The following is a 69,933-nucleotide window of genomic DNA, read 5'->3' on the forward strand; positions in this document are numbered from 1 at the left end:
TTGTAGGAACTATGATGGTACAGAGATTAAGCACTCGCCTGCTAACTGAAAGGTCAGCGGTTTGAACCCAAAAGCCCACTCCACGGGAGAAAGATGTGGCAGTCAGCTCCCATAAAGATTCAAAAAACAACCAAACCCATTGTCATCAAGTCAGTTCCGACTCACAGCGACCCTATAGGACAGTGTAGAACCACCCCATAGGGTTCCCAAGGAGCAGCTGTTGGATTCGAACTGCCGACCTTTGGTAAGTAACCGTAGCTCTTAACCACCTCTACTCTGTCCTTTAGAGTCAACTGATATGAGTTGGAATTGACTAGACGGCAACGGTGGGGGTGTAATAGGGTTGTGATGACTAAGTTACGACATGGGACCTGTGTGGCAGGACCTTGGCACACAGTGAGAGTTCAGTAAGTCACAGGCTCCATGGTGCTGACGCTGGTGATGACGGCGAAACTTGGCGTAGACGGGTAAGCTCTGTGAGCGGGGGTGCCTGGCACAGAGCAGACACTCAGTTCAGCTTCACTGAATGAATGAGGTACATTCCAAGGCTGGCCAACTCATAAATATCAGATGAGAGTGGGATCTTAAAGATTAACGATCCCAAGTCCCTTGTTTCACAGATGAAACAAGCTGAGGCCCAGAGAGGTACCTGGAACTGCCCAAGGTCACACAGCCCAGCAGCTGATTCCATTAGTGCCAGAAGCAGGAGGTTGGAGGGAGGCAAGGTTAAAAACAGGATGCTGTCCAGGAAGGGGGGCAGGGATGGATGCTTCTGTGAGATTCCAAATGGATGCAGAAAGCTGTGAACCCAGCCCGGGGGAGGCGAGGGAGATGTGGTTTGTGAAATCGAAGAGGATGACTTTAGCAGTCGCTCTCAGCCTAGAGGGAGGGGGTGATGAGGAAGTGGGGGGGAGGGCGAGGGCTGTGAAAGTCAAGAGCTTATTAATGCACAGAGAACGGGTTTAAGGTGGAGGGTGGAGAGAGGAAAGACCGGATTACAGCGATACAGCTGAGGAAGTGGATTTGGCAACAGCTTGGCGGTGGGTGGTGGACCCCAAGGCTGAGGCTCAGAGAAGAAAAGGGCAGGACTTCCGCGGAGAACAAATGGGGAGGAGAGGACAGTAGAATCGGGAAATTCTGTGGCCCGCAAAATGGGGCTGTCGGTCAAAGGCATCAGAATCCCCTGGGGTTCCCAAATTAGCTCTTCCCTCCCTGACCTCCTGAAGGGCCCAAAGTGCCCATTACCACTGCCCCCACTTGCCCCCATTTTGCTCCTCTGGCCAGACATCTCTGGGTGGGTCCCACTCTTGCTGACACCCCATAAAAAAGGAGAAACCTCTCTGACCAGGTGTGTCTGAGTAGAAGGAATTCAGAGCCCTCTCCTGGGTAGGCCAAATTGGGCCAGGTCAAGGGCAGGGTGGTCCAGGGAGTCAGCTGAAGACCTGAGCCAGGAATGGGTGTTGACAGGAGACAGGGAACACTAGTGTCAGAGGCTTCAAGAAGGGCGAGGGGGACCGGGATGGATTTCAGTGTGGCCAAGAGGAGGGCTCTTGGCAGGCTTAGTTCCTGTAGCGGAGAGGGTGGAAGCCAGATGGGAGGGGGCAAGCACACGGGGGCACCAGCGGAAAGTGGAGGCTGGGGGTGTGGGCTGGGAGTCTATAACCTCCCCCCACCTGAGAGCCTGGGGTGGGAGGCATCGTCTTCCCTGGCAGGGAAGGGAGGAAGGACCACAGCCAAGGGAACAGGAGGGTGCTCCTGTCCCTAGAACCAGACCTCCTGGGACCTGCTGACCTAGTGGTGCCCTGTACAAGAGGTGCATGCCTCAGGGCTGTGGGGTCAGGCGGCTGGGGTTCTGGGCCCCCTCTCTGGCAAACCCTTCACCTCTCTGGGCCTCAGTGCTCTCCACTGTGAAAACTGGGCTGGGCTGGTAAATTCCTCTGCACTAGCTCCCAAACCTGGCCCACAACCTGGTAAACTGGTTAAAATGCACAGTCCAGGCCCCCTCTCCAGACAAGGTATAACAGCCCCCCCACCCCCGCCATTAAGTCTGAACCATAGCTCCAAGGTCCTTCCAACATTAAACATGGTCTGAGTCGGTGACTCTGGGCAAGAGGGACAGCCCCTCCAAGGCAGCAGTGGTGCAGCCCTCCTGGGCAGCTCTGCCCTTCCTTCCCCTCCCCTGCTGTCTCCAGAAGTGGAGCTGCAATAACCCCCAGGGCCCAGTAGCAGAACCTTTGGTCCCCAGAGCTGTCCTCTCTAGCAGAAAAGGGATGGATCCTAATTCTAACTGAGCCCCACAAGAACACAGTTGCTATCAAGTTGATTCTAAGTCATGGCGACCATATGGGTGTCAGAGTAGAACTGTACACCATAGGTTTTTCTTTTATATATATATATGTATATAATTGTGTGTGCTTTAGGTGAAAGGGGCCCTGGTGGCACAGTGGCTAAGAGTTCGGCTGCTAATCAAAAGGATGGAAGTTCAAATCCACCAGCCGCTCCTTAGAAACCCTATGGGGCAGTTCTACTCTGTCCTATAGGGTCACTATGAGTCGGAATCTACTCGACACCAACAGGTTTGGGTTTTTTGGTTTGGAGTGAAAGTTTAGAGCACAAGTTAGTTTCTCATTCAAAATTTTACACACAGATTGTTTTGTGACATTGGTTGGAACAGCACTCTCCCCCTTCCACCCCAGGTTCCCCGTGTCCATTCGTCCAGTTTTCTTGTCCCTTCCTGCCTTCTGGTCTCGCTTTTGGGTCAGAATTGCCCATTTGGTCTCTTATATTCGATTGAATTAAGAAGCATATTCCTCACTTGTGTTATTGTTTGTTTCATGGGCCTGTCTGATCTTTGTCTAAAAAATGGGCTTTCCGTAGGGTTTTCAATGGCTGGTTTTTTTGGAAGTAGATCACCAGGCCTTTCTTCCGAGGTGTCTCTGGGTGGACTCGAACTTCCAGCCTTTCGGTTAGCAGCCAAGTGCGTTAACCATTTGTACCACCCAGGGACTCCTAGTAATAATACCCATTGCCGTCAAATCGATTCTTACCATGAGTTAGAAGCAACCCCATGTGTGTCAGCGTAGAACTGTGTTCCATAGGAGTTTCACTGGCTGAGTTTTTGGAAGCAGATCACTAGGCCTTTCTTCCAAGGCACCTCTGCGTGGGCTCAAACCTCCGGCCTTTTGATTATCCGCCAAGCACATTAGCGATTTACACCATCCCGGTGGCTATGAGTCAGAATCAATTTGACGGCAATGGGTTTGGTTTTTTTTTTTTTAGGGACTCCATATTAGGCTTAAAAATCCATTGCTGTTTAGTTGATTCCGACTTACAGTGACCCTATAGGACAGAGCAGAACTGCCCCATAGGGCTTCCAAGGAGTGGCTAGTGGATTTGGACTGCCAACCTTTTGATTAGCAGCCGAGGTCTTAACCACCATGCCACTAGGACTCCAGTTGTAATAATAACTACCATTTATTGATGGCCAACCATGCACCCGTCAGGTACTGTACTTGGCCCCTCACAGCACTGCTCCATGTAACCTTCACTCAGCTCGCAGGGGGAAGGGGCACTGTTATCCTCATGGTACATACTGAGGAAACCAAGGCTCCCTGAGGTTAAATAACTTGCTCAAGGTAACACATGTAGGAAGAAGGCAAGCTGGATTTGAACCTGGGTCTCTGGTGCCAGAGCCGGTGGGTTTAATCACCGGATAGATCCATGTGTGACAGGCACTTGCCCAGCACTTCACCAAATAATCTTTATGTGAATTGTCTTCTTTAATCCTCAGGACAAACTCATGAGGTAGGTATACTCATTTTATACCCGTTTTATAAATGAGGAAACGCGCTAAGAGGTTAACAATAATGGTTAACTCACAGAATGCTTACCACGTAGAAACTTTGTTCTAAACACCATAAACATGTAGCTTCATTTAATCTCTACATTTTACAGATGAGGAGAGTCAGTCACAGATACTAAGTGACTTGCCAAGATGACAGAGTCAATTATTGATGGAGCTGGGATTTGAACTCGGGATGTCTGGCTCCCCAGTAGGCATGCTGAAGGAAACCAAACCAAAAAAATCCAAACCCACTGCCGTCGAGTTCGATTCCGACTCATATGCAATTCTATATGACAGAGTAGAACTGCCCCATAGAGTTTCCAAGGAACGCCTGGCATATTGGAACTGCCGACCTCTTGGTTAACACTAAGCCAACAGGGTTTTTGAAGGAAACCAGTAGTCCTGAAAGTGTGGTTTCCCCACCACTCCCAGCATTACCTGGGTACTTGTAAAGACAGGCAGATTCTCAAGAGCCACCCCAGACTTTGCTGAATCACAAGCTCTGGGGGCAGGTTCAGGAATCTTCATTTTAAAAAGCTCTCCAGGGGATTCTGATGCTTCTAAAGTTTGAGAACCACTGACCTCAACTATATGGCTTTTCCCACAGCGAGTAGGTTAGAGTAGGCAGGTTTCGAACCCAGGACTATGAATCAAAAGGTGAAACCAAGTCGACTCTGTCGCTGTGCTTCCCTTCCTCCCCCTTCACCCAGCCCCTGACAGACGAGGCAGGGTGGGGTCCTCACTCGGGACCACTCTCTTCTACGCCCTTCCTTCTCTCCACAGGATGACCTGTTCGCGGACCTGGCCAACCTGAGCCACCTCTTCCTCCACGGGAATCGCCTGCGGCTGCTCACGGAGCACGTGTTCCGCGGCCTGGGCAGCCTGGACCGGCTGCTGCTGCACGGGAACCGGCTGCAGGGCGTGCACCGCGCGGCCTTCCGCGGCCTCAGCCGCCTCACTATCCTCTACCTGTTCAACAACAGTCTGGCCTCGCTGCCTGGCGAGGCGCTCGCCGACCTGCCCTCACTGGAGTTTCTGCGACTCAACGCCAACCCCTGGGCGTGCGACTGCCGCGCGCGTCCGCTCTGGGCCTGGTTCCAGCGCGCGCGCGTGTCCAGCTCCGACGTGACGTGCGCCACGCCGCCGGAGCGCCAGGGCCGCGACCTGCGCTCCCTCCGCGAGGCCGACTTCCAGGCCTGCCCGCCGGCAGTGCCCACGCGGCCGGGCAGTCGCGCCCGCGGCAACAGCTCCTCCAACCACCTGTACGGGGTGGCCGAGGCCGGGGCGCCCCCCGCCGACCCTTCCACCCTCTACCGAGACCTGCCCGCCGAGGACTCGCGGGGGCGCCAGGGCGGAGACGCGCCCACGGAGGACGACTACTGGGGGGGCTACGGAGGCGAGGACCAGCGGGGAGAGCAGACGTGCCCTGGCGCGGCCTGCCAGGCGGCGCCAGACTCCCGCGGCCCTGCGCTCGCGGCGGGGCTTCCCACCCCTCTGCTTTGCCTCCTACTCTTGGCGCCCCATCACCTCTGACTGCGTTGCTAAGACTGAAGAGCCCAGGTGGCGGGTCCCCGGAGCTGGGGCCCTGGCCCCAGTCTGCGCCCCTGGCCTTGCTGTCTTCAGTTCCCCTCCCAGGTCCTCTCCTATCCTGGGACCAGGCCGCCTCTTCCTGTCTCTTGAGCTGCCCTGATTGATGGCAGCCACAGGAGGACGTGTCTTGGCGGCTCCGGTCTTTTCTTCCCCAACTCTGGCCGTTGACTATTCCCCACTTGAAGGCGCCCTGGGGAGCCGCTGACTCCTCTCCCGAGGCCCGCAGCAGACTGAGGGGTTTTGTCTGCAGAGCATCCTCCACCGCGGGGCCTTCGGAAAGCCCCAGAAGGAAGCCCCACTCAGGAGCCATCTGGCGGGATGCCTCAGTCAAGGCCAGGCTGACCCTTGAGCCCTGCTCATCCTAATTCCCCTCAACCTCCCAAACACTGGAGGAATACTTTTCTCCTAAGTCTACCCTGGACACTTTTTAGGGAGCCTGGAGAGAACTTTCCTCTCTGCCATGGCCCCTCTGTGGTGAAGAGCAAAAACAATTGTTTGGGGATAAAAATTTATTAAAAAATTCTATTATTTTCTCTTTCTGTAAGATTTGTTGGCTTAGGACCTCGAAAGTGGGGCATAGGTTTAGAACTCTAAGGGTTTCAGGGCTAAAAAGGGTTAGAGAAACGGGAGCCCTCTCATGCCATCAGAGTCCCTGGGTGGCACAGATGGTTAAGCACTGGACTACTAACTGAAAAGTTGGCGGTTCAAACCCAACCAGAGGTTCCTTGGAAGTGAGGCCTGGCAATCTGCTTCTGAAAGGTCACAGCCTTAAAAGGAGTTTTACTCTGCATACATGGGGTCTCCATAAGTGTGAATCGACTCAAAGGTGACTAACAACAACCCATGCCATCCAAAAGGTTCCTGTTGGCTGGGGCTCGTGTGCTGCCATCCCCCAGGACAAGATGCTGAGGCCAGAGGAAGAGAGGTGGGACCCTGGAGTCCCAAGTGGCTTGAAACCTGAGAGCAGGGATGCAGCCCATGGTACCTCATGGCCTCACTGGTCCAGTGGAAGCAGCTACAGCCAACCCTAAGTTGTCTGCGGGCTGAGGAGCTAAGCCTGGGGAGGGCCTCCAGCCTTAAGCAATCCCTCCTAGGCTCTGTTCCTTCAGGAAAGAAGAGCAGTGCCCAGCTTCCCCTACAAGCAACAGTAGCATAGACATGACATCCGTGGTCACAGCCAGCCCAAATATGCTCTGGGCAAATTGGAAAAAAGCTCCTCCTCCTTCAGGGAAGGAGCTCTGGTGGCCCAGTGGTTAAGAGCTCAGGCTGCTAAGCGAAAGGTTGGCAGTTAAAATCTACCAGCCACTCCTTGGAAACTCTATGGGGCAGTTCTACTCTGTCTTATAGGGTTGCTATCAGTCAGAAGGAAACCCTGGTGGTGTAGTGGTTAAGTGCTACGGCTGCTTACCAAAGGATTGGCAGTTTGAATCTGCCAGGTGCTCCTTGGAAACTCTACGGGGCAGTTCTACTCTGTCCTATAGGGTCGCTGTGAGTCAGAATTGACACCAGGGCACTGGGGTTTTGGTTTTATGAGTCAGAATTGACTCAGTGACAACGGGTTTTGTTTTTGGTTCCTTCCAGGGAAATGCAGCCCGACACCAGGACAAACACCCTAGTGAGCAGAGCATAAGGCTGGATTTCAGCTCACACTTGCCTCCTTGACTGAGTGCCCTTGTGCAATATACAGCTTGCACAGCTGTGCACAGCAGCCCTGTAGGCGTCCAGTCTCTATCCCATGGCTTCTATGGGGTAGAAAATATCAAGGATGGACTAGTCAGAGAAGCAGTTCTCCAAGTGGGCTAGAAGAGAGACCAAAGGACTAGGGTAACCAGAGGGACAGGAATCCCAGGTTGGGGAGCCCTGCTGGCTTGAGGTGTGATTAGCAACTCATTCTTGTGTGTGTAGGGAGGAAAAACCAAACCAGTTACCATTCTGACTCATGGTGACTTCATGTGTTGCAGAGCAGAACTGCACTCCATCTGGCTTTCATCAAAAAAGAAAAAAAAAAAAAAACCCATTGCCATCAAATCAATTCCAACTCATAGTGACCTTACAGGACAGAGGATTTCTAGGGAGCAGCTGCTGGATTTGAACTGCCGACCTTTTGGTTAGCAGCTGAGCTCTTAACCACTGTGCCTCCATGGCTTTCATGGCTGTGGCCTTTTGGAAGCAGATCTTCAGGCCTTTCTTCCCAGGTGCCTCTGGGTGGGTTTGAATCACTTTCAGTTGGCAGCCAGGTGCCTAAACCTTTGTGCCCCTCAGAGCAAAAGACCAGGCTAAGAAGGACATAGGTTGGAGGTTAGGGGTGGGGTCTCATCAGAAGGAAGCAATTGGGGAGAAGTGTGGTGGTTTGAATTTCAGGTTAAGAATCTAGCTTGGGAGGTGGGAATGGAAAGACAGAGGGGACCCGGATGCTAAGGTTCGAGGAGGAGAGAGGCTGAGATTCCATGACTTGGTCAGGGAAGCCAGAATGATGGTAGGAAGAGGAGGCAGAATTGAGAGGGAGTCAACATGTAAGGCTTGAGTCAGGTGGGCTTTGGATAAAGGTGTGAGGTGAGGAGGGGATAGTGAAAGCTGCTGGTCAGGAACCTGGGGAGCTCCAAGTCTGGGGTCTCCCAGGGGCCTGTATCAGGCTAATGACTGGGGCCGGGGGCAGCCAGGCCGGAGCTCTGGTGGAGGAGGGACTGCTGGGGCCTGGGCAGGGGGAAGGGGATGCTGGTAACTCAGAAGCAGGCTGTCCAGGTCACAGAATTATCGTTGTGAAATATTCATGGGCCTTCAGTCCAGATGCTATTTCAGAACAGCGAGAGCAGGAGGGGTGTGTGAGTCTCAGGAAGGAGCGGGCAGCAATGCCATTCTCCAGCACCCCCACCTCCACCACCACCAGCCTAGACAGACCCACGTACGCCCATCACGTGCACACCCACGCTCGCATGCTCCCTCTCACACACACACATAAAATGGAGCTGCAGAGCACATGCAGGCACACCAGCCACCCACGGGTCCCACAAACAGGCAGATGCACCCCAAATACTGACAAGCATGCATACCTGCCCAACCAGGATCCCCTTGGAGACCACCCATTCCTGCCCCAATATCTCACACACACAGACCCCCAGCTTCTCCAAACGACCCAGATTCACCACCTTACAGCCACACACCCTGAAATAGGAGGAACCTTCAAGGCCATCCAGTCCAATCCCCTCTCATGTTCTGATGGGGAAACTGAAGTCCAGAGAGGAGAAGGGACCAATCCAAGACTCTGAAAGGAACAAAACTCATTCACCGCCTGCATTCTGTGAGTGTACCCCATTTTACGTTCTCTCCATACATTGAGTCTAGTTGTAGCTAATGGCTCCCTTTCTCAAATCTCTGTCTTCTTAGTCACCCAGTCCCCCTCCCAGCCCTAACCCACCCCTTCCTTTCCATCCCTCCCCCCCAAACCTCCCTGCTCCAGCTCCTCATTACCTCATGCCCGGAATAGAGGAGAAAATAGCAATAACCTCCTCACTGGCTTTCCTACATGCAGCTCTCCCTCCCTCCCACCCAGCCCATCTATGGTGGCCAGATCCATCTGACAAAATTGATGTCATTATGTCACTCAGGAACCTACAGAGGCCCCCTATTCCCTAAAGTTAAAGACAAAACATCTTAGCAAAGCATCAAAGATCCCTCAGAGTCTGGTCTTTCTGGCCTGCCCATTCATGGCCTCACCCCAAACCTCTTCTCCAGCTACAGTGATCCTATCAATCTGGCCATCCAGTTATTATGCACTCGAAACCCACATACCTACTTTGAACACTCCCTAAAGTTCCTCAGTTTCCCCCAGATTATAAAACCCCCTTTCTCTTCAGATCATAGACTCCAGAGCCATTCCCCAAGACCAAGTCTCTCTGACCCTCCATGGGGGTTCTGTTACCGCCCTTCAAAGTCACTAACAGAGGCTCAGGCTGGGGCCAAGCAGACGGCTGCTCCCCACCTGCCACCTTGGGAAGCACAGCCACCTTTAGTCATCCTAAACTGAGAGTGAGCATCTATTTTCTGGGGGAAAGGACTAGGAGGATGCCAGATGACAGAGTTTATAAACCCTTAAGCCTCTCAAGTTCTTACACCCCTAGGTTGGGGGAGGCCTCTCAGCCCTGCTTTCTGCCTGTTGGCTCCTGACCTTAAATCCCTAATCCTTAGAACCCCTCTCTTCTGAAATACAAAGACTTCAGGGAGGACGTGGGCCCTCAGGGCACTGCTGAAGGGAAATTCGCCCACCAGGCTCTGAGAGGCCACAAGGCCAGGGACAGTCCAGGTGGCAGGCCCAAGGCCCAGCTGGGATCAGGTTTCTACATGAATTTTTAATGCTTCCAGCCGGACCTGTCAGACGTTCTGAAACGTGAGCATCTCCTTTCATCTCTGTACACGACGCCCTTTATCCCTCCTCATCGCCCCTGAGGGAGGGGCATAGAGGGCATGCCTGGGACAGCTGTCCACTGGGCTCTGCGGTGACCACACTTGGGGAATGGCTTGGGGGGAGTGCAAGGGTGAATGGTTACTAGCTGTGTGGCCTTGGGCAAGTTACTTAATGTCTCTGAGCATCCATTTCTTCATTTGAAAGGCGGGGGCAATAGTGCCTACCTAAATCAAATTGCTGTGGGGATTAAGTGCAATAGTCCATGGAAAAGTGACCTAGCTATGCGTGTTTGTTATTATTGTCTCTGCTATGTTCTGTCTCTTTCCTCCCATTTTCTTGCAACCACAGAGAGACCTCTGGCCCTTTCCTTGAGACACAGGGACTTTCTTTAGTTCTGCTATCCCTCCCGCAGACCCAAGCTGCCCCCTCCAAGATCTTCCGGCCTTCCTAAGAACTTCAGATGAGAAGGCGGAAGGAAGGCAAGAAAGTGGGGCCAGGCTGGTGCAGTAAGAGAGGAAGATGGTGCAGCTGAGACAGAGGGGAGGGAGGCAGGGAGAGGAGACAGGAAGAGGAAAACGCTTCACAAAAAGAGAAGAGCCAGGTGTAGGCTCCTTCTTTTAAAACCTCTCTCCTTCCTTCCTTCCCTCCTTCCCTACTCTTGAGTGCCTTCTCCATGCCTGGTACCATCACACTGGAAACAGAAATGGCTGCACTGAGCAGAGGTTTAGTCAGGACTTTGGAGGAAAGGGTCAGGGTAGGGTGGGCAAGGAAGGCTCTTCCTTAATCATTCCACCCCCACCAACCCCCTGCCCAGCGTTTCTAAAAATGAGAGCCATTTCCATCTGATTTAGATGGGGAGCCGCTGAAATGCAGATTCCTGGTTCCCTCAGACCTACTGAATCAGATCTCTGAAGGAAACCCTGGAATCTGCATTTTAACAAATGGGGCTGGGTTCTATAGCACCTTACTAAAATTTAAGAAACATCTCCGCAAAGGGGCAGTGGCCCGCAGGGGGAGCCGACATAAGGAAACAAAGGCAGAAAACTTAGACGCCACTCCCTCGTCGCTTCGCCCCCCCTCCCCCACTGTAAAACTTGGTAGAAGTTACAGGCGATGCTCCCTGGGGGAGAGGGAGGAAGGTGACCCCATTGACGGGGAATGAAAGATGGAGAAGAGTGAGAGGAGACTGAGACCAACGGGGAGGGGACGCAGCGAAGGTGAGACCCCAGGTAAGCAGACACCTGCAGCGTGCCCCTGTCCTCTACTCGTGGCCATCTGCGACCATGAGCTTCATGGAAGGGTCCCACTAAACTTCTGGGGGCAGGCTCACGGAGGAAGCTTCTCATCCCAAGGATCTGCGGCCCTCTCCGAGGTTCAACGAGCTGCTAAGCGGATACACACCCACCACCCTCCCGGCCAGCACCCTCGCCCTCTCCTAGGAACTCCGCTAGGGCCCCTCGCGTCTGGCCGCCTTCTCCCCCCACGCCGCCCCGCCCCGCCCCGCCCCTCCCCGGCCCTCCCCGGCCCTCCCCGGCCCCGGCTCATCTGCATAAAGCTCCAATTAACACGTTTTCTCTCAGCGCTCCTTGGTCCCTGTAAGCGCTCCAGCCTGGCGCCCGCCCCGCCGCCCCCTCGCCCTCCGCGCGGGCCCGTTAACCCTTGCGACCCGGCCTTTCTCTGCAGCCTTGACCCGTGGGTCGGCCGCGCCGCGGGGCCAGGGGGCTAGGGGGCGGCCGGGGCGGAGGGTCCCGGGCGGGGCCGCGGGCCAGGGGCCAGGGCGCTCCGGGAAGGCAGGCCCTCCCTGCCCGTTTCTGGGAAGAGATTGGGGGTGGGGGGCTTCTCCTGGGAGACTCGGGGCGTCGAAATTCCTCGTTCCGCATCCTCCGGCCCCCGCACCCCTTCTCCTCCCCGCCACGCACCGTCTCCCCTCCCCAGCCATCTGTTCCAGTCGGCAGCGCCGCGACAAACACGGCTCCAGCTCGCTTCCGCCCCTGCCAGCCCCCTCCCCAAACTCCCCCGGCGGAGACACCCCTCCCCCAGGAGGCGAGATGTCTGCTGCCACCCTCCACCCGGTGTCCCCAGCACCAGGTGGGCAGGGGCAGGCGCCGAGACGCCTCCTTTCGTTGTACGGGTCAGTGGGGCTGGGGACAACGCTTGGAAGGGTGTGGGTCGAGGCGGAGGCGGGAAGGCGCAGGGGCATCTCATGGGAAAGGCAGACTCGTGGGTGAATGTTTGTGTGGGGGGAAAGAGGGTCCCCGCCCGGCTCGCCGCCCCCTAGTCCACTACTCGTCCCGGGCCAAGCCAGCCTCAGCTACGCAGCGCCGCCTGCTGGCCAACGCCAGGTACCCGGCGCACCGGCCTGGCTCCCTGCACCCGTCCTCACCTCAAATCCGGACCGCTCACAGAACCCCATCAACCACCACCAGATTATTCAGACCCAGGCAGGCCCCCTGGGAACCTGCCAACTCCCTTAGTGGGTGCTGTCCAGCCCTGATTTCCTATTTTGCAGAAAGGGCACTGGGTTGGAAGTCAGGAGTCTGGGTTCAGGAACCCGAGATCAGCTATGGGTCTTTGCCAAGTCTCCAGACCCCTCTGGACATGTTTTCTCAACTGTGTAAAATGGGTGGGTAGGTTTATCTTATTAACAAAGAAAATTTAAGACAAAAGAAGGGAAAATAGCTTATTTTTAATGCTGTCTTCCAGGCCTAACATTTGCCGTTCTCATGGGGTTTTAAGGAATCCTGGTGGCAAAATGGCTGAGTGCTCTAGCTGCTATCGGAAAGCCTAGGAAATCCTGTGGGACAGTTCTACCCTGTCCTATAGGGTTGCTATGAGTCAGAAATAACTCTCCAGCACACAACCAACAACTGGAGTCTTAGAGTTGGGGGGGTGGACAAGGCCTTTGAGGTCACTCTCAGCCATGAGTGGGCAGCTGAAAGCTGGGGCTGAGAAGCGTGGGGCCTCCTTTCTGCCCGATGGCCCTTGTGGCCAGAGCTCTGCAGGCAAAATGGCCGGGTTCTGACAACTCTATCACCTATCAGCTGCATGCCCTTAGGCTTGTGTCTTAACCTTTGGGGCTTGTTTCCTCAACCTATAAAACAGGGATGACAATACCGACCTCTTGGGCTATGTTGTTGTTGGGTGTCGTGGAGTCGGTTCTGATTCATACCATGTACAGCAGGATGAAACAGTGTTGGGTCCTGTGCCATCCTCACCATCATTGCCATGTTTGAGCCCATTGTTGCTGCCACTGTGTCAATCCATCTTGTTGAGGGTTCTTCTTCTCTTTTGGTGACCCTCTACCAACCATGATGTCCTTCTCCAGGGACTGATCCCTTCTGATAACATGTCCAAAGTACATGGGACAAAGTCTCACCATCCTCGCTTCCAACGAGCAATCTGGCTGTACTTCTTCCAAGACAAGCTTGTTCATTCTTCTGGCAGTCCATGGTAAATTCAGTATTCTTCACCAACACCTTAATTCAAAGGCATCAATTCTTCTTCAATCTTCCTTACTCATTGTCCAGCTTTTGCATGCATGTAAGGTGACTGAAAATATCTTGGGCTATAGTTAGGATTTAATGAGATACTTGTGTAGAACAGGCAGATCCTCAAATGTTGGTCACCCCTCCCAGCCCCATCAATCTCTGACTTAATCTATCCTCTAAGGCGTATGCCCCGGGGCACCAGCAGGTGTACGGGGGACTCCAGAAGGCCCAGGATAAATAAGGTATGTCTTCCTGGAAGGCCCTTTCCTCAAAGATGTTGTTTTCCCCTCACTGTAGGTAATTTTAAAACCTCACTTTAATGTTCAAAGCAACTGTAAATATAGTATAGAGTAGAACTCAAAATTTGCATGAAATTTTAAGATAAAATTGGAGACCACAAAGAAGGCTTAGTTTCAGCAACCCCCCAGGGATGCATTGGTGGGTGCACTTGAGAGTCAGTCCTTAATGCTCTCGCTAAAGCATCCTGTCCCGGATCCCCTGTCAGGAAAAAGGCTGGCCTCCTGGACATCTCAACCACCCTGTGAAGTGGGGAGCAGATGCAGGGGCCAGGATCTGGCCTCCCTCCAGACACTAAGGGCAAGGCATGGTTGGGAACAGGGGGGTGAGCCAGATAGCCAGAAGGGGGCAGGCTGGCACTGCCAGCGTCCCACTTAATGCCCAGCTGAGTCTGGGTGAGAAGGGAAGGGGGGTGTAGGAAGACATCCACCCACCCCCAGGCACAGGCACACACCAGCCAGTCTCTCACTTTCCGTTTTTATTTCCTCTAAGACCAGCAAGAAGTGGCACCAGGGAGGGAACCCGCCCTCCGGCCCCTGGAAGGAGCTTGCCCCCCACACCTCTTCCAGGACACAGCCAGCACCCTCAGGCCCCCTTCCTTGCAAGGGGAAGTTTGTTGTGTGCATACACATGCACACACGCACACATACAGGCACACACATGCACGCGTGCAAGCTCGTGGCATTGTGCAGCTGAGACCTTAGGGGCAGACAGCCCATTTGCTGACCCCACAAGCCCCCAGGAGGCACCAAGAGACAGGTTCCTCATGACGAAGGCCCAGAGAACGGGTCTCCTCCAATCTAAGGAAGAAGGGAAGAAGGCCCAGTCCCTCCAGCACAGGGCTTATCTTCAGTCAATGGAGCCTTGCTTTGGGAGATTATTTTAGGGTTTTTTTTTTTTCCTTTTTTGCAAGTCCCTACAAAAATAGAACTCTGAGTATTTATAAATCCGCGGCCCCTGGCTCTGTGCGTATGTTACAGGTAGACAAGCCACAAGGGGGCATTCCCTTTAGTTGCTCAGGCATTCAGGTCCCTGGGCCTCCGAGGTCTACACCTCTGTCAGCTCGAAGCTGCCAAGCACCTTCTGAGGGTCTGTCCAGCCGGCGGCGTACTCCCTCTGGAGTCGGGCACGGAAGTAAAAGAGGTAGGAAGGTAGTAGGAATCCCAGGAGTGAGAATATCAGGAGGCCCAGATTCACCTTTAGGGCAAGGAGAAAGAGGCAAGGAGTCAAGGAGGTACCCATCTGCCCTCATCACCCTCAGGGACCCTCCTAAACCTGTGATAGGAAAGAGAAGACAGTCATTTGTGCTCCAAATCCTGGGCCAGAATGATAAATGTAGCTAGTATTTATTACATGCATTTATTACATGCTTGTTTTTATTGTTCTTAGTTGCCTTCGAGTTGATTCTGACTCATGGAGACCCCATGTATGGAGAGTAGAACTGGTTCATAGGGTTTACAAGGCTGTGACATGTCAGTAGCAGGTTCCCAGGCCTGTTTTCTAAGGTGTCTCTGGGTGGATCTGAACCACCAGCCTTTCAGCTAGTTGTTGAGCACTTAACCGTTTCTGCCACCTGGGGAATCCATATCACGCGCTTACTGTGTGCCAAATGATCCCTTAATTGGCACAAGTTCCCCAGGTGGCACAAATGATTTGTGCTTATCTATTAACCTAAGAGTTGACAGTTCAAGTCTATCCGGATGCACCACAAAAGAAAGGCCTGGCATTCTGCTTCCGTAAAGGTTACAGCCAAGAAAACCCTTTGGAGCAGTTCTACTCTGTCACATACATGGGGTCACCACGAGTCAACATCAACGCAACGGCAAGAAGTGCACTTTTGTTTTGTTTTTGATGTGCCAATCACTGTTCCACCAGTATTGCGTTGAATGTTCAACAGCCTCGTAAGGTGGCTCAGATGCAAATGCTCAGTCAGATCTAGTAAGTGGCAGAGCCTGGCTTTGAACCCCAGCTGGCACCAATGCCCATATAATAAGGCAACAGGGCACCCTCTGGCTGGACAAAGAAGGAGACAGCAATGTGGGACTCTGGGCTGGTCAGGCCACTCCCAAAATGTGACCTCCTGGTGGAAGCCTCCAGCTGTGGGGACACTGACCAGTTGGAGTTTGTTCAGGAGGCTCCCAGGCAGATAAAGGAGCTGGGATGTGGGGGTGGAGGACAGAGGGCTTGGGAGGCCCTGGCAAGTGGCCTCAGTCAATGGGCTGACCCAGCTGACATCGTGGTTCTGCCACTACTCCCTGTGTGCCTTCGAGCAAGTGACCCCGACTCAAGTGCCTCCTCAGGGCTGTTTGGGCAAAGAGTAAGTGAACAAAGTGTGCATGGTGTACTTGGCATGTAGGCGCTCAAGAAATGGTAGTTGTTATCCCAGTTCTTGTGGGAGGAGGTTTATGAGGCACCAGCCCCCGTGGGACAGATGTCAGTTCAATGTAACCAAAAGCATTCTAACAAGAACAATGGCTGCCTTGTGCAGGAAGGTCCCTGGGTGACACAAAAGTATGTTGCAACATTAACCTAAAGGTTGGCAGTCCAAACCCACCCAGCAGTGCCATGGAAGAAAGGCCTGGTGATCTGCTTCCATTAAGATTACAGCCAAGAAAACCCCATGGAGCAGTTCTACTCTGCCACATATGGGGTTGCCACCTGTTGGAATCAACTCAATGTCAATGGGTTTGCCCTCATGCAAGAGTGGGCACCCCCCTCCCCACTGCGGTGTTGGAGCTAAGTGGGGAGGAGCCCCCTTCCAGTGGTACTAGAGAGGGGATCCCTATTTTGGGCAGGACTGGACTGGACCGGTGGTTCTTGAATACAGGTCCTGGGATCAGGACTAGGTCACTTCACAAGTCACTTGGAAGCTCATTACCGACTCCTGGGCCTGGGTGAAGAGAGGCCAATTCAGTGGGCTAGGAAATCTCTCTTTTTAACACCCTGCTGAGGGGTCCTGTTGGGTAGCCAACTCAGGACCCCACAGGGGAGAGGCTTCCGAGGCTCCTTCTGACTGCCATGTGATGAGGGAGGGAGTCTGCCACAAACTAGCCCCTGACACACCCACTGCACCCCACAAGGTAGCTCCAGCTTCCCACACCCACGCCATACTCCATTCTCACCCAGAAGGGGTCTCCTTCCAAGGGTCCCACCATGGCCATGAAGAGTGGCTGCTGGAGCAGGGCGAACACGGCACTGATGAGGGACTGCAGGCCCGTCAGCGTCCCAAAGTGGTTGGAAGGGAACCTGTCAAGGAGGAGGGCCCAAGCATCAGAGGTGAGTGGCCCTCTCCAGCCCCAGCACCCCAAAGCCCTGTACCCCTCTTGACCCTCCCCCAGATACTTCTCTGCATGCACTCTCTGGTTGCTTAGGTCTCAGCTGCCCAACACCAGGTCCCTTGGCCTTGAGGGTGTACACTGTGACTTCGGGGCCACCGAGCTGAGTTTTAACATCGACTTTTTGTGTGATAATAGCAAGTTAAGGAGTCCTGGTGGCACGGTTAGTGCTCAGCTGCTAACCGACAGGTTGGCAGTTCGAACCCACCAGCCTCTCCGTGGGAGAAAGATGTGGCAGTCTGCTTCTGTAAAGATTCCAGCCTTGGAAACCCTATAGGGCAGTTCTGCCCATCCTCTAGGGTTGCTATCACGTCGCCATCAACTCGACGCCACGCAGCACCACCGCCAATCTCTCTGAGCCCCACTTCCTCCTCTAAAAACATGGATAGCACTAACCTCATGGGTTATTCGTTTGCTCTTTTTTTTGGTGGAAATATATACAACAAAACTTTCACCGATTCAACGATGTCTACAGGTATAATCGATGACATCAGTTACATTCTTCGTGGCATGCGACCATTCTCACTATACTTTTCCAAGTTCATTTACTCTTTGGACAGATATTTGTTGAACTCCTGGAGCCCTGGTGGTACAGTGGTTAGGCATTCGGCTGCTAACTAAAAGGTCAGCAGTTCGAACCCACCAGCTACTCCTTGGAAACCCTATGGGGCAAGTTCTACCCTGTCCTATAGGGTTGCTTTGAGTCGGAATCGACTCAAAGGTAGGCAATGGGTTCTGGTTTTGCTGAGCTCCTACTATGTGTGTGCCAGGCCCCTGTTCAGGATGGCCACGACAGGCCTCACCAAGAAGAGGACGGTTAGGTAAAGACCTGAACAGAGGAGAGCATGAGCCTCGTGGGTATCTGGAGGAAGTTTCTAGAAAGGAGAACAGCAAGTGCAAAGGTCCTGACTGGGGAAGAGGTTTGGGGTTTCTGAGCAGCAACGTGGCCAGCGTGGCTGGAGCAGAGTAAGGAGTGTTATAGTTGAACTGTGTCCCCCAAAACTGTGTGTTATAAATCGTACACCTCTATACCTGCGGCTAGGATCCCATTTGGAAATAGAACTTCATTAAGCTAATAAGACAATATCTCTGTAGAGTGTGTTTTAAACCAATCACCTCTGAATTTATAAAGAGAAGATCAGGCACCCAAAGGAAGCACAAACAGAGAGGAAGATACACGCCACAGGAAGATCACCAAGGAACCAAGGAACAGAAGCTGAAAAGAGACAAGGACCTTCCCCCAGAATGAGACACAAAGACAGCCTTCCCTTAGAGCCCGTGCCCTGAACTTAGACTTTGAGCCTCCTTAACTATGAGAAAATAAATTTGTTTGTTAAAGCCACCCACTTGTGGTATTTCTGTTACAGAAGCATTAGAAACTAAGACAAGGAGAGAGGAAGGAAGGGGGCAGAGAGGTACCAGGGCTGTGGTACCTTGTAGGGCCTTTTAGGCCCTAGCAAAGCCTTTGGCTTTTCTCCAAGTAAGACGGGAAGGCATAGAGTGTTCTGAGCAGAGGAGTGACACGAAGAGTTACGCCTTAACAGGTGACTCCAGCGTGTGTGTTAAAAACAGACTGGAGGAGGACCAGGGCAGAGCATGGAAGGCCAGGGCAGAGCACCATTACAAGGCTGTGCAACAACCCAGGCTTGGGGTGCTGGGGCCTTGGACCAGGACAGCAGCAGGGGGGTGCTGAGAAGGGGTCAGATTTGGGGGATTTGGGCATTTGGAATGTGGAGCCACAGGATTGCCAATGGGCTAGGTGGGCGCCTGAAGAAACGAAGCTGCCCTCTGCTGCGAAGGCTCCAGTGAGGCTTAGATAAGTGACTTGCACGGCGCCTGCCTGGAGTGAACACTGGGTAACTGTTATGATTTTACCGTCACCACCGTGATGTCCTACTGCTCCATCACACACAGGAAGAGCCCCTCAGCAGGGCCCAGCAGTGGAAGAGAAAGAGAGCTGGGGCTGTTTGGCCTGAAGTAGGGAAGCTATAAGGCATGAGATATAATTCTTACCATGTTACTCCTCTGCTCAGAGGCTTCCTGTTCCACTCAGATAAAAGCCAAAGGCTTTACTATGGCCTAAGAGGTCTCACAAGGGGGCAGCAGTAGTTCAGTGGTAGAATTCTCGCCTCCCATTCGAGAGACCAGGGTTCAATTTCTGGTCAGTCACCTCATGCGTAGCCTCCACCCGTCTGTCCGTGGAGGCTTGTGAGTTGCTATGATGCTGAACAGATTTCAGTCTCCAGACCAAGAAAGACTAGGAAGCAAGGCCTGGCGATCTATTTCCCCAAAAAATCTGCCAGTGACCCTGTGGATCACAATAGTCCGAACCTATTATACATGAGGTTGCCATGAGTCAGGGGTTGACCCAACGGCTGCTAACAACAAAGGCCCTGCAAAAGATCTGGCCCTGGTACCTCTCTGCCCTCTTTCTTCCACTCCCCCTCGATCACTCTGCTCCAGTCACAAAGTTGTAAGTTATAAGGCAAAAAGGATTGATGTTCACAAATTTCTACAGAGCTGGAGGCGGGGGAAGAGAAGCTACCGTTTGGGCCATTCCAGAGAGTAGACACAGGACCAAAGTGTCATCTAACCAAGTGTTATGGATTGAATTGTGTCCCACAAAAATAATATGTTATAAATCCTAACCCCTCTTGGGGGCTGGATGAACCCCTGAAACTACTACCCTGAAATAATCTTTATAACTTAACCCAAAAATATCCCCAGAAGTCTTTTGAAAACCAAACAATAAAAAAAAAAAAAAAAAAATAGTTTAGCTTAATTAGTAAAAAATGTCTGCCTTGAGCATTAGGCTCTTTGAAAAACTATCTATAAGGGATCAAGGTGACCACAGCAACTCAAGAGATTAGACAGGAACCTTAGGGGGGCTGCGAGAGTTTATGTAAATGAAGGAGGAACAACTCAGAAAAGGAGGGTAAGAATGGCTGCACAACTTGAAGAATGTAACCAATGTCACTGAATTGTACATGTAGAAAGTGTTGAACTGGTCTGTGTTTTGCTGTGTACACATATTCTCAACCACAACAACAGAAAATTAAAAAAAAAATCATAATCCCTCTGGATGTAATCCCATTTGCCAATAGGGTTGTCTTTGTTATGTTAATGAGGTCGTATCAATGTAGGGTGTGTCTTAACCTAACCGCTTTTGAGATATAAAAAGAGCAGATTAGGCCAGAAGCAAGCAGACCAAATGGAAAGAATGATGCCAGGGAACATCCAGAAGAATTTAGACAAGGATTTCTCCCCAGAAACGACAGGGAGAGCTCCTGGCTAGAGCTGGTGCCCTGAATTTGGAATTGAAGTCTCCTAGCTCGGCTGCTAACCAGAAGGTTGGCAGTTCGAATCCACCAGGTGCTCCTTGGAAACCCTCTGGGGCAGTTCTACTCTGTCTTATAGGGTCGCTATGAGTTGGAATTGAATTGAAGGCAGTGGGTTTGGCTTTTTTTAAACTGTGAGAGAGCCCTAGTAGCACAGTGGTTAAACGCTTGACTGCTTAACCCAGCAGTCTGCTTCCATAAAGATTACAGCCTTGGAAACCCTATGGCGCAGTTCTACTCCATTCTATAGGGTCACTATGAGTAGGAATCGACTTGACAGCAACAGGTTTGATTTTTAAACTGTGAGAAAATAAATTTCTGTCATTAAAGCCACGCACTTGTGGTTTTTCTGTTATAGCAGCACTGAGAAACTAAGACACCAAGTATTTCAGGTTCCTCTCAGAAGGAGGAAACCCCGGTGGCGTAGTGGTTAAGAGCTATAGCTGCTAACCAAAAGGTCAGGAACAGGTTTGGTATTTTGTTTTTCTCAGAGGGAACTCTGGCAGTGAGTAATCCCACAGTGGGATAGGCCACCTTAGAGGAAGTGAGCTCCCCATTGCTAGAGGAGCTCAGAGAGGGACAGCCCCCCACCAGCTCTGAGACATCAGTATAGGCACCAAGGATGGGAGCAAGGGAGGCTGGAGAGAGGGTGCCTCCATGGGGGTGGAGGGGATTAAGGGGTGTCCAAGGCCCTTTCGCCCCTGCTCTGGGCTTCTCTGGCTGGGGGGAAAGGCTCGGAGAAGCATGCCCAAGCTGACTCACACGGCAGCGTAGAGGCCTCCACAGGCGGAGTGGAAGAAACCCCGAACAACGGTATGTAGGACGAAGGTCAAAAACTGAAACCAAGCAGAGGGTGAGTGAAGGGGTTACTAGAGGGAGTACAGGTAGGAGGAAGGAGAAGTGGGGCGAACAGGGGAATGGGGCTGTCCACATACTTCTACCCCCTCGCCAACCCAACTTCCCAGAAACACTTTCTAGAGAACTCAAAAAACAGGCAGACACAGAGGACAAGAACCTTGAGTCCTGAAAGGCAGGCATGGGTGGGCCATCCCTATGGGGAGCCCTGGGGCAAAGAGAAGGAACCCTGGTAGTGCGGTGGTTAAGCACTTGGCTATGAACCAAAAGGTCGGAGGTTTGAAACCACCAGCAGCTCCATAGGAGAAAGATACGGCAGTCTGCTTCTGTAAAGATTACAGCCTTGGAAACCCTATGGGGTGGTTCTACTCTGTCCTATAGGGTCGCTATGAGTTGGAACCAACTCTATGGAGGCAGAGAAGGGGAAGGAGGTAGGTACCTGGAGATGTAAGTTGCTAATGAGACAGGTGATGCCGAAACCCACAAGCAGAAAGTTGGTCAGGGTGAAGGCGTTGATGGCATTGGTGAGCTTCTGGATCTTGCGGTAGCGCCGTTTGGGGGCTGTGGTGGTGATCCCATGCCTGAGGAGGAAAGCAGTCACAGGCTGCTGACTCTACCTCCCTGGCAGCCTGGCCCCTCCCCCTGCTGACGTGCCTTTGCCCTGAAGGCTGAGGAGGCAGCAGCAAAGGTAGAAAATCATTTCTCTAGCTCAGCATTTCTCTACACATATTTCCCCCAACCAACTACACCAGCATTACCTGAGGAGCTTTCTTAAAAATGCAGGTTCCCAGGCTCTGCCCCAGACTTCAGAATCTCAGGGGTGGAGGCCAGGAATCTGCATTTTGACAAGTATTCCAGGTGTTTCGCGTGCACACTGAAGTGTGAGAGCCGAGGAAGGGGAGAAAGGGGGGCTCTCACCCTGTCTCTCATCAGAAGCCTCAGGAAGGTGTCTCTGCCCACCATCCCGCCTTATAAGAGCACAGGTTGTTCCAGGGGTGGCAGCTTGCCCCCTGGCTTCCCAGGAGGCCCTTCTGTCTGGCATGATCAAGACACACGGAGGCCGGCCCAGTGGAGGGGTCAGTAGGCTGGGGTGAGGGCAAGCTGCCCATCTGTCCTGCCCAGAAGGGCCCTAATGGACACTGGCCATCAGGAGCAGAGGGCAGAGGAGGAAGCCTGGGTGCCAGGGCTGAGGCACTGTTGACAGGAAAGGAAGCCACTAGATTGTTCCATAGGTGCCTTCTCTCCTAGCCTCCCTCTTCCTTCCTCTCAGGAGAAATAGGAAGTATTTGGATTAACACAAAAGAGCAAAAGTAGCCAGATCTGGTTTCAAGCCTCAACTGTGGTAACCAGCCACCACGATGGCTCTCGATGGTCCCTGCTTCCCGGTATTCACACCCTTGTGTGGTTCCCCCCCACGCCCTGTGCCAGGGTGGGTCTCTGTGACCAATAGAATATGGCTGTAGAGATGGTATATCACTTCTGAGATTAGGTTATAAAAGACACTGTGGCTTCCATCTTGGGTGCCCTCTCTCTCTCTCTCTAATTTGTCTCTCGCTCTGGAGGAAGCCAGCTGTCACACTGTAAGCAACCCTACAGAAATGCCCTTGTGGAAAGGAGCTGAACTTCCTGCCAATAGCCACGTGAGTGCCCTTAGAAACTAGTTCTCCCTCAGTCAAGACTTCAGATAACTGCAGCCCTAAATGCCGGTCCGAATGAAACCTTATGAGAGACCCTGAACCAGAACCACCAGCTCAATCAGTCATTCCCAGATTCCTGCCTGACCCTCAGAAACTGTGTGACGGAACAGATGTTTGTTCTTTTAAGATGCCAGGTCTTGGAGCAATTTGTTATAAGCAGTAGCTGTCTTATGCACCAACTCTCTCTCTTCCCAGCCCTAAGAAGACCCTAGGCTATTATCTTTATAACATGGCCTCTGGAGCTTGGATATGTTACTTATTAACCTTTCTATGTCTCAGCTTCCCCATCTGTGAAATGGGGCTAATGGTGTCCCTACCTCAGAAAGCTGCTGTAGGGATTAAACGAGACAATGCAAGGTGCCTAGTGCATAGTCAGCACTCAAAGTTAGCTATTCTTACTATCAAGAAAATCAAACTGTGTGCCCTCTTAGCCTCAGTTTCCTCATCTGTAAATGAGCTCTCCCAGGGCTCTTGGGAGAATGAAATGAGATGCTGGATGTAAAAAAAAAACAACCCATTGCTGTCAAGTCGATTCCAACTCATAGTGACCCTATAGGACAGAGTAGAACTGCCCCATAGGGTTCCCAAGGAGTGGCTGGTAGATTTGAGCTGCTGACCTTTTGGTTAGCAGCCATAGCTCTTAACCACTACACCACCAGGGTTTCCGCTGGATGTGAAAGCACATAGAAAATGAAACCCCACTGGCCTTCTTGCTGTCACCATCCCTGTCCAGGTCACCTGGCGTCTCCGAGGGCAATGCCCTCGGTGGGGTCGTCCACGCAGTCCTTGATCCGCCAGTCCATGATGTAGCCGATGAGGGGACAGGTGAGAAGGCACAATAGCTGCATGGCCCCAAAGATGGAGGAGTAGAACCCAACTGGGCAGGACGGGAAGGAAAGCGGGGTCAGGAGCTGGCCCGACAGATGCTAGCAGCCCAGTGGGCGGTGCCACCCACTTCCAGCGGAGGAGAGGGAGTTCCAAAAGAGCCTTCTTCTGACCCCAGATTCCTAGCTCCCCAAAATGCCCAGGGTGACAAGAGAGGATCCAGGCCCAGAGGATCCCTGTTCCCTGTGGAGTGGGCAAGGGCCCAGCCTTCATGCCTACCTGTCTCTGCTGCCCTTTGTCTCAGGCCATTCATTTCTGCGGGGGGGAGGGAAGCCAAGGTGAGAGGAGCTCAAGGCAGGGTGGCTCCCCTGTGCCCCCAGCCCCCAGTGGGCTCAGCAGCACCTCACCATGCTTCTGGCCACCAGTCACAAAGTACTCCAGCATCTTGTTCATGGCGGCCATGTAGAAGATGATCCTCAGCTGGGTCATGCCCATGGTGAGGAGGCTCCACAGGAAGATGGGGGAGCAGAGGCTCCTGCGGAACGGGATGGACCCTGGGGAGACAGCAGGGGGCACCCCTGAGCCCCAGGCCTTCCATTTCCCCTGCTTCTCCCAGCCCACACAGGTCTAAAGGAGGCTCTGGCACCAACTCCATGACTTTGGAGAGGGATGTCTCCTCTCAGGGCTGGTTTCTTCCTTTGTAAATGAGGGGTTCAGACTCATTGGCCTCCAAGTTCTTGCCCAGCTCTATGACTGTCTCAGCAGAACACTCTCAGGTGACCTATGGTTTGTTGGTGCTAGCTGCCACTGAGTTGGCCCCTGACTCATGGTGACACTATGCACAACAGAGCAGTCCTGCACCACCCCCGTGATTGGTTGAGGATTAGACCATAGCGATCCCTAGGGTTCCACTGACTGATTTTTGGAAGTAGGTTGCCAGGCCTTTCTTGCTGGTCTTAGTCTGGACATCATAGCAACACAGAAGCCTCCACTGACAGCATGAAGTAAACCCAGGTCTCCTTCTCACTACTGTTCATTAAGTTCTATGTGCTACATGGAGTCCCTGGGTGGTTCAAACAGTTATACAGTTGGCTGCTAGCTCAAGGCTGGCAGTTTGAGTCCACCCAGAGGTGCCTTGGAAGATAGACCTATTTTCAAAAAAATCAGCCATTGAAAACTCTTTGGACCACAGTTCTACTCTGACTCACATGTAGTCACTATGAATTGCAATCAACTCAATAGCAACTGGTCTGGTTTGGTATTTTTATGTACGGCACACTTGGTGTGTATTATCCCATTTGGCCAAACCTTGCAACCACCCTGTTTTACCCCACTTTACAGATGAGGAAACTGCAGCTCTGAGGGGTTAAATGATGGCTGGTGCAGCAGGTGGGCCCGACTTGGGCTCCTGCCTTTAGCCATTCTGCCAGGTGGGTCAGCAATGGAGATAACCCCCTCATGACTGTGCACCACTTTACAGTTCACACAGAGCTCCCCCACCTGGGACTTCATTCGACCCTCACAACTAACTTCCCTCCGAGCTTCTCAGTGTCAGGTTATTCATGTTGGTTAAGAGATGAAAGATTGAACGGTGACAGCAAGGGTAAGCAATCGACCCAAGTCACATGGTCTGAAAGTGAGGAACCGAGGTTCAGACCCCCACCTTTGGACTTCATGACCTGTGCTCCTTCAGGGTCTCAGGCACCTTGGGAACTGACCCAAAGCAGAAGGTTCCCAACCACCCTGCTGGCTCCTTGGGAAGGAGAGTGCAGTTCCTCTTGTGCCCAGCAGGGGGTGCCAGCCAGCCACTCTCCAGGCTGCATCTGCGTAAGAAGCTCAGCGGTTGCTGGAGTCTCTGAGGGAACTGAAACCAAGTGCTTCCCAGGCCTGCCCCCATTCTAAGAATCCAGCAGTGTACCCTTGAATCTGAATTTCCCAGAGTTCTCTGAGCTATGATTTCCCCATCTACAAACAGGGAGCATAAGTAGCCCTGGTGGCACAATGGTTAAGGGCTCGGCTGCTAGTCAAAAATTTTGAGATTTGAACCTATGCAGGGGCTCCATGGAAGAAAGACCTGGCGATCCGCTCCCATAAAGATTACAGCTTAGAAAACCCTATGGGGAAGATCTGCTCTGTCACATGGGGTCACTTGTGAAATCGACTTGACAGCACTTAACAAACGGGGAGCGCGCCACCACCTCCATCCTGGGGATCCTGTGAGCACTGAAGAGGGCAAGAGGGAGCACTCCCATACCAGTGCTCCTTTGGCGGAAGGACTGACCCACCCCACCCCCCAAGGCAGGCACTTCTGCCGGGCACTCACTCTCAGAAGGGGTCTCTGAGGTGTGACGGACACCCTGGGATGCGATGAAGACGTCGTTCCCGTCCTCCAGGCTGTGGGCCTTCTGGCTTAGCCGCTGGCCCACCGTGGTCATGTAGGCGTAGAAGCGCTCACCTGTCACCTTGTGGTCCAGGGCCAGACCCCTGAGCTTCATCTTCCTGCCAGCAGCCAGACCAGAGCATGTGGGAACCAGCCACACAGGGCCTACCCTCCCAAAATGCCTCGAGGAGGCCATCCCAGGGGCTCTGAGACTCCCTTGACGCAGCACAGCCACATCCAGTGCAGGCCCTGTGTGGGCCGCTCAGAGGCTTAGCACAGGTGCCCAATAAGTGAAGGGCAAGTTGGTCACTTTCACTTTGGTCATTCCCAGGAAGGAAGACAGCCTAGTTCCAGCCTTAAAGACTCACCCCCTTACAACGGCATGACCTTAGGAAAGTCCCTTTGCTCCCTGTCCCTTTGTTTTCTTCACCTGCAAAATGGAGTTCGTAACAGAATTCACACCATAGGGCTGCCTGAGAATAATAGGGAGCAAAGCACAGTGCCTGGCATATAGCAGGCACTCAATAAATGTCAGCTTTTTGACCAGCACCCCAATGTGCTTGGCTATCGCCCTTCTGGATCTACATGGTATCTACACTGTTGCTGGATTCCTCCTACTCTGACCCCCTCCTCTGAAACCCCATAAAGATAACAACAATCACAATAGTCACTAGGTTTTGAGCACCTACTGTGTGTCAGGTCTATTCCTTAAAAACGCCCACAGGTGGACACAGATGAAAAAGCGGAGCTTAGAGCTCAGGAGATTTGCCAAGCAGAGAACCCAATCCAGGGCTCTCTGACTCCAAACTGATCCTGTCCATCACACCACAGATCTCCCGCCGCTCCCCCCCCCCACTACAGCAGGGAGAGCCTCTCCTCACCACAGCACCCCCACACTCACATGTAATTGACCTCCTCAGGGGCTGGGAAGGCTTCGCTGGGCCAGTTGAAGGCACAGTTCAGGAAGATGAGGCAGGCCAGGCCAGCCCAGGTGAACATGATGACCACAAAGTCCACGCCGGCATCATAGATCAGCTGTGGGAAGAGGGACGAGCCTGTGGGTGGGCTGCACCCTACCTACGCACATGCTCAAACTCCTCTGGGCTTTGGGGGTGGGGAGGAAGTGCCCTTTAAACTAACAATGAACTGTCCAAGCTCATGGAGTCTGAGGGGGCAGACCATGGCCCAGCTGAAAGGATGCTTTGATTCCATCTGATACCATCTCTTCCACCCCATGGGAGAGCCTGGGCCTCAAAGGCCTTAGTGAAGGTCTCTTCTACCCTACTCCTTTGTCCAGTTTACAGGTAAGGAACCCAAGGCCCAAAGTTAGAGCCACACTAGAAGACCCACCTCCCCTCCTCCTTCTCACCCAAGCCCCTCTAAAGAAGCGTGCATCAGTTCCCACAAAGTACTGAAGTGGCTGGCCCCAAGCTGAGATGTGTCTGAAGTCTCAGTGGTCATCCGTAGACTGGACACATGTTTTGCTATGACTCCATAAACTTCCATGTTTGTTTCCCCATGCAAAAAATATCATTTCGCCTTATCTATAAAAGAGGAAAACTAATGCTCGAGGTGAACCAGGAATAGCCGTGTGTATGCTGCCCCTTTCTGGAGAGTTCAAAGTTTGCCGAGGAAAGGTAAACCCAGTGTGAGAAGCCTTATCTTGCCTTTCACAGGTGCTCCCAGGTGCGGCAAATCCCAGAACAAGCAGGTTCTGTCTTGATTTGGATTTCGTTCAAGTGTACTGAGGGAAGCCTGCTGCACAGAGATGCTTCTTCCTCCTGGCCTCCTCCTCTCCCCCCAACACCCTCTGCCTTCGATGATGTCTGCCCTCCTGTCAGACTCCTGCTTGGAGCTAGTGGCAGCCTGTGCCGGGCACCTCAGGGGCGGCTACAGACTCTTTCCTCCCTGGAGGCGGGGCAGGGCCACACCCTCAAATTTGGAGGTTAAGATCTGGGCCCTCAAACTCCACTCCCTTAGTTGAAAAAAGGGAAGGAGAACTGCCTATGCTCCATGCCTACTGCTACCTGAACAACGCGCCCTGCCCAGGCACACTCTAACTCCTTTGGGGACGCTGAGCAAGCGCACTCTAAGCTAATGAATGAACTGCCTAAGCTCATGGAGAATGAGGGGCAGATCATGGCCCAGCTGAAATGGTGCTTTGATTTCATTTGAAGAGGAAGAAATGGAGACTCCAGCTTGCCCCAAGCTGGCTCTTGGTCCATGAGGCTGATGTGTCCAGGATCTAAGCTGCACAGACCAGCTTTGTGACCTCGGACTCAAGTCACCCAACCCTTCTGGGAGGTGTGGAAGGAGATGTAGCCCTAAAGGTTGGTTCCAGCTAGAGTCAGGGGCCTTGAATGCATATGAAGAGGTTGGACTTCATTCCGTAGGTGAAGCAGGACCACTGAAGGCTTTTCAGTGGGTGTGTGAGCCAGTCCTCTTAGATCATTCTAGAAGCCATGTAAACAACAGACTAAACCAAAAGAACCAAACCAGTTGCCGTCAAGTGAATTCTGATTCATGGCAACCCCACGTGTCAGAGAAGAAACGTGCTCCGTAGGGTTTTCGACAGCTGATTTTTCTGGTAGGTTTCTAGGCCCTTCTTCTGAGGCAACTCTAGGTGGACTGAACGGCCAATCTTTTGGTTAGCAGCAAGTATGTGAACCATTTGCACCTGCCAGGGGTTCCACGACAGACTGGAGAAGGAAAAAATCAGAGGCAGAGACTAGCTCATAAAGAAAGACTGCCCTGACCCAGGAGAGAGGGCAAAGGCCTGAATGGAGAATACAGAAAACAGGCTGCAGAGTCAGGCTCTACCTTGGTGCTTCTCTCCATGATGGTGGAAACCAACCTCTAACGGATAGGAACTGGGTTATCAGACATACTGGCCATCGCTCCCAGCCCCACCCAGCTCTTTTTTTTTTTTTTTTAATTGTGGTAAAAATACAGAAAGGAGCCCTTGTGGTGCGAACAGTTAAACTCTGCTAACTGAAAGATTGGTGGTTTGAACTCATCCAGCTCTGCTGGAGAAAGACCTGGCAATCTGTTCCCATAAACATTTCAGCCTACAAAACCCTAGGGGGCAGTTCTACTATTACATGGGGTTGCTGAGTCAAAAAGCGACTCGACAGCACCCAACAACAGCAAAAATATAGGTAACAAAACATTTGCCAATTCAACAATTTTTACATGTACGATTCAGTGACATTAATTATATTCACCGTGTTCTGCGGCCATCACCACTACCCATTTCCATATTATTCCACCACTATTAACAGAAACCCAGTGCCTCTTAATAAGGACTCCCCTTTTCTTCCTCCCTCCCGTCCCCGGTGACCACTAGTAAGCTGTGGTCGCTATATATTTGTCCATGTCTTATAAGTGGGATCATACAATAATTGTCCTTTATTGACTGACTTATTTCACTCAACATAATGGTTTCCAGGTTTACCCAGGTTGTAGCATGTATCAGGACTTCATTTCTCTTTACGGCTGACTGATCCCACCCAGTCCTGTGTCAAGGCCAAAAGAATCCCCAAGAGGCCCCCCAAGTGGCTCCATACCTTGATAGTGGGGAACGTGATGGCGGAAGAGGCGTAGGAGCCGATCATGAGGGCCATGAATGTGGAGCGCAGGTTCCCAAACATGTTGGGCAGCTGGGGGAGGAAAGCACCACTGATGAGCAGGGGCAGCCCTGGCATCAGCCCAGGGCTCACCTTCCCCAGCCCCACCTGAGAAAGCTTGGGAGCACCTAGCTCAGCATTCCTCAAAGTGAACTCTACGAACACTAGAAAAGTCCTCAGGCAAAATCAATGTCAGAGACTGTACTCTGATCCCCTACCTGCAATGACGCCAACGCACTTTAACATCTAAAGGCTTCCGGAAACCAAAAAACCAAACCCGTGGCAGTCGAGTCCGTCGAGTCCATTCCAACTCATAGCGACTCTACAGGACAGAGCAGAACTGTCCCCTAGGGCTTCCAAGGAGTGGCTAGTGGATTTGAACTGCCGACCTTTTGGTTAGCAGCTGAGCTCTTAACCACTGCACCACCAGGGCTCCAAAAGGCTTCCAGAAGTGCCCTCAAAAAGATTCTATTCATTTTAATGCCAGGGTTGCCTTGTTTATTGTTTAAGGACCCCTTTATTGTGTGCCATTTCTTCCTAACCCACAGAGCAGGTGTATAAGAAACACTGATCGAGTACAACCCATTTTACTGATGAGAAAATGAATGCCCAGAGAGGGAAAGAAAGGTACTCAAGGTCACAGAGCATGTTAATGATTTTTTCCCCAGGTTCTAACCATCCCAGCCCCATCTGGGCCCCCAAGCTGTGACCAGGCTAACCCTGTAGCAGGACTGTTGTTAACTGCCATCAGAGTTGATTCTGACTTATAGTAACCCCACGTGTGCAGAGGAGAACTGCTCCATAGAGTTTCCAAGGCTGCGACCCTTTGGAAGCAGATCACCAGGCCTTTCTCCTGAGGCATCTCTGGGTGGGTTTGAACCGCCAACCCTTTGGCTAGTCGTCAGGTGCTTAACCATTTGTGCCCCCCAGGGACTTCTCTGGTGGTGGCCCTTCATCCTCCTGGTGATCCTGAAGGCCGCCACCCACACTTTCTGCTGGCCCAGGACCAGTCATGGGAAGGACCAGGGAGGTGAGGGTGTGCCTAAGGGAGGCCAGGTCTCCAGGGGAGGTGGCTCTGACGTGCAGACCAGGCTGAGAACTAATTGATCACATGTTCTGCTCAGCTGGCCTGAGCCAGGCCCTCAGGGGAGAAAAAGGCAAAGTCCTGATGCCCTTTGTGAAGCATTCCCTCTGACCTCCCCATCCTTTCTAGGTCACCAGATTCCATGGCTGGGAAGGGCCTCAGATGTCATCAAAAGCCAACCCCTCTCCAGGAGAAAGACCTGGCAACCTGCTCCTGTAAAGATTTCAGCCTAGAAAACCCTATGGGGCAGTTCTGTCACATGAGGTCACTATGAGTTGAAATCAACTTGAAGGCACCCAACATTTTATGACCTGCATAATCCTCAAGTCCTAAGATTGCTATCATTCTTTCGAGATGCTGGGAACCTTCAGTATGGGGCCTTTTAAGAGCTTTACTTGTATCCAAATTTTCTGTCCAACTTTCATTCTTGCCCCAGGCATCTTTTGTCTTTATTAGATTTTTGACTACTTATGGCTAAAGACCCTCAAATAATACAGCTTAAAGATAACCAATGAAATGTTAAATTCTGGAGCTGTTACTGAGAGGGGAAAAAACAGTACAGGTAAAAACAGGAACTAACATTTATTCACTGTCTGCTGAGTACTAGGCAACGTATTATAAATCTCACTTTATTTAATCTTCCAGAAATGTAAGGTGGATATTACAGTTTTACCAATGAGGAACAGAAAAGTTAACTACCTAAATCCTTAAAGCTAGTAAATTTTGGGATGGGGGAAAAAAAGCTAACCTCCCTCCACATCTCTAATTCCTACATGTGAGACTGGAGACTTTCCAAGAAATAACTCTGGGAAACCCATTGCTGTCAAGTTGCTTCTGACTCATAGTGACCCTACAGGACAGAGCAGAACTGCCCCATAGGGTTTCCAAGTAGTGCCTGGTGGATTCGAACGGTAGACCTTTTGGTTAGCAGCTGTAGCTCTTAACCACTGCACCAGTAGGGTTTCCTCTGGGAAGGAAAGTGGGCACACACACACAAAAAAGAAACCCTAAACCTGTTGCCATTGATCCCGACTCACGGTGACCCCATGTGTGATAGAGTAGAACTGCTCCACAGGGTTTTCTTGGCAGTAATCTTTATGGAAGTAGATTGCCAGATCTTTCTTCCATGGCGCTGCTAGGTGGGTTCAAACTGCCACCCCTCAGGATAGAAGTCAAGTGCAAACCGTTTGTGCCACCCAAGGACCATGGAAGGTGAGCAAACACAGAGAATTAAGAGTCGCCCCCCTCATCTACAAGTGTCCCTGAGAGGGGGGTGGGGCCAGAGTGGCCCCTCCCGGGCAGGTTTCCCTGGCACCTTGTATGTGCAAGGCAGGCTGCCAAGGATGCCAGGAAAGGGAGCCCGGGCCGGCGACTGTCCCACAGGAGAGGGGTCCGCGGGTGCTGTCTCCACCCAGCACGGGGGCGGGTGGATGCAGAGGCTGGCCCAGTTCACCCCGCGATGATCCGGGTCAGCAGCGCGCGACCCAGGCCAGCACCAACAGCGCAGCTGGCAGGAGCACTGGACGTCCCCAGCGAGGAGGAGCGCAGCAGCTCGGGGCGGGGCCGGCGCGGGGCCCTGCTATTGGCTGGAGATTAGGCGCGGAGAGGGGCGGGGCGGCGGGCGGCAGGGTCGGAGGTCTTGTCTGGCGCAGGAGGGGAGGGATTCTGGCATCCGGCGCCCAGGTGCACCGCGTGGAGCGGGGGAGCGGAGGGGGCGGGGAGGACGGGATCTGCTTCCCCCGAGTTGTGAAATGTCCCCGGCTGGAATTAAAGGCGGCTGCTGGGGTGAGGTGAAATTCAGCCAAAAACATCCAGTTTGGCCGTCAGGCAGCTCTAAGCGGAGCTAAACATTCTGAGGCCAGTCCAGCCAGGAACACACACACACATTTATAAGCCCTTAACCCTTTTACTCACACACTCACAGACATAAACATTTACCCTTACAATAACACACAGACACAACTCACACATATGTAACCGGTCAAGCCACATGAAAGTGCCGTTTTTATAGGTTAAAGGTGGTCATGTGTCGGCGACTTCACGTGGTTCGTCCCAACGTGCTTAAGGATGGCAAATGCCCACTCGGAGCCCTGGTGGCACAGTGGTTAAGAGCTCGGCTGCTAACCAAAAGGTCAGCAGTTCGAATCCACCAGCTGCTCCTTCGGAGCCCTATGGGGCAGTTCTGTCCTGTCCTATAGGGTCGCTATGAGTCGGCGGCGTCACACACTCTCCCACAGCGCGGCAAACACACACACACACGCACACGCACAGTCTCAAGCTACCCCCTCCCCAGCACTATCACATTACCCCGTTTTATTTTCTTCCCAGCACTCATGACTACTGACATTAATTTATTCATTTACTTGTTTACTGGGCGCCTGCTCCCCCACCGCCAGGTATAGGCTCCAGGGAGGTAAGGACATTTCCCCTCTTTCGTTTGTGCTGTTTGCCCCAGTAGCACACACACTCACCCCACCCCCCAGCCTTACATCCGCTCTGAGCCTCTGCCTGCATCATCTCACACCTGTGCAATTTGGGCTCCTCCCCCACTCACCCCCCCACCCACTACTGGGTGGCTGCCAGGCCTGGTGGTCATACTCACAGTGAGCGAAGTGAACGTTAGGCAGATGCCACCAAAGCCATTCAGGGACAGCGCCAGGAATATCAATGGAGACAGAACTGGGAAGAGGGAGAGGCGTGGATAAGGGCATTCGGGGAGCTGGGGGAGGCCAAGGGCAGGAGCTAGGGTAAATAAACGCCCACCTTCATCCCACCCATTCTTTTCTCGTGGGGGAAGGAGAGGCCAGACATCTCACCTTCGGTGTCCCGAGAGGCCAAGGCCATAAGGATGCAGGATGCCACAAAGCAGGCGCTGTGGGGACAAAAGGACAGCAGAGGGGTTGACCTAGGAATAGTCTGAGTCCCCTTTCCTGGCAGCACCCTCCAGCCCCCATAGTCCAGCCAGCTCACCTCCCTATCAGCCGCATTGGCCGGGGGCCAAATCGGTCCATGAGGATCCCCAGTGGCAGGGTGGTGGCACTGAGCACAAAGGAACCAATCGTGAACCCCAGGTTGAGCATCTCGTCCTGCAGGTCACAGCTTGGCCACAAGGGCTGCTTGTCCAGGGTGATGTTGGTGGTGTTCTCAGCTGAGGAAGGGGAAGAGGGCACTTAGCACATGAGCAGGTGTAGCTGGGCACAGGGGAGAGCGGCCAGGTCGGGGTCCTGTGTTCAAATTCCATGCCTACAATTTACTGCCAAGTGGGTGACTTTGGGGGTGGCCTGGAGTCATGCCTGCTCTAGTGAGAGGGTGCTCCATAAATTATGGTCTGACCCTACGAGAGTCACACGTTCAATCTGAATTCTCAACTAGCTCAAACATGATAATAGTCACCCGCATGGCGCAAACGGTTACCGCGATCTGCTGTTTGGTTGGAGGTTCAAGTCTACCCAAAGGCACCTTGGAAGAAAAATCTGGCCATCTACTTCCAAAAAATCAGCCACTGAAGGCTCTGTGGAGCACAGCTGTACTCTGACACACATGCGGTCGCCATGAGTCAGAATCGACTTGACAGCAACTAGTTTTGGTTTAATATTCACTCCATTTCCAAGTTTAAGGGGTTGTGGACCCCCACCAGGAAGCACCTCCAAATCTGGGCACAAAGTCAGTGAGTGGTGCTCTAAAGGATGTAACAAGAATTCACTTAAAACTTAGAGAAAGCTTCCCCAATAAACAACATGCTGATAATTGTTGCTCTTAGGTGCTGTCAAGTCAGTTCCAATTCACAGCAATCCTATGTACAACAGAACGAAACACTGCCCGGTCCTATGCCATCCTCACGATTGTTATGCTTGAGCCCATTGTTGCAGCCACTGTGTCAATCCATTCTCATTGAGGGTCTTCCTCTTTTTCACTAATCCTCTACCTTTTTTTTTTTTTCTACCTTACCGAGCATGTCCTTCTCCAGGGACTGATCCCTCCTGATAACATGTCCAAAGTACGTGATATGAAGTCTCACCATCCTTGCTTCTAAGAAGCATTCTGCTTGTACTTCTTCCAAGGCAGATCTGTTTGTTCTTTTGGCAGTCCATGGGATATTCAATATTCTTCGCCAAAGCCACAATTCAAAGGCATCAATCCTTCTGTGGTCTTCCTTATTCGTCCAGCTTTTACATGCATATGAGGTGATTGAAAATACCATGGCTTGGGTCAGGTCACCTTAGTCTTCAAGGTGACATCATTGCTTTTCAACACTTTAAAGAAGTCCTTTGCAGCAGATTTACCCAATGCAATGTATCTGTTGATTTCTTGACTGCTGCTTTCATGGGCGTTGATTGTGGGTCCAAGTAAAATGAAATCCTTTACAACTTCAGTCTTTTCTCCATTTATCATGATGTTGCTTATTGGTCCAGTTGTGAGGGTTTCTGTTTTCTTTTTGTTGAGATGCAATCCATACTGAAGATTGTAGTCTTTGATCTTCATCAGTAAGTGCTTCAAGTCCTCTTCACTTTCAGCAAGCAAGGCTGTGTCATCTGCATAATGCAGGTTGTTAATGAGCCTTCATCCAATCCTGATGCCCTGTTCTTCTTCATATAGTCCAGTGTTTCGAATTATTTGCTCAGCATACAGATCGAATATGTATGGTGAAAGGATACAACCCTGACACACACCCTTCCTGACTTTAAACCACACAGTATCGCCTTGTTCTGTTCAAATGACTGCCTCTTGATCTATGTACAGGTTCCTCATGAGCACAATTAACTGTTCTGGAATTCCCATTCTTCACAATGTTATCCATAATTTGTTATGATCCACACAGTCAAATGCCTTAGCATAGTCAGTAAAACACAGGTAAACATCTTTCTGGTATTTTTTGCTTTCAGCCAGGATCCATCTGACACCAGCAATGATATCCCTCATCATTCCATGTCCTCTTCTGAACCCAGCTTGAATTTCTGGCAGTTCCCTGTCTATATACTGGTACAGCCACTTTGGAATGATCTTTAGCAAAATTTTACCTGTGTGTGATATTAATGATATTGGTTGATAATTTCTGCATTCAGTTGGATCACCTTTCTTGGGAATAGGCATAAATACGGATCTCTAGTCGTATTCTAGTCGGTTGGCCAGGTAGCTCTCTTCCAAATTTCTTGGCATAGACGAGTGAGCACTTCCAGCACTGCAGCCATTTGTTGAAACATCTCAATCGGTATTCCGTCAATTCCTGGAGCTATTCATAAGGTTATCACTGGCTAATTCTTTTCAGTAGACGCCGGGTCCTTCTTCCTAGTCTTAGCCTGGAAGCTCAGCTGAAACCTGGCCGCCATGGGTGACCCTGCTAGTATTTGAAAACTGGTGGCATGGCTTCATCAGAGCAACATACAAGCCCCCACAGTACAACAAACTGACAGATGCATGGGGGATGCTGATAATAACAGCTAATATTTATTGAAGGCTTACTACATGCCAGGCACTGTTCTAAACGGTCACTGTATTCACTCACAACAGCGCCATGAGTGAGTTAATAAAACCTCTCCACTTGTCCTTAAGATAAACTTCCGACTTTGAATTGTGACTAGTTCATGAGAAAGGCTCATGGACGGGGAAGGAGGGTGATTTCACTATGCTCAGTGCTCAGTCCCGAGGTGGCTGCCCCCTCCCTGACTTGTTACTAGGCAGCATGGCCAAGGGCAAGCTCAGGACACACCTGGTTTGGGGACCTACCAGGGTCTGAATTCTCACCACCATCCTTACCAGCTGTGCAACCTTGGACAAGGGGCTCCCTCTCTGAGCCTCAGGCCCCTTTATCTACAAAAGAGAGCCAAGAATGCCTAAACCATAGGCTCCTTAGGAGGATTCAACTGAGAGAGTGGGCAAAGGGGCATTGCTTCTGGGATAGTGGAGGAAGGGAAGATGATAGTTTTCCTGGAGGGTCACCACATGGACAGCCCCTATTCTAGGTGCTGGGGACCCCACAGTGAATAGGCCAGGGAGCGCTCCACTTGTGTGGGGCTTACATTGGACAATAAATCAGGAAACAAACCGATGCTGAGTGCAAGAGTGGCAGGTGCCATAAGAGAACAAAGCAGGGGGATCTTTTAGTGGCTGGATGCTTGGGAGAGGGGTATATCTGGGTTAAGACTCAGACGCTGACCATGACTCCTGACTTCAAGTATCCAAAGAGTGTGCTTGAGTGAACTGCTCTGCGTGTTAACATAAAGAACTTTCAGATACTGAGTGCTGGCCAACCTGAGAAGGGACCGCCTTGGGTACGGGGGATTCCCCATCGGTGCCAGGTGCCAGAGAGGCTGAGAGAATGCTCTGACACCTGGAGGAAGTGGTTAGAGGTTTAGGCCACACAGCCTTTGGGGTTCAGGCCAGTCCTGTAATTTTGTGATCTTTATGGTCACTGTTCATTTCTCTGCCAGTGTGAAGTGTGGCACCCTCCTGCAGTAAACATTTAATTTTATCGTGCTTTTTTTTTTTAGGTGGAAGTTTACAGTGCAAATTAGTTTCTCATTCAAAAAAATTTACACACAAATTGTTTTCTGACACTGGTTGCAATCCCCACAATGTGTCAGCACTCTCCCCCTTTCGTTTTTATCCTGGGTTTCCTGTGTCCATTCATCCAGCTTTCCTGTCCCTTCCTGGCTTCTCATCTTTGCTTTTGGGTAGATGGTGCTCGTTTGGTCTCGTATACTTGATTGAACTAAGAAGCACATTCCTCATGTGTGTTACTGTGTGTTTCATAGGCCTGTCTAATGTTTGGCTGAAAGGTGGACTTCAGGAGTTAGCCTCAGTTCTGCATTAGCAGGGTGTCTGGGGGCCAGGGTCTTAGAGGTTCCTCCAGCTTCTGTCAAACTAGTAAGTCTGGACTTTTTTGTGTGAATTTGAATTTTGTTCCACATTTTTTTCCTGCTCTATCCAGGGCAGTCTATCGTGATCCCTGTCAGAGCAGATGGTGGTGGTAACCAGGCACCACCTAGTTCTTCTGGGCTCAGGCTGGTGGAAGCTGTGGTTCATTAGTCCTTTGGATTAATATTTTCCTTGTTCTTTTGGTTTTCTTTGCTCCAGATGGGATGGAACCAATAGATGTATCTTGCAGTTAACAATTTGGCCTTTGGTCCTGGTTCCTGAGAGCCCAACCACACCAGAGGCCAATGAGGGGGTGCTGACCACACCAAGAGGGACCACCTAGGGGCCCAATGATGACTAAGCCTCAGGAGGACGGTATAATCTGTCATGGCCATGTAATGAGGCTTTCCAGTGAAGGCATCAGAAGACAGAGACTCAGTGAATCGTCCTGGGTGTGGAGAGAAAATATCTGCTCTCAGGAGTGTAACCACGACCCGTGAGTACATGGAAGCTCTGCACCAAGCCTCTTCCCTGACCTCACTCTATGTGTTTTCCTTTTTTCCGCTAGATTAAAGACAGCCCTTGCCCTGGAGCTTGTGAGTCATTCCAATGGATTATTGCACCTGAGAAACAGAAGGGGCCGGTACCCAATGACCTAGGCCTGGGTGAATGGCGATGAGACAGGGCTATGTAGAGCAGCTGGGGTCTGGACTGAGCAGGGAAGAGAAGGTGAGATTTCTACAGGATGCAGCTGGCATGTGGAGTGGGATTTATTATCCACCACACATTTGGCATTTGGCATCAGAAGTGGATGATCTCAGCCTTCCTGGACTGGTTTGATATAACTGGAGGAGTCAGCAGGATTTATTGGAGAGGCCCTTGACGGCTAAGCCAGGTTTAGTCTGCGTTTGTTTATTCTACATACAATTACTGGGCATCTACTGCATGCCAGGCACTGTGTTGGGACAGTGGGCAAAGCAGGAAGAAATGAAAAGATAATTTAGACCAGAGGCTGTAAACAGGCAACCAGCCTTGACCCCCACAGGTTTTGCTTGGCTCACAGTGTTGACCCTTACAGTGCTGTAAATTTTAATTGGGTGCCAGTTTAAAATCAGGACATATTACATAAAAATCCAGATCTCTGGCTTCTCTTTAAAAAGTCAAAAGATCCGGCCACTGCTGGAGCTGAGTGGAGGCCACCCCTTTTCACCATGGCTTGCCTTTCAAGATCACCCACGTCCTCACCTCTCTTTTAGCTCCCAGACATTTGCCATTTTACATCTGCACTGGTTTGCCCAATTATTATTATCTACCTGGTCCCCATCAGTATTTGAGTTTGCAGGTCTTGAATTAGACACTGTCCCAGCTCCAAAGTCTTTCATAATGAAATGATAATTTCCCTCAAAAATAGTCCCACTAGCTCTCAATTAATGAACACCTACTAGGCACCATGGTGATCCCATGTGTGTTAGAGCACATCTGTGCTCCATACAGTTTTCTTTTTTTAATTTTATTGTACTTTAGGTGAAAGTTTACAGCTGAAGTTAATTTTTCATTCAAAAATTTACACACATATTGTTCTATGACATTGGTTGCAATCCCTACAATGTGACCACACGCTCACCCTTTCCACTCTGGGTTCCCTATGTCCATTCGTCCAGCTCCTGTCCCTTCCTCCCTTCTCATCCTGCTTTTGGACAGTAGTTGCCCATTTGATCTCATATATGTGATTGAACTAAAAAGCATATTCCTCATGTGTGTTATTTTTTGTTTCACAGGCCTGTCTAATCTTTGATTGAAAAGTGGACTTCTGGAAAGGTTTCAGTTCTGGGTTAGCAGAATGTCCAGGGGCCGTAGTCGCGGGGGTTCTTCCAGTCTCTGTCAGACCAGTAAGTCTGGTCTTTTTTTGTGAATTTGAATTCGGTTCCACATTTTCCTCCTCTTCTGTCCAGGACTCTCTCTTGTGGTCTCTGCCAGAGCGGTTTTTGGTCATCATCTAGTTCTTCTGGCCTCAGGCTGGTACAGTCTCTGGTTCATGTGGTCCTTTAGTCCTTTGGGCTAATATTTCCTTGGTTTTCTTTATTCTCCTTTGCTCCAGACGGGATCCATAGGGTTTTCAATGGCTGATTTTTCGGAAGTAGATCACCAAGCCTTTCTTCCAAGGTGTCTCTGGATGGACTCGAACCACCAACCTTTCAGTTAGCAGTAGAGTGCATTAATCACTTATACCACCCAGGTACTCCAAGAAAATCCTAGTGATCTACTTCCAAAAAAATCAGCCATTAAAAATCCTCTGGAGCACAGTTCTACTCTGACACACACGAGGTCACCATGAGTTGGAATCAATGCAATAAAAACTGGTTTGGTTTCTATGTACCAGGCTTTTGCACACTGTATCTGATTTAACCCTCACAACTCTACACAGTGAGTATAATGATCCCCATTTTATACAGATGGTGAGGCTCCCAGAAGCAAAGCACTTCACAGTCACACAGCTGCTTATGAGCAGGCTCACATTCAAACTCAAGACAATCTCCAAAGCTAATACTTTTTCCTATTGCATCACGGCCTCTCTGTTCTGAAGCAGCCAGCTTAATAAGTTTTCCAAGTATACACTAGTGCTAGCCAGGAAATGTGCTCTTCTACTAACAGAGAACTCCAGCCCAGTAGACTGCAAAAGATTCAAGGTCAATTAATACATTAGTTTCTCTGGTTTATCAATCAGCCTACTATGACTCCAGCTACTGTGAGTTGGTTCTAGAGACCTGATGACTCCTGAGTGGTTGGATCAAGTCAGACTTTTGAACCAACCAAAAGAACAGCCAGCCCAAGATGTTATGACCTCTTAGGCCTCTATCCATGTTAATTACAGCAGAAGGTGTCTTTGAAATCCAACTCTCCGGCTTTTATAGATGAGTATAGTGAATAATCTGAGAAGCTGGACTATATGAAGAACAGGGCATCTCATTAACAACCTGAGTTATGTGGATGACACAACCTTGCTTGCTGAAAGTAAAAAGGACTTGAAGCACTTACTAATGAAGATCAAAGACCACAGCCTTCAGTATGGCTTGCACCTCAACATACAGAAAACAGAAATCCTCACAACTGGACCAATGAGCAACAGAGAAAAGACTGAAGTTGTCAAGGATTTCATTTTACTTGGATCCACGATCAACAGCCACGGAAGCAGCAGTCAAGGAATCAAACTACGCGTTGCATTGGGTAAACAGAGGACCTCTTTAAAGTATTGAAAGGCAGGGATGTCACCTTGAAGACTAAGGCGCGCCTGACCCAAGCCATGGTATTTTCAATCGCATCATATGCATGTGAAAGCTGGACAATGAATAAGGAAGACCAAAGAAGAATTGACTCCTCTGAGTTGTGGTGTTGGTGAAGAATATTGAATATACCATGGACTGCCAGAAGAACGAACAAATCTGTCTCAGAAGTGCAACCAGAATGCTCCTTAGAAGCAAGGATGGTGAGACTGCATCTTACATACTTTGGACACATCGTCAGGAGGGATCAGTCTCTGGAGAAGGACATCACGCTTGGCAAAATACAGGGTCAGCGGAAAAGAGGAAGACCCTCAACGAGGTGGATTGACACAGTGGCTGCAACAACGAGCTCAAGCATAAAAACAATTGTAAGGATGGCTCAGAACCGGGTAGTGTTTTGTTCTGTTGTGCATACGGTTGCTATGAGTCGGAGCCGACTCGACAGCACCTAACAACAATAGTGAGGCATGGAGTGGAACAGGGAGAAATTATTCAGAAAGTTAGTGAGAGTTGGGTTTGGAAGCCAGGGAAACCGAGCTTCCCCAAGTGTGGCATATATAGCATATGAGGCACTCGAGTTGGGTCTAGGTGGTACATGAAATGTTTTCTCATTTTTCATATTGTTGTTGTTAGCTGCCATTGACTCAGCCCCCATCTAATGTCAACCCCATGCACAACAAACCAAAACACTGCTTGGTCTTGCACCATCCCCATGACAAGTTGTGAATCAGACCATTGTAATCCACAGGGTCTTCACTGGCTGATTTTTTAGGAAGTAGATCCCCAGGCCTATCTTTCTAGTCTGTTTTAATCTGGAAGCTCTGCTGAACCCTGTTCAGCATCATAGCCACACACAAGCCTCCACTAACAGACGGGTGGTGGCTACGCAGGAGGTGTACTGGCCAGGAATCGAACCTGGGTCTCCTGCGTGGAAGGCAAGAATTCTACCCCTGAACTACCAATGTTTCATAGTTATTAGTTATGTGAATGTGTATTAAAGAAATATGTGTGTATATATATGACATACAGGAGCCCTGGTGATGCAATGCTTAAGGGCTTGGCTGCTAACTGAAAAGTCTGCCGTTCAAACCCACCCAGTGGCTTCACAGGAGAAAAGACCTGGTAATCTGCTCCCGTGAAGATTACAGCCTAAGAAATAAGAAACCCTATGGGACAGTTCTACTCTGTCCTGTGGGGTCACTATGAGTCGAAATCGACTCTATGGCACGCAACAACATGGATGATTTCTGTTTGTGTGTGTGCGTGTACACGCGCGTGTGTGTACACGTGTGTGTGTGTATAGCATCAAACCCAGGATTCCAAAGATACTTTAGAATAAGGCTAATCTAAAAAAAGATAAAAAGAGCTGACTTAAAAAGAAAGTAAACAGGTCCCTCCCTGAGTAGTGCAAACAGTTTGGGCTCAGCTGGCATCCAAAAGGTTAATAGTTTGAACCCACCTAGCAGCACCATGAAAGAAAAGTCCTGGTAATCTGCTTCCGTAAAGATTACAGTAAAGAAAACCCTATGGAGCAGCTGTATTCTGTCACACACGGGGTTGCCATGAGTCAGAAACGACTCAACTGCTCGCAACACCAACAACATTAAGCAATGAATAGTACCAGTGATATACAGATACGGTAAAAATCATGGATGTGGACTGCAAATAACTAGGTCTGGGAAACACTATAAAACCAGATTATGGTAAGCGTTCCGGCTCTGGAGTCAGACTGAGCTGGGTTCCAATCTCGGCTGAAACTCACGGAGGTTCCAGTATCCTATCTGCAAAAAGAGGGTAGTGGTAGACACTGGCTCTGACAACGGCCGCGGGCACACACACAGCAGACACAAACGTTCCTGTTTCCTTTGCCTCCCAGTTCAGTGGTTCTTTTCTTGTCCTGATGGTTCATTTTCCTGTAGTCGACAGTTTCATTCACCAAAAGCACCCTTAGGTGTCGGGCTCTAGCTGGTTGTCTTGACTATAGCTGGACGCTCCCAGGAGAACTCTAAGCTCTTGGAGGTCGGAAATGTCTAAACTGTTCCCATAAGGCCTAGTAGAAAGGTTCTGGAGTCAGATCTGAGGCTGAATCCTCACTCTGTTCCTTGTTTATTAACTGCAGACCTTGGGCAAATTACTTAGCATCTCTGAGCTTCATTTTGCTTTTCCTTGACATTACAGATTTGTTGTGAAGACTAAAGGTACAAATGTGGTGGTTAGCTGCCATCAAGTGGGCCCCCAACTCATGGTGACCCCATGCACAATGGGATCAGACTGTTACAATCCACAGGCCTTTCACTGGCTGATTTTTGAAAGCAGATCACCAGGCCTTTCTTCCTAGTCTGCCTTAGTCTGGAATCTCTGACGAAACCTGTTCAGCATTGTCATGGATTGAATTGCGTCCCTCCAAAATATCTGTCAACTTGGCTAGGTCATGATTCCCGGTATTGTATGACTGTCCACCATTCTGTCATCTGATGTGATTTTTCTACGTGTTATAAATTCCTACCTCTATGATGTTAATGAGATGGGATTAGCAACAGTTATGTAGACTCAATCTACAAGATTAATCTACAATTTAAGCCAATCTCTTCTGAGATATAAAAGACAGAAGTGAACAGAGAGACAGGGGGACCTCACACCACCAAGAAAGAAGCACCGGGAGCACATTGTGTCCTTTTGACCCTGGATCCCTGTGCAGAGAAACTCCTAGTCCAAGGTAAGATTGATGACAAGGACCTTCCTCCAGAGCCAACAGAGAGAGAAAGCCTTTTCCTGGAGCTGACGCCCTGAATTTGGACTTCTAACCTACTGGACTGTGAGAAAGTACATTTCCCTTTGCTAAAGCCATTCACTCGTGGTATTTCTGTTATAGCAGCACTAGATGACTAAGACAGTGTCATAGCAACATGTAAGCCTCCAACGACAGATGGGTGGTGGCCGCGCATAAGGTGCATTGCAGGCAGGGAATTGATTCCTCGTCTCCTGCATAGAAGGCAAAAATTCTACCACTGAACCACCAATGTCCCTTAACTAAGAGTATATCTCAATAAAATTGTTATATTTTTTCGAAAAGCACAGGTGGAGAGATGAGCCTTCAAACGGGAGACAGAATGTTCTGGCGTGACGAAAATGTTCTAAATACTGATGGTGGCGGTGGTTACTTGGGGGCATAAATCTGTCTAACCTCATCAAAATGTACGTAAATTGTTGTTAGTTGCTGTTGAGTCAATTCTGACTCATGGTGACCCCGTGTGTGTAGAGTAGAACTGTGCTCCATAAGGTTTTCAAGGTTGTGAACTTTGGGAAGCAGATCCCCAGGCCTGTCTTCCAAGGCACCTCTGAGTGGGCTCAAACCACCAACCCTTCAGCTAGTAGTTGAGAGCTTAACTGTTTGCGCCACCCAAGATTCCTTGAACATAAATTAATCTGTGAGTCAGAAATCTGGATGGCAATGGGTTTGGTTTTTTGGAAACCCTGGTGGCTCAATGGTTAAGTGCTACGGCTCTTAACTAAGAAGTTGGCAGTTCAAATCCGCCAGGCGCTCCTTGGAAACTCTATCAGGCAGTTCTACGCTGTCCTATAGCATCGCTATGAGTTGGAATCAACTTGATGGCAGTGGGTTTGGGTTGTTTTTTGGTGTTAAAGTTGATTAAAGGAAAACCAACACCACCCGATGGACAAGGCAGGAAGATGCTACCAAGTGGACAGCAAAAAGGCATCAAGGCTACTAGGTGACAGAGGGCAGGGCCTCTCCAGTCTCCAAGGTAAACAACCCCGAGGGGATGTCAACTGCCTGCCTCCACTCACCCACGAGGCCTCCAACAGCCCTCCACTTGGTCCTCTCAGCCACCCTGGAACCCCTATCATTCCTTCCCAGGCCTGCTCCTCCCCACCCAACCTGCTCCCCAGCCCAGCTGCCAACTCTAATCTCCATCTCCTCAGGCCCCCATGTCCTTGTAATTAGGACCAGGAGTTATGGGCCAGTTGCCATCATTTGGTGCCACCTGCTGCCTCCTTACAGATAAGCCTGGCAGGGGCAAGGTAGCCCCCAGGGTGGAGTACATGCTGTCCAGAGCAGAGAACAAAAACTCCCCTCAGCCACCTCCCCACATCTGCACCCCCAAGGCACTGGTTTTCTCCCACAGCCAAGGCAGATGCCCACAGGAAGCCAAAATGAGGAGCCAGGAGAAGCCAAGAAGGACACTAACATTTATCAAGCACTGTGGATGCTCACAAAACTCCCACAAGATAGAGATTATTCCAGTTTTTCAAACCAAGAAACTGAAGCTCAGTGTTTAAGAGACTCATCGATGTCACTTAGTTGGCAAAAGCCCTGGAAGCTGGGATTTGAATCCAAGCTGGCTTTGCTCCATGGAATGCCAGATTTCTAGCTCCCTGGTTCTGGACCACTCACACAAAGCCAAGGTGATTAAAAGGGTAAATAAGACCCTCCAGAAAGGCCAGGAATCCCTGGGTGATGCAAACAGTTAAGCTCCACGACTAACCAAAGGAGTCCTGGTGGCACAGTGGTTATGAGCTCGGCTGCTAACCAAAAGGTGAGCAGTTCGACTTTACCTTGGAAACCCTAGGGGACAGTTCTACTCTGTCCCACAGACTCGCTAGGAGTCGGAATTGCCTCAACGACAACGGGTTTACTAGCCAAAAGGATGGCGGTTCAAACCCACTCAGAGGCACCTCAGAAGACAGGCCTGGTGATCTCCTTCCAGAAGATCGTGGCCTTGAAAACCTGATGGGGCAGCTGTACTCTGCACACATGAGATCGCCAGGAGTCAGAATTGATTTGATGGCAACTTAACAACAACCACAAATACCACGCCTAAAGGAGATGAGGCTATTAACTTTGTGCAAAAGGGTCTTTTCAAGACCTGGGGGGTTATAAAAAAATAGGTCCTGAAAAACAAAGAGTGCAGAGCCTCTACAATCAAACTCCACTTTATAAGGCTTTCCTTTGTCTTATTCAGCCTTAAAACAACCAGTTGCCTTCCAGCTGGCTCTGACTCTTGGTCACCCCATGTGTGTCAGAGTAGAACTGTACTCCACCGGATTTTCAATGGCTGATTTTTCGCAATTAGATGGCTAGTCCTTTCTTCCAAGGTACCTCTGGGTAGACTTGAACCTCCAACCTTATTAACCGTTTCTACCACTCAGTACTCCCATTCAGGCTTACAAAAGCCCTGTTAAGAAATCCCTAACCACACTGAGCAGCACTTCTCCTTCCAGAAGTCTCCATTCTGCCCTAGACCAGAGAGGCTCCTAGGGGCTTAGGACTTTGCCATTTAGTCCCAGGACCTGGGTGCCCAGCACCGTGCTGGTGCTCAGCGACTACCGGATTTGATGAAGGAGTAGACTAGGCAGAAGGCCACCCATTCTCCACCTGAATTCTGAAGAGCTCAGGGCGAGATGCCATCCAACTCCCAGCCCGATGCTCTGACCTGAGTAGTCCTGCTTTCTGTCCCCTCGACCACCTGTCTTTTTCGGCTTCCGCCTTCCCCCTCTGCTGCCCCTCCCCCAGCCCTCCTAGCCCCTTCTGGGCATACCTGGGCATAGGCTGGCATAGAAGCCCTCCTTCTTGAGCATGATGAGCAAGGAGCCCCAGCCCAGGAGCACGGCGGAGAAGAAGAGGTTCTCCAGCACCGCCGTGCAGGCCATCCACCAGCGCCTCCGGTACGCCTGCTGCAGCGTGGGGGCCATGCTGGCCGCGAGCCTGCACAGGAACAGAAAGCTGAACGATGGTCTCCCCAGCAGCCCCACGGAAGGGTCCTGCATCCTGGTGGCGCCTGCGTCCCCTTGGGCCAGCCCTCGACGGGCCCTTCATGGAGGTCCCATAGAGCCCTGAGCTTCCCAGTGGGTGCTGGCGAGCCGGCTCCGGGCGCACTGGCAGTGCCAGGGGCGCACGCGGCGCTGGGCTCCCGCCGCGCCACTATCGGAAACAAGGAAGGTCCTGTCTGCGCGCAGCAGCTTCCTGGCGCGCTGCCGGCCTCTCCTACCCGGGCCAGGGCGCGGGGAGCCAAGCTCCCCGGGGCCAGACCCGCACTTTCCCAAGTCCCCAAAGTTCAGCAAGGGGCAGAGCGCACGCTGAGACCCCCGTTGGCCCGTGTCCGGCCTCCTGCGCCAGGAAAGACCCCAGAAACAGGCAGGAGGAGGAAGGGGAAGTCTGAAGCTACCTAAGAGCCCCCCTTCCTGTTGCAGCTCTAAGACGACTCCTCCACTCTGGGGTCGGGCAAGCGCAAGCCCTCCCCTTTCCACAGCCAGCGACCCATGTCCCTACAGTCTCTCGGGCCAAGCCAGCAGCTGCCACGTGGAAGGAGACCCAGGGCTGGCCCTCCGGCGGCCCTGCAGCCCTCCGCACCCCCTGCGCCCCTCACTCACTCGGCAGAACGCCGGGCTGCGCGCTGCGCGCCTCCGGCAGCCCGCCCCTCCGGTCCGGGGAGGGGGCTCGGGCAGGAAGTCCGACTGCCGCTGACTTTATAAGGACAGTGGCGGCAGATGGGCTGGATGGCGGACGGGCGGGCGGGTGTGTTTACCAGAGGGAGGGAAGGAGCCGGAGCTCCCCCCCGCCGCGGTCGCGGCAACCACCGCAGGAGGGACGGGACGCAAGCAGCGGAGGGGCGGGAAGGGGAACAGGCGGGCGGGGAGCCGCGAGGGGGTGAGACCGAGGAAAGCAGAAAGGCAAGGGACAGGGAAGGGCAGGAGTGCAAGAACAGGAGGGAGGGGAGGAGAACCCGAGCCACTTCCCCCTGGGGGCCTCAGTTCACCCGTCTGTGAAATGGGGCTTTAGCTTCTAACTCTCCCGGAGGTCTGTTCCAACTCTGACAAGAGGAAGTGAAGTAAGAAGGGGCGCGAGATGAAGAGGAGAGTCGGAGGGCCCTGAGGAAATGAGAGGGAGGGACTCGCTCGCGGGGGTGGCGCGCTTAGAGAGACCGGACAATGAGCCGCGGGACCACTGGCTGAGGTAACGGGCTTTCTATGGGGAGCGTGGGAGTGTCGGAGGGAGCCCGCCCAGGTGGCTCAGAGGACACGCAGCCCGGAATCCTACCCCCACCGGCTTCTCACCTCCGAGCGGCGTGAACGCGCCCCCTGCAGCCTCGGGCGCCTCAGGGAGCGAAGCGCCGGGGCGGCGCGTCCACACGCCAGGCGTCTGGGGTCCCGCCGGCCCGGCCTTAAGCTGCACAGGCGCTGCTGGCTTCCCAGCGCTTCAGCCAGACAGTCCGGTGTTCTTGCCTCCTCTGCCCCCTAGGAAGAAGTCGGGGAGCTAGGAACCCGCTTGGCGCCAACGATCCGAAAAGGGGAGCATGGACGACAGTTGTATTTACACCCGTCCCGGGCTGCGCCCCGAAGTGGGGGCGGGGGCTCCCTTCCGTTCCCCTCCCCTTAGGTCGAGTTTCACGCCCACGTGACTCGCCCGCCGGTCCTTAGTTACTAGCCCCAGTCATACGCCCCAGTGCTTACAATTTCCACCTCGCCACCCACCCTCACCTTCTCCTTTGCCCCATAGGCGAATGTCAAGCAGCGTCCTCTGCAACCTTGGTCAAAACAGAGAAGGACTCCGTTGGAGCCCCTGACTGAGATGCAGGGCTGGCTGGGAAGGGGTTTTGAACTGTGTAGTTGGGGTGTTTTCTGAGAAGTCAAATGACACGGGTTTCTTTGGAGTTAGATGAACCGAGTCTCGACTCTGAAACTGACTAGCTGGGTTACCTTGGACAAGTTACTTAACCTCTCTGAGTCTCAGTTTCCTCCTCCAGAATTCGGGTACCAACCTCAAAGGGTTGCAGGGAAGAATTAGGGGCTATGATGCAGGTAAAATTCTGAGCACAATTTCTTCTCCATCTTATTAACCTTTAATGAAAGTAATAATATCTGTGTATGTGTGACTTTTTCTTGTTGTTATGTGCCAGTCAGTCGGTTCCCAACTCATAGCTACCCTATGTACAACAGAACAAATACTGCCTGGTCCTGTGCCATCCTCATGATCCGTTAATGCTTCAGCCCATTGTTGCAGCCACTGTATCAATCCATCCCATTAAGGGTCTTCGTCGTTTTCGCTGACCTTCTACTTTACCAAGCATGATATCCTTCTCTAGGGACTGATCCCTCCTGATGACATGTCCTAAGTATGTAAGACATAGTCTGACCATCCTTGCTTCTAAGGAGCATCCTGCCTGTACTTCTTCCAAGACAGATTTGTTCCTTCTTTTGGCAGTTCATGGGATATTCAATATTCTTTGCCAAAACCACAATTCAAAGGCATCAATTCTTCTTCTGTCTTCCTTATTCAGCGTCCAGCTTTCACATGAATATGGCGATTGAAAACACCATCGCTTGGTCAGGTGCACCTTAGTCTTCACGGTGACATCTTTGCTTTTCAACACATTAAAGAGGCCTTTTGCAGCAGATTTGCCCAACCCAACGAGTCTTTTGATTTCTTGACTGCAGCGTCCATGGGTGTCGATTGTGGATCCAAGTAAAATGAAATTCTTGACAACTTCAGTCTTTTCTCTGTTTATCATGATGTTGCCTATTGGTACAGTTGTGAGGATTTCTGTTTTCTTTATGTTGAGGTGTAATCCCTACTGAAAGCTGTGGTCTTTGATCTTCATCAGTAAGTGCTTCAAGTCCTCTTCACTTTCAGCAAGCAAGGTTGTGTCATCAGCATAATCCAGGTTGTTACTGAGTCTTCCTCCAATCCTGATGCCCTGTTCTTCTTCACAGGATCCAGCTTCTTGGATTATTTGCTCAAAATACAGATTGAATAGGTACAGTGAAAGGATACAACCCTGACACACAACTTTCCTGACTTTAAACCACACAGTATCTCCTTGTTCTGTTCGAACAACTGCCTCTTGATCTATGTACAGGTTCCTCAGGAACACAAGTGTTCTGGAATTCCCATTCTTTGCAATGTTATCCATAATTTGTTATGATCTACACAGTCGAATGCCTTTGCAGTCAGTAAAACACAGGTAAAAATCTTTCTGGTATTCTCTACTTTCAGCCAGGATCCATCTGACATCAGCAGTGATATACCTGGTTCCACGTCCTCTTCTGAACCCATTTTGAATTTCTGGCAGTTCCCTGTCTATATACTGCTGCAGCCACTTTTGAATGATGTTCAGCAAAATTTTACTTGCATGTGATATTAATGATATTGTTTGATAATTTCCACATTTGGTTGGGTCACTTTCTTGGGAATAGGCATAAATACAGATCCTTTCCAGTTGGTTGGCCAGATAACTGTTCTGCAAATGTCTTGGCATAGACAGGTGAGCACTTCCAGCACTGCATCCATTTGTTGAAACATCTCCATAGATATTCCGTTGGTTCCTGGAGCCTTGTTTTCCACCAGTGCCTTCACTGCAGCTTATACTTCTTCCTTCAGTACCATCAGTTCCTGATCATATGCTGCCTCCTGAAATTACTGAATGTTGACCAATTATTTTTGGTATAGTGACTCTGTATTCCTTCCATCTTCTTTTCATGCTTCTTGCATTGTTTAATGTTTTCGCTGTAGAATCCTTCAATATTGCAATTCGAGGCTTGAACTTTTTCTTCAGTTCTTTCAGTGTGAGGAATGCCAAGTGTGTTCTTCCCTTTTGGTTTTCTATCTCCAGCTCTTTGCACATGTCATTATAATACTTTGTCTTCTCGAGCTGCCCTTTGAATCTTCTGTTCAGCTCTTTTACTTCATTATTTCTTCCATTTGCTTTAGCTACTCTCTGTTCAAGAGCAATTTTCAGAGTCTCTTCTGACATCCATTTTGGTCTTTTCTTTCTTTCCTGTCTTTTTAATGACCTCTTGCTTTCTTCATGTATATGTCCTTGATGTCATTCCACAACTTGTCTGGTCTTTGGTCATTAGTGTTCAGCCTGTCAAATCTATTCTTGAGATGGTCTGTAAATTCAGGTGGGATATACTCAAGGTCATACTTGGCTTTCATGAAAACTTGTTCTAATTTTCTTCAGTTTCAACTTGAACTTGCATATGAGTAATTGATGGTCTTTTCTGCAGTCAGCCCCTGGCCTTGATCTGACAGATAATATTGAGCTTTTCTATTGTCTCTTTCCACAGATGTAGTTCATTCAATTCTTGTGTGTTCCATCTGGCGAGGACCATGTGTATAGTTGCTATCTCCAGCATAGTTTCTATCACCAAGGCCATATTTTCCAACAACCGATCCTTCTTTGTTTCCAACTTTCATATTCCAATCACCAGTACTTACGAATGCATCCTGATTGCATGTTGGATCAGTTTCAAGACTGCAGAAGTTGGTAGAAATCTTCAATTTCTTCATCTTTGGTCTTAGTGGTTAGTGTGTAAATTTGAATAATAGTCATATTAACTGTTCTTCCTTGTAGGCTTGTGGATATTATCCTATCACTGACAGCATTGTGCTTCAGAATAGATCATGAAATGTTTTTTTGATGATGAATGCAACACCATTCCTCTTCAATTTGTCATTCCTGACATAGTAGACCATATGATTGTCCGATTCAAAATGGCCAATACCAGTCCGTTTCAGCTCACTGATGCCTAGGATATTGATGTTTATGCGTTCCATTTCATTTTTGACTGTTTCCAATTTTCCTGGATTCATACTTCGTACATTCCACATTCTGATTGTTAATGGATGTTTGCAGCTGTTTCTTCTCATTTTGAGTCATACCACATCAGCAAATAAAGGTCCCAAAAGCTGGACTCCATCTACATCATTAAGGCTGACTCTTCTTTGAGGACGAAGCTCTTTCCCAGTCGTATTTTGAGTGCCTGCCAACCTGGAGTGTTCATCTTATCTTCCAGCACTGTATCAGACAATGCTCTGCTGTATGCATAAGGTTTTCACTGGCTAACTTTAACTTTTTTCAGAAGTAGACCGCCAGGTCCTTCTCCCTAAACCGTCTTAGTCTGGAAGCTCAGCTGAAACTTGTCCGCCATGGGTGACCCTACAGGTATTTGAATACTGGCAGCATAGTTTCCAGCATCACAGCAACACACTAACCACCACAGTACAACAAACTGACAGACACATGGTGATTTATGAAGCTACTTACCTGAAAATGCATGTGTGGACATAAACACACTCACACGTTTATATTCAATGTCAGGGGCTCCACGGACCCCCCTTTGTGGGCTTCAGGGGTCCATGGGCACCTGTGGCTGGCACACCTGCCCTTCCTCATCTCCAACCCACATTCTTGTGTTTTCCCGTCATGGACTGTCAGCTCCAGGAGCACAAGGGCCTCACTGTGTACCAGAACAGCGCCTGCAACTCCGAGGCACTCAGTAAGCACCTGTGGAATGACACATGGAGCCTGTTGATTTCAACCACTCCCTACCTTTGCACCTGCTAGTCCTTCTTGTGGGAGTGACAGATTCCTTTCTTCATTGCAAGCGTACTCCTCCTTCACAACTCAGCTCAAGCTTCACCTCTGTCTGGAAGCTGGCTCTGATCTAGGCTCTGCCTCTGTACTCTCCCAAAATGCTGTGTTTATCTGAATTGGAGTCCTCACCTCATGCTGATATAGAAGCATCACTTTCGTTGCCTAGCCCTCTGCATGAGATAGAAATCTCTTAGAGGCAGGAACCATGCTGTAGGTGATTCATATGCCTGCTACCTACCGCAGTACCTGATGTCACCAGCCTGCGACAAACGTTTGTTGGATAAATGACATGCAGTGATGGGAAATGAGCTGGAAAATACAGGCTGAGGTCAGTTTGGAATGACCTCTGCTAGGCCAGGGATTTCCAGTGTTGTGAGATACTTGATGAAGAACTCCTGGAGTTTGTTTTTTTGTTTTATTTTGGTTTTGTTTGTTTTTAATGAAGGGGCTCGCTATTGTCGGGTGTGTGTGTTTAATGAACGGAAAGGCAAGAGACCACAGGTAGGTCAAGCAATTAGGAGGCCACTGTAATAGTTCAGATGGGGGTGGGGGAAAAAAAGAGGAGTGAAAGAAGAAATTAAAGAAGGGAAGAGATCTGAGGCACATTTCCATGTCAGATTCAACAGGACTTATCAACCTCTTTCTCCACTCCCAGAAGCAATCCCATCCTGGACTGTGTTCTTAAAAGGCATTGCTGGGCTTGAGAACTTCCAGATCAAGGTCAAACTGCTTAGCTCAGCACAGAGGGCCCTAGATCAGGGGTTCTAACCCTAGAGGATCATGGATGCCTTTGAATTGTTGTGTGCTCTCGAGTCAATTTCAACTCACAGTGACCCTATAGGGTAGAGTAGAACTGCCCCATAGAGTTTCCTAGGCTGTAATCTGTATGGGAGCAGATTGCTAGGTCTTTTCTCCCTTGGAGCCGCTGGTGGGTTCGAACCACCAATCTTTTGGTTAGTAGTTGAGTGCTTAACCATTGTGCCACCAGGATCCTTTGAGAATACAACGAACTGTTGTGCTGTTCCCCAGATACTACCCATCACATTGGATTTCTGGCAGCCTCCTAGCTAGAGTCTTTGCTTCTCAGCCTAGAGGTCAAGAGCCCTGGCTCTGGAGTTAGACAGCCTGGGAACAAATCTGGCTCTGCCACTGCTCAGTTGTGGGATTTTGGCCAAGTCACTTAACTTCCCAAACCTCACCCTTCTTGTCTGTAAAGTGCTGGAAATTGGAAACAACAGTACCCATTTATAGTGCAGGAAATTATTTATTCACCTTAACAAATAGTTGTTAAAAGCCTTTACATGGGAAATATAAATAAAATGGTATAGCCCCTTTGGAAATACAGTCTGGCAGTTTCTGAAATGCTAAACAGAGAGTAACCATATGACCTAGCAATTCCACTCCTAGATTTATACCTGAAAGAACTGAAAACATCTACACACGCAAAAACTTATGAATGTTCATTGCCTAATAGCCGAAAAATCCAAATCACCCAATTTTCTATCAACTGGATAAGCAAATGTGGTATATCTATAGAATAGACTATTATTCAGCCTTAAAAAGGACTGAAGTACTGATTCTGGAAGAATCTTGAAAACATTATGCTAAGTGAAAAAACCCAGGCACAAAAGACCACGTACTATATATGATGGCATTTATATGAAGTGTCCAGAATAGCCAAATCCATTCGGACAAAAAGTAGAGTAGTGGTTGCCCAGGGCTGAGTAGTGACTGCAAATGGGTATGAGATTTCTTCTTGGGGTGATGAAGATGTTCTACAATTAGACAGTGGTGATGGTTGCACGTCTCTGGGGGGTAAACTGTTAATGCACTAGACTGCTAACCGAAAGGTTGGAGGTTCAAGTCCACTCAGAGGTGCCTCGTAAAAAAGGCCTGGTGATCTGTTTCCAAAAAACCAGCCACTGAAAACGCTATGAAACACAGTTCCACCCTGACACACATGGGGTTTCTATGAGTCAGAATAGACTCGACGGCAACTGGTTTACCAGGATGGTTGCATGACTTTGTGAATAAACTAAAAGGCACTGAACTGCACACTTTAAAAAGGTGGAGTTCGTAGTATTTGAACTGTATCTCAATTTTTAAAAAAAACAACATTTGCATATGGCACTTAGGAATTCAATGGTGAACAAGACACAGTCTGTACTCTCAGAGAACACAAAGTCTGGTGGGAGAGAGGCAGAGGTGAATCCAGTAATCACTTATTAAGTGTAATCGTAATAAATAAAAGGTGCCATGGAGGAAAGGTATATGGTGCTATGAGAACATATAATTGGGGAGGGAGGTTTGACCTCGGCAGGAAGACACGGAGGCGTCCTTCCGGAAGACGCTTGTGCTATGATGAGAATACACATTTCCATGTCAGGATAGGATTTATCAACGCCAAGAGGAAGAAACAGCACGTGCAAAGGAGGAAGCCTGAAGAATATGCGGAACTGAAGGACGGCCAGTGTGGATGAGACTACAGCCAGAAAGATGGATACAGACCTATTATTTTCTACCTTCTGAGACAATGGAAACCCTGGTGGCGTAATGGTTAAGGTATGGCTGCTAACCAAAAGGTCGGCAGTTTGAATCCACCGGGGACTCCTTGGGAACCATATGGGGCAGTTCTACTCTGTCCTATAGGGTCACTATGAGTTGGAATTGATGCAATGGTTTTGGTTTTTTTGGTTCCGAGACAAAGAGTGCTCAATGCTAATCTCAAGTGGCTGAAAATTACCTTCCTTCCCCTCCTCCATTGTTGCCTATGTCAGTAAAGCACCACCATCAGGGTTGAAGAACCCTAATGGTACATTGGTTAAACGCTCAGCTGCTGTCTTAGTCATCTAGTGCTGCTATAACAGAAATACCACAAGTGGATGGCTTTAACAAAGAGAAATCTGTTCTCTCAGTCTAGGAGGCTATAAATCTGAATTCAATGTGCCAAAACCTAATCTTGTAGATTAAGTCCTGCCTCATTAGCATAACTGCCACAAATCCCATCTCATCAAATCATAAGTCAGGATTTACAACACATTGGAAAATCATGTCAGATGACAAAATGGTGGACAATCACACAATACTGGGAATCATGGCCTAGCCAAGTTGAGGCACATTTTTTGGAAGAACACAATTCAATCCATAACAGCTGCTAACTGAAAGGTTGGTGGTTCGAACCCACCAGCTGCTCTATGGGAGAAAGATGTGGCAGTTGGCTTCAGTAAAGATTACAACCTTGGAAACCCTATAGGGAAGTTCCACTCTGCCCTATAGGATCACTGTGAGTCAGAATGATGGCAATGGGTTTGGGGTTCACCGAGTCCCTTAAGCCACAAAACTGGAGATAGCAGTTTGCCTCCTGCGTCTCCCTTTGCATACAACCCTCCTGCATGTCTGTGGTTCTTACTGCCATTGGATTGAACTGTGTCCCCCAAAATGTATGTTGGAATCCTAACCCCTGTACCTTCGGATGTAATCCTAGCCGGGAATGGAGTTTTCTTTGTTAAGTTAATGAAGACCTATCAGAGTAGCATGTGTCTTAAACCTAATCAGTTTTGAGACACAAAAAGAGCGGATTGGGCACAGAGATGAAAGGACAAACGGAGGGAAGACAGATAGAAAGGAGATCGCCAAGGAACCAAAGAACACGGGGGCTAGAGAAGCTGAGACAAGGATTTTTGCCTCCAGCTGATGAGAGAGCCTTCCCCTAGAGCTCGTGCCCTGAATTAGGACTTCTAGCCTCCTAAACTGTAAGAAAATAAATTCCTGTTGGTTAAAACCACCAACTGTGGTATTTCTGCTACAGCAACACTAGGAAACCAAGACACCTACCCTCTAGTCTCCGTGCACTGCCCTCCCCGGCCACTGCCATCACTGAAGCCCAGGTCACCATCAGCCCCTCCAACCCTTCCACCCTCAGTACATGGCCCCACCATCCAGTCAGAATGATCTGGAAATGCAGATTTGACCCAGTCACTGCCCTTGAAAGGGTTCCCATGACCTTCAGGGAAATATACAGACCCCCTACAATGGCCCCCGAGTCCTGTGTCACCAGGACCCTCCATGCTGCTCCCAGCCTCCCTTCTGGTCTCTCTCCTCTTGATGCTTCTGCCATGGTACCTGTAAAAATGGCATGGCAGTGGCACCTGACCTCCTCTAACTTGATGAGGGGGAGAGAGAATCACCAGCAGCATCAGCACAAGGCTGATTCCCATGAGGTGGAAGTCAGATATACCTCCTCTTTCTAACGCTATCTGTCCCTCCCACGGCACACTCTACTTCTCTGCTGGGTTCAAAATTCATTGCAATGGTCATAGAGAGCTCACAGACACTACTCACGATTAGGGGGTTTATTAGGGAAGTAACAGATTACAATTCAGGTTCAGGAACACTCAAGGTACAGTTCTTCAATCAGGACGGGCTCTCCTCAGCTGTGCCCACAGACAGGTCTCTCCCTGGCCCTTGGCCTGGCCTCCGCCCTGCTTAGGCAAGTGTTGCAAAGCTCTTTTAGCTCTGCCAATAAGTGTTCTAGACACCACACTCTGCCATTAAGCCTCAGGCCAAAGGTGCCTATCATGGTTTGAATTGTGTCCTCCTAAAATTATGTGTCCACTTGACTAGGCCATGATTGCCAGTATTATGTGATTATCTACCATTTTGTTATCTGACGTGATTCTCCTATGTGTTGCAAATCCTACCTCTATGATGTTAATGAGGTGGGATTAGTAGCAGTTATGTTAATGAGGCAAGACTCAATCTACAAAATTAGGTTGTATCTTAAGTCAATCTCTTTTGTGATATAAAAGAGAAAAGTGAGGAGAGAGACAAGGACCTCATACCACCAAGAAACAAGAGCCAGGAGAACAGCGCATCCTTTGGATCCATGGTCCCTGCGCTGAGAGGCTCCTTGAACAGGGAAGATTGATAATGAAGACCTTCCCCCAGAACCAACAGAGAAAGAAAGTCTTCTCCTGGAGCTGGTGCCCTGAATTCAGACTTGTAGCCTCCTAAACTGTGACAGAATAAACTTCTGTCTGTTGAAGCCATCTGCTTGTGGTATTTCTGTTACAGCAGCACTAGATAACTAAGACAGTGCCCAGCTCTAGCTTTGTGGATAGGCAAACCTACCTCCACCAAATGCCTGGAGGCACCCTATTCCACCAGCAAGCCTCCTGCCTGAAGGCACTCAACTTTCTCCCTTTGTGGGCCAGAAGCCCACTACATCATTTCCTGCCAGTCTCCTGCAGTCCTCCTGGTTCTGCTGGTCCCTGCTGCTGCTTCTCACCATTGCCGGTGTTACAGTTCTCCCTCTGTCTTCCATGTTACAGCTCCTAATCTCTCTCTCAGTATTTCCGTTTAAGCCTAGCAGGATGGCAAAACTGACCAATCTCCTTGTTAGGGTTCCATATACCTCATTTGCATAGCCCCACCCAATCATTTGGTGGGCGTTACTAAGACTAGGGCTAGAACCAAAAAAAAAAAAAACCTGCTGCCGTCCAGTTGCTTCTGACTTATAGCAACCCTATAGGGCAGAGTAGACCTGCCCCATAGAGTTTCCAAGGAGTGTCTAAGCAGATTCGAACTGCTGACCTTTTGGTTAAGCAGCTGTAGCACTTAACCAGTAGGCCACCAGGGTTTCCTGGCTAGAAGGGCCATATTAAGTAATTCATTACACTGCAGGCCACCCTCTGGCTCTTCTAGTTACTGACACTTTCATACTTGAAGGATTAACTTGCCCCTCTCAATCAGTTTACCAGTTCAAAACAGTTGTTAACAATTAGTCCTTCAGTAGGGCAAAAGAGTCCTAAGGGTGAGGCTACTCAGACCAGCCATTCAGGTCTGCTGCTGGTGTCTATCTGATCTGGTCAGGTCCTGTAAATGTCGTCTTCACCTCCCTGGCCTCTGATAAAATTTAACTGAGATGATTTTTCCCTTGCTGTGAGCCTCACGAGGTATCAGCATAGCAAGCCTTTAAGGGACTTTAGGTTCAGCCACTGTACTCCAGTCCAGCAGTGCCTCGTCCTTAGTCTATCTTTCATACTTACAGCTTCTACAGCTACAGTTTTACAATCACAATTACCCAGTTAACAATCAGCACTTACAACTGAATCATATAATCCTATCAACATCTTCCCCCACCTTCTCTTCCCCAGACCCATCAGGAAAAGAGGAATCTGTTCAGTGGGGATTCTCCTTTATCTCTCTCATTTAATGTAAGCACACTCATGAAAGTGTGTAATCTAGCCACTTCATGCCTTTATCTTCCCCCATTTTAGACAGCCAATTTCTAAATTGCCCATCCTTATCAAGCCAATACTAAGAGGAGACAAGCATGTTTTTTTATCTGAAGAATTTTCTGTTCCAGTTGGAACTTTGAGCATCTGTGTCCATAAGCAAAGTCCAGTCCAGAGCAAGCCATCAAATTGCAGCCATCTATGCCAGCTCACTGTGTCAAACATCTTTCTTTTCATTTGGTTGGGTTCTGGTCGGCTCATCCCTAGCCATCCAAGCTAGGTCATAATGGGTACCAGCCGTAGGCTTGGGAGTTTACACACATCTCCCTGCACTTCAGCCAGCCCCTTCTCTCTCATCCCCAGCTCCCATGGGCTAGGTCAGTGGGCACCATCTGTAGGCTCAGCAGTCCACACAACTGCCTGCACTTCTGACCAGTTAGCCCTTTCTTTCTTTCTCTCATCCCTAGTCTCCATAGGCTAGGTCAACAGGTGCCAGTGGAACATGTCCAAACTCAGACTGTCTCTCCATTGCTGTACCTCCCTTACTTCCACTTATAAGTGGACCCGGGTGGTCATCATATGCGAGTATACCAGTCTGTCTACTCTCCGGCTCCCTTTAACTTCCAGTCCTGGAAGGGGGTTCTGATGGACACTGACTTTTCCTGCCTCTCTATATTTTTTATTTTTGGGGTATGCACCCAAAGCCAAACTACTTGCTTGCTTGAAATTCAAAAAGCAAAACAGTCTTTTTTTTTTTTTTTTCCTGCAAGTCCTTCCTTCCAATGCAAAACTTCTGTTCTCTCAGCAGATTTGGGTAGGTCTGCATGTGTTTTCAAATGTAAAATTTCCTGACTCCAAAGGGTTAGGGTGGTGCTCAAGTATACACACTTGGCTTCTGCATTGAGAGGAACAGGCTGTGTTCTTTCAGGCAAATCTCAGTTCCTCTTTTAACATATCCAATCCAGTATTGCTGATGGTGGAGTTACATGCTCTCTATAATCTATAATACCCAAAATTCATTTCTATCATACATTTAAGGAGCCCAACCTGGTGGTGTATTGGTTTAGAGCTACAGCTTCTATCCAAAAGGTCGCAGTTCGAATCCACCAGGCACTCACTGGAAACTCTATGGGGCAGTTGTACTCTGTCCTATAGGGTCGCTATGGGACGGAACTGACTTGACAGCAATGGGTTTGGTTTTGGTGGTGCAGTGGTTAAAGTGATCAACTGCTAACCAAAATGTTAGCAATTAGAAACTGCCAGCAGCTCCACAGGAGAAAGATGTGGCAGTCTGCTTCCGTAGAGATTTACAGCCTTGGAAACCCTATGGGGTCACTATGAATCAGAATTGACTTGATGGGAGTGGGTTTTTTTTTTTTTTTTTTCATACATTTAGGTCTGTTTTACAGCACAAGGTCTAAGCAGCATTCAATATCCATATTACATCCAGATAAACACATAACCCTGTTTAAAAACATTCCAGTTTCATCTTCTCCAACCCTTGACTATCTTACCACTTGTATACATATGGCCTTGAGCCTATGGCTGCGTGAGCCTTGGCCCCCTATCAATCATTTTATCTGGCCTGGCTTTTGTCCCAAGCCATTTCAGATGTGGCTTTTCTCCCCTCAGGTGAAGCATAATATCTCTTACTTTCCTTTCAGCCATTACGAATAACGACAAAAGTAACCATCTAAGAACCAAAAGTTTCACTTCCTAAGGCCCTTCATTCTTTCTCTTCCCGAGTTCCATGCTTCCATAAGTCTGGAGCCATTGTAACGATTCCACTCCTGACACCAACTGTAAAAATGGCAGGCGGTGGCATCTGACCTCCTCTAACTTCACATGGGGGAGAGAGAATCACCATGAGCATCAGCCCAAGGCTGATTCCTACAAGGCAGAAGTCAGATATACCTCTTCTCTCCACCATCTTTACCAATTCTGACAGAATCTGTCCCTCCCAAACACACCCTACTTCTCCACTGAGTTCAATAATTCATTGCAATGGCCACACAGAGCTCAGAGACAATACTCACAATTATGGGGTTTATTAGGGAAGTAACTGATTACACTTCAGGTTCAGGAACACTCAGGATACAGTTCTTTAATCAGAATAGCCTCTTCTCAGCCATGCCCACAGACAGGTCTATCAATGGCCCTTAACCCCTCAGCCTGGCCTCTGTCTTGCTTGGGCACGTGTTTCGAAGCTCTTTTAGCTCTACCAGTAAGTTCCCGGAGGCACTCCACTCCTCCTGTAACCCTTGGCCTGAAAGCACTCAGCTCTAGCTCCGTGGGTCAGCAAATGTAGCTCCACTAAGTGCCCAGAGGCACCCTACTCCATCAGCAAGTCTCCTGCCTGAAGGCACTCAGCTTTCTCACTCTGTGGGCTAGGAAGCCCACTGCTCCATCTCTTGCCAGTCTCCTGCAGTCTTCTGGTTTTGCTGCCACCATTTCTCTGGTGCTGCTTCTCACTGTCTCCACTGTTACAGTTCTTCCACTATGTCTTCCATGTTACAGCTCCTACTCTCTCAGTGTCTTCCTTTAAGCCTAGCGAAATGGCAAAATTGACCAATCACCTCATTAGCGTTCCATACAGCTCATTTGCATAGTCCCACCCAATCATATTGTGGGAGTTACAAAGATCACGACTAGAAGGGCCATATTAAGCAATTCATTGCACCTTAGTGACCTACTTCATGCTCTTTCCCACCTCGAGTTCTTCCTGGGCTTGGAACATTCCCCTGCCCTGGCCTAGCTAACTAATCCTTCAGATTTTGATTTAATGGTCACTTGAAGGCTCCTTGCACGACTCCGGGACTAGGTTAAAGAAATCTCTTTGCTATGTGGCCTATATAATCAAAATCCAAAAAACCAAATCCTTTGCTGTGGAGTCGATTCCAACTCATAGCGACCCTGTAGGACAGAGTAGAACTGCCCCATAGAGTTTCAAAGGAGCACCTGGTAGATTCAAACTGCCTACCTCTTGGTTAGCAGCTGTAGCACTTAACCATTATGCCACCAGGGTTTTCTGTGACCTATACAGAGTCCAAAATTCCCTTTGATAATACTCATCACGATGTTTCTGTTTGCTCTGACGGATTGTATGGGCCAGAATGTGGCTTAGGGGTCCTCAGCATCAGGGTCTCTCACAAGGCTTTGTAGTGTTGGCCGGGACTATGATCATCTGAAGGCTTGACTGAGGAAGGGTCTGCTCCCAGGCTCCCTCACTTGGTTGTTGGCAGGATTCAGTTCATTGCTGGCTGTTGGCTGGAGGCTGCCCTCAGTTCCTGACCACGTGGACCTCTCCACAGGGCAGCTCACAGCATGGCAGCTGACTTCATCAGAGTAAGCAAGAGAGAAGAGAGCCAGAGAGAGAGAGCGCTAACAAAACAGATACATAATCTTTGGTAACAACCTTGTAAGTGGCATCTCATCCTCTTTGTGAGTCTCCAGGTCCAGCCCACACTCAAGGGAAAGGGATTATTCAGGGACATGAATACCAGGAGGCAGAGGTCATTGGGGGCATCTGAGAGGCTGCCTGCCACAGTATAATTATGTTTTCTCACACGGTGTTCACTCATCTGAACACCCAGAGCAGGAGCAGACCAAATGCCAAGGGTCAAGCAGATGATGGCAAGGAGGAAGGAAATCAGTGGTGGGAAGACTGGGGAACAAGCAGTTCGGCAAGTCCTCCAGCAGACCACTGCCAAAAGGAGTGCAGTTTGACTGCAGTCGGATCTTCTAAATTCGCAAAAGAAGCAGAGTCTGGATTTTTATGAGACATTTCCTGATTATTTAAACTGTAATAGTAAAGAAAAACTCACGGGAGGGTTGGCGGTTTATGACTCCTCCTTATGGCATTAAGGGCCTAACCCTTGCAGATTTCTAATCCCTTTGTATGTGTGTCTCATCTCTCCTTCTCCCCCACTCTCGCGTTTGCTCATCGAGGGCAGGAACCCAGCTAATTCACACTGGGCATTTTCCACAGCTCTCTGCATGGAACAGGCCAACAGTAAACACTGCTGAGTAAAACATGAAATTGCTGACACTGTCTCATCAGGGACCATCCCCCAGCCCTAGAGGAGTGGTTAAAAGTGCCCTCTGGTGTCTAGACTGGAACGCTGGCTCTGCCACTCACTTGCTGTGTGACCTTAAAGTTACTAATTTTTCAGAGCCTTGGTTTCTTCATCTGTAAAATGGGAATAATCGCACTTGCCTCACAAGATTATTATAAGGATTAATTTAAATAATATATTTAAAGCACTTTAAAAAAATCTATTGCCATCAAATCAATTCCAACTCAGAGCGACCCTCTAAGACAGAGCAGAACTCACCAGTAGGGTTTCCAAGGCTGTAATCTATGGAAGCAGTCTGCCACATCTTTCCCCAGTGGGTTCAAATTGTTGACCTCTCAGTTAGCAGCCGAGTGCTTAACCACTGTGCAACCTGGGTTCCTTTAAGGCACTTAGCACAGAGCTTAACCACACTGTAGCAATAAGTCAACAAATGTGAGCTATTCTTACTGACACCAGTCCACTTCTCTCCTTACTGGCTCCAGGCCACCCCTCTCTTTAATCCATCATCTACCACTCTCTACCTGAGCATCAAATGATCTGTCATTGTCACTGCCTGCCTTCACACTTGGCACTCCCACCGCACCAAACCTCTGTTCCTGAGCACTCCACGGTTTTTCTGCTGCTTCAAAGCCTTCGCAAGTGCTATTCCCTCCTATTGGAACCTCCCTGCCGCCCCTTGACGGCATCGGGTTTTTGGGTTTTGACCACCTCTTTTTGGAGCCCTGATGGCGCAGTGGTTAAGAAGCCGGCTGCTGACCAGAAGTGGACAGTTTGAGTCCACCAGCTGCTCCTTGGAAAACCTATGGAGCAGTTCTACTCTGTCCTATTGGGTCACCATAATTCGGAATCCACTGGACGGCAATGGTTTTTCTGGTTTTACCACTCTTAGCTTCGAAGTTCCAGGTATGTGCTATCAGAGGATTCTTGGTGTTCCTTGCTAAACCTAAAGGCAGGTACAAGGTCTGTTTTTTCTCACCACTTCCTGGCACAGAATAGACAATAGTGAATGCTTGTGGAATGGGCCACATAGTGCCAGATCCCGTGAGCAGACAGCGCCACCTGTTGACCCAAATGTGCGCTTCAGTACTTAGAAAGAAGCCTCAGCTCTCAGTCCACCCCTAAGGCAGATAAGACAATAATGGTTTTGAAGTTTTCCAAACTTCAAACTACCTGGTGTCTTCAATTACCTGATGTCTCCATCTCATACCAAACTTAGCAATCAATAATAAAAAGAGCAAACACTGAGTGCTTAAAGCGTGTGCCAAGCACTCTACTGAGTGCACAATTTTCACAAGCACCCAATTAGGCCGGTACTTTTTTCATCGCCATTTTACATATGCGGTAACAGAAGCACAGAGCTCCTGAGTGCCTTGCCCCAGTTACACAGCTAGAAAATCTCAGAGCCGAGGTTCAAACTCAGGCAGTCTGGCTTGAACCTGCCCTCTTAAGCTGGTCTCTATTCTGCCTCCTACACTCGATCTCCCATAACCTGGTTAGGTTACATCATCTCCCTCCACCATGAAGGACCACCATGCAGGGACATCACAGCGCCATTGGTGTCAACAAACCCCCCCCTCCGGGGTGACCCATATCCATTCTGAAAGCTGCCCAGTTCTCTCAGGGCACATTTCAGGACAGGAATCAGACACAGGCCCTCTTCAGTGAGGCAAGTTGGGAGTCTGCCCTAGCTTCCATGGTGCTGCTCTACTTGTGTGCCCTCCAACAAGTGACCACCTCTGAGGCTCCATTTCCTAATGGGACCTTTAACTCATGTGGGAGGACTGCACTGGGTATTGCATGAGAGAGCAGTCCCTGATCCTGCTGAGCATTCAGTGGTTGTGGGTGTCACTCAGGGACCCCCCGGATCACTTAGCCAGGCAGCAGCAGCCACATCGCACATGGAGTCCCTTCACACTTCTTGATATCACAATTCAGAACCAAGAGGTTGGCTACTTCCGTCTTAAATCTCATCTACTTTTCACCTTCTCTTCTAAATGATTCCTTTGTATGATTTGTGAACTGCCCGCCTGCCTCCACTCAATACCAAGTTGCTTTAAAAATACATATTACTAATATTTATCAAGGAGTTCCTGTGTGGCACGAACAGTTATGCACTCAGCTACTAACCGAATGGATGGTTCAAATCCACCCAGAGCTGCCTCAGAAGAAAGGTCTGGAGATGTACTCCTGAAAGATCACAGCCATTGAAAACCCTGTGGAGTACAGTTCTATTCTGAAACACAAGGGCTCCACATGAGCCGGAATCAACTTGATGGCAACTGGTGTAATATTTATTGAGCACTTCCTATGCACATCACTCTAAATGCTTTACAGATATTAACTCATTTGATCCTCACACCACAGCCGTATGATGTAGGCACTGCTACTACCCCCATTTTACAGCTGAGGGAGCTAAAGCACACAGAAGTGACATGTTCAGGGTCACACAGCAAGTGGCAGAACTCAGGGGCAACCTAAGGGGTCATGCTAGTCTGTATTCTTAAACAGTTTATCAGACTCCCTCTGCTGTTCGATACAGCGTCTTTCCTCTAGATTGCCAAGCACACTGCTTTGTGTAGTAGGTGTCAACAAATTTGTTTTAATATATATATTTATATACATGCACATACACACGAGTTTAATTCCAGTGTGATGAATAGCACTTCTTCAACCAGGAGAGAGCTCTACCACATTCCAGGCTCCTGAGACCCTCCAGAGAGAGCTGACGCCTGGCAGTCTTCACAGATGACACCCAATGCAGGGCACTTTTATTAGGCAAGTGAGAAGGGGCAGAGTGCAGCCCAGGGTGTGTCTGCCTGGGCTTCACACAGGCCCCGAGCTTTGCTGCACCCTCTTCATCAGCTCTTCGTCCTGCATGGACAGCTCTGTCAACTTTTTGCCCATCCGCTCATGGATGTCCAGGTACTTGGAGACACACCGGTCCAGGCAGACAGACTCGCCCTTGGACAGCTCTGCTTCCTTGTAGTGTGGAGGCACACACTTTCGGTGGCAGGCACTGGTCATTCTGTCAGGGGAGAGCGGTAAAGTTGGTTCAGCAGCGCCCTGAGGCATCCTGGGAACCCTAACCCACTCCTGCTTGGGCTATACTGATTTCACTTCCCCACAGAAGACAGGATAAACCTTCAGTTTGCACCTCAGCCAGCCTGGAAGGTCCTTTAGAGCAGGAACCCTGTCTGAGTCCATGCATATGACTAATGAAAAAGGAACCACTAGTTGAGTACTAACGGACAGGCGTGGTTTAGTGGTGGAACTTTTGCCTTCCTTGAGGGAGACCTGGGTTTGATTCCCAGCCAATGCACTTCACGCACAGCCCACACCAGTCTGTCAGTGGAGACTGGCATGTCGCTATGATGCTGGATAGGTTTCAGCAAAGCTTCCAGCTTAAGACAGACTAAGAAGAAAGGCCTAGTGATCTACTTCCAAAAATCAACCTAAGAAAACCCTACGAATCACAATGGCCTGATCCACAACCAATCACAGGGGTGGTGCAGGACCAGGCAGCATTTCTTCCAGATGTGCATGGTACACCACAAGTTAGGGGCAGACTTGCGTGAAACTAGCAACAACAACTGAGTTCTGGCTCTGTGCCAGGCATTGTGCTAAGCGCTTGCTCTATATGGATTCCCTTATATAATTCTTATAATAGGAGCCCTGGTGGCTCAGTGGTTACACGCTCAGCTAACTGAAAGCTTGGCGGTTCGCACCTATCAGCCCCTCCACAGGAGAAAGATGTGGCAATCGCTTCTATAAAGATTACAGCCAAGAAAACCCTATGGAGCAGTTCTCTCTGTCCTATACAGTCGCTATGAGTTGGAATCAATTCAACAGCACACATCAACAGGAACAACAATCCTCATAATAACCCCGTAAGGTGGACACTATAATTATCCCCATTTTACTGATGAGGAAACTAAGGCACAGAGAGGCTCAGTAATTTGCTGAGGATCACGTGGAGCTGGGGTATAAACCCAGGTAGTCTGACTTCATAGCCTACATTTTAAAAACCAACCTACCATACAGCCTCCAAAACAAACCAATCAATCAAGAGAGAGGATAGTAGAGAGCTAAAGCTGATAAAAATAACAGACATTTATTGACTGCTTACTATGTGTGAGCCTTGATGCTGAGGGCTTATCATACATCTTGCATTTAATACTTATAATGTCTTTACGAGGTAGTACTATCATTATCCCCATTTTATAGATGAGGAAATCATTCATCAAAGAGCCCGTAACCTGTCCAAGGCTATACTCCTGGTGACTGTTGGAGCCAGGATTTGTTCCCAGGTTTGCCAAATGGTATGACCACTAGTTCTGGAGTCTGACTGAGGTACTAGTCATGACACTGTGACTGACTAGTTTTGAAGCCTGAAGAAGTTAATTAACCTCTGTTGTTGTTGTTGTGTGTCACTGAGTTGACTCCAACTCATAGCGACCCTATAGGGCACAGCAGAACTGACCCATAGGGTTTCCTAGGTTGTAATCTTTACCAGAGCGTATTGCCATGTCTTTTCTCCTGTGGAACCGCTGGTGGGTTCAAACCACAGACCTTTGGGTTAGCAACCGAGCATTTAACCATTGTGCCACAAGGGCTCCTTAATTAACCTCTAGAAGCCTCAATTTCATTATCTTAAAATGGGATTAATAAAATCAACCCACTGAATTATTTTTAAGATTAAAAAAGGTAATGTTTGTAAATGTTTAGCAAGCCTGACATGAAGGAAGAGTTTAAGAAACGTTAACCACTAAATCTGTTATCTGTCGAAAGGCAAATGCTCATCTGTTTCTGGAGCCTGAACAGAGCACAGACTGGAAATTTTCTGCCTGTTCTACTTTTTCATTTCCGATTCCACCCCAATCTAAATTTCCAACTCCTTCTAGTGGCCTCATATGGCGTCTGCAGGAGCCGTCAACGATGGGTGGGAAGCGGGGCAGTTAAGCACAGGCTTCAGGCTTCCCTAGACTGAGGAAAGCCTTTGTCAGAAGTCCTCCGCCCCTGCCCTCGGAAAGGGTGGCCAAGGGATATTCTCTGAGACTTCCCGCACGTTGGGGCCGGCTCTCTTTACCTGTTGTACATATCGGCCATCATCTCCACCTCCAGTTCGGCTGCCAGCTGCTGAGCCCTGAGCGGATCCATCTTAGCCCCGGCACCGTGGAGGGGATCTCCTTCAGACCTCCTAGTCCTGGGGGCAAATATCACCGTCAGCGCCCAGCCTCCCCGCCCCCATTCGCCCTTCTAACCCGGGGGCTGGCTTAAGGATGCGGAAGGTCACAGGGCGTCGGAACTGGGAGAGGTTCACTGAGCTCAGTGAGCCCAAATGCCCCATTTCACAGATGGGAAAACAGAGGCCCGTAAAGAAGCAGTGCCTAGCCCAAGGTCACACAGCATGACAATGGCGGGATTGGAAACCGAGCCCTGGCGCCCTACGCTCTATCACTCCGGGTCAGCCCTACCCAGGAGAACATCGAGAAACTGGAGTGGTACACCCTGAACAGCGGGACTGAACCTTCCAGGCCCTGGGAATTCAATCATACGCGGGACCCAGGCGCTCGGCCCCAGCCCAAAAACTACACCTCAGAAATGGTGGCGCCATCTTCAGGGTCACCTAGGGACCAGGGGGTCATAGGTCACTCACCACGGCCTGGGGCCCGTCACAATGTCCCTTGTACAACCAACTTCAGGCAAACGCTGGAAACTCACCCGGCGCTGAGATACGATACAGCGGAAGCACGTGGATAAGTTCCGGGAGGGAAGTCCCGCCTCCTCTTTGATCCAGGCTCGCTTCCGGAATGAAGTACCATCGAGGTGGAGCCGGGAAATCCGCTACCATAGAGAGGAAGCAGCCGGCTCCGACTGAAAGCGAATGAGCTTCGTGAATGCTAGAGGGGACTCCAAAGTACCTAGAGGCATGCGCCATGTGCAGAGTGTCCGCGTCCTGGTTAGACTTCAAGTTTCTAGGGTTGGCACAGAGAACTTTGAGTTTATTGGTTCTGTAAGAAGGGCGCAATGTCGATAGAACTAGGCGAGCCTCGCTCTCGCCCTAGAGAGCAGTCACTTAAGTGCAAATCAGGCTTGGAGAAAGAGGAACGCCCCTAAACAACGGTTCTCAGGTTTTGTTGCACCTTGAAATCACCTGGGAGCGTTTTTTAAACTCCAAGTCCCAGGCCACACTATGCCAATTGAATCAGAATCTGGGAGCAGGACCTAGGCATGAGTAAATTTTAAAATTCCCCAGGTGATTCCTATGTTCAGCCAAGTTTGAGAACCAGCGCTCTAAGGAACTTTTGCGATTTATTGCTGTGTGCAAGTCACTAAACCTCACTCTGAAACTGTAAAGACAAGTGAGATACGATTTCTGCTCTCAGAAAGATATGTTTAACTGTGTTTTATTCAACTTTTGTTAGACGCTCTGAACCCTGAAGAGATGAATAGGGGTGGTTTCGGTTGTCACCAGCTTTAATCTAGTACATTTGGGTGAGGGAGGAGAGGAATGGTGAACTCTTCATCTTTCAAGACTTAATGTATTCCTAGATCTGCACCCACCCACACACACACAAACCTCAACCCCTTGACTTTTCACACATTTTCCCAGTAAACTAAATTTTTTGAATGCAAATTAACAGGATACACTGCCCATTGGAGAATGTGGCCTGTACAAACAAACCAACCCAGCCATTTATCCTTCGCCTACTATGTGCTGGCCATTTTATACATATGGTTACCATACGCTTCCCTATTTGTCCAAGACAGTCTTGTTTTAAACAGTCTGTCTCGTTGCTGCTGTCAAATGCAGCGCCCTGATTCCTGTTTCTTTTTTTATTGAGGTATAATATTCATACAGTTAAGTATGTAAGGAGCCCCAGTGGCACAGTGGTTAAGAGCTCACCTGCTAACAAAAAGGTCAGCAGTTCAAATCCACCAGTTGCTCCCTGGAAACCCTATGGGGCAGTTCTACTCCGTCCTTTAAGGTCGCTGTGAGTCGGAATCGACTTGACGGCAGTGGGTGTGTGTGTGTAAAGTGCATAAAATACACTAATCCTAAGATTAAATATGTATACATTTGTGTAACCACCACCCAGATCAAGATTTAAACTACTTCCAGCACCCCAAAAGTTTCCCTCATGCTCCTTCCCAGCCAATACCCCCTCTCAGGCAGTTAACCACTATTCTGACTTATATTACCATCAATTAGTTTTGCTCTTCTTGAATTTCCTATAAATGAAATCATACATTATTTTCTCGTTTGCGACTGGCTTCTTTAGCTTACCTGTAAGATTTCATCCACATGGTTGTGTGTATTCCTTTCT

General features: G+C 49.7%; 3 protein-coding genes and 1 non-coding gene across 7 annotated transcripts in view; 1 reads left to right on the forward strand and 3 right to left on the reverse strand.

The window, feature by feature from the left end:
- Positions 1–5,929, forward strand: part of RTN4RL2 (reticulon 4 receptor like 2) — a 21,516-nt gene extending 15,587 nt beyond the window's left edge. The window contains exon 3 of the mRNA XM_049889711.1: positions 4,628–5,929. Within this exon, the coding sequence (XP_049745668.1) occupies positions 4,628–5,377 (750 nt within the window). The 3' untranslated portion in view covers positions 5,378–5,929. The remainder of the gene's footprint in view (positions 1–4,627) is intronic.
- An 8,047-nt stretch (positions 5,930–13,976) lies between these two features.
- On the reverse strand, positions 13,977–48,293 carry SLC43A1 (solute carrier family 43 member 1). Of its 4 annotated transcripts, XM_049891986.1 has the most exons (16): positions 47,674–47,689; positions 47,288–47,409; positions 46,456–46,622; positions 33,732–33,909; positions 33,578–33,633; positions 33,364–33,440; positions 29,618–29,710; positions 26,953–27,086; positions 25,995–26,170; positions 24,079–24,225; positions 23,951–23,986; positions 23,585–23,723; positions 21,589–21,730; positions 21,057–21,130; positions 16,744–16,867; positions 13,978–14,818 (listed from the first exon to the last, which is right to left on the reverse strand). In XM_049891986.1, exons 3-16 carry the CDS (start codon positions 46,607–46,609, stop codon positions 14,669–14,671), a joined length of 1,680 nt encoding a protein of 559 aa, XP_049747943.1. In that variant the 5' UTR covers positions 46,610–46,622; positions 47,288–47,409; positions 47,674–47,689; the 3' UTR covers positions 13,978–14,668. The 4 variants fall into 4 exon arrangements, with proteins under 4 accessions (XP_049747942.1, XP_049747943.1, XP_049747940.1 ...); XM_049891983.1 differs by lacking the exons at positions 47,288–47,409; positions 47,674–47,689 and adding an exon at positions 47,972–48,292; XM_049891984.1 differs by lacking the exons at positions 47,288–47,409; positions 47,674–47,689 and adding an exon at positions 47,972–47,977 and having other exon boundaries at positions 46,456–46,640.
- On the reverse strand, positions 41,792–41,862 carry TRNAG-UCC (transfer RNA glycine (anticodon UCC)). Its single transcript has one exon. It is a non-coding gene; the product is annotated as a tRNA-Gly (tRNA).
- Positions 48,294–65,150: 16,857 nt separating the features above from the next.
- On the reverse strand, positions 65,151–68,360 carry TIMM10 (translocase of inner mitochondrial membrane 10). Its single transcript, XM_049889714.1, has 3 exons — positions 68,262–68,360; positions 67,692–67,808; positions 65,151–65,630 (listed from the first exon to the last, which is right to left on the reverse strand). The coding sequence occupies exons 2-3, from the start codon at positions 67,760–67,762 to the stop codon at positions 65,429–65,431; spliced, it is 273 nt and encodes a 90-aa protein (XP_049745671.1). The 5' UTR covers positions 67,763–67,808; positions 68,262–68,360; the 3' UTR covers positions 65,151–65,428.
- Between the last annotated feature and the right edge of the window lie 1,573 nt (positions 68,361–69,933).

This window comes from Elephas maximus, chromosome 7 (genome assembly GCF_024166365.1).
Source record: "Elephas maximus indicus isolate mEleMax1 chromosome 7, mEleMax1 primary haplotype, whole genome shotgun sequence".
Classification (NCBI taxonomy): Eukaryota; Metazoa; Chordata; class Mammalia; order Proboscidea; family Elephantidae; genus Elephas; species Elephas maximus.

Coding starts and splice junctions, on each gene's coding strand:
- SLC43A1 (XM_049891983.1), bottom strand. CDS start 46,609: ATGGCCCCCACGCTGCAGCAGGCGTACCGGAGGCGCTGGTGGATGGCC. Junction 24,226..25,994: donor CTCAGAGACCCCTTCTGAGA/GTGAGTGCCCGG, acceptor CTGTCTCCCCAG/GGTCCATCCCGTTCCGCAGG. Junction 21,731..23,584: donor ATTGCCCTCGGAGACGCCAG/GTGACCTGGACA, acceptor TTTCCTCCTCAG/GCATGGGATCACCACCACAG.
- TIMM10 (XM_049889714.1), bottom strand. CDS start 67,762: ATGGATCCGCTCAGGGCTCAGCAGCTGGCAGCCGAACTGGAGGTGGAG. Junction 65,631..67,691: donor ATGGCCGATATGTACAACAG/GTAAAGAGAGCC, acceptor CTCCCCTGACAG/AATGACCAGTGCCTGCCACC.